General features: G+C 42.7%; 4 protein-coding genes across 5 annotated transcripts in view; 2 read left to right on the forward strand and 2 right to left on the reverse strand.

Annotated features, from left to right (window-relative positions):
* The window catches only part of LOC310686311 (uncharacterized protein), a 25,353-nt gene extending 7,467 nt beyond the window's left edge, over window positions 1–17,886 (forward strand). The window contains exons 2-10 of one of the 2 annotated variants that reach the window (XM_083459960.1): window positions 395–481; window positions 2,448–2,885; window positions 4,062–4,151; window positions 4,258–4,362; window positions 8,049–8,132; window positions 13,166–13,237; window positions 14,574–14,933; window positions 15,891–15,956; window positions 16,827–17,886. In XM_083459960.1, coding sequence (XP_083316086.1) covers window positions 395–481; window positions 2,448–2,885; window positions 4,062–4,151; window positions 4,258–4,362; window positions 8,049–8,132; window positions 13,166–13,237; window positions 14,574–14,933; window positions 15,891–15,956; window positions 16,827–17,080 — 1,556 coding nt within the window. In that variant the 3' untranslated portion in view covers window positions 17,081–17,886. Of the gene's footprint in view, window positions 1–394; window positions 482–2,405; window positions 2,886–4,061; window positions 4,152–4,257; window positions 4,363–8,048; window positions 8,133–13,165; window positions 13,238–14,573; window positions 14,934–15,890; window positions 15,957–16,826 lie in introns of both variants that reach the window. The other variant, XM_083459959.1, reaches the window with a different exon arrangement.
* Window positions 1–23,721, reverse strand: part of PPAT (phosphoribosyl pyrophosphate amidotransferase) — a 44,848-nt gene extending 21,127 nt beyond the window's left edge. Inside the window, exon 1 of the mRNA XM_083460007.1 lies at window positions 23,591–23,721. Within this exon, the coding sequence (XP_083316133.1) occupies window positions 23,591–23,718 (128 nt within the window). The 5' untranslated portion in view covers window positions 23,719–23,721. The remainder of the gene's footprint in view (window positions 1–23,590) is intronic.
* Window positions 23,722–24,561: 840 nt separating this feature from the next.
* On the forward strand, window positions 24,562–34,365 carry LOC310686345 (multifunctional protein ADE2). Its single transcript, XM_083460056.1, has 9 exons — window positions 24,562–24,719; window positions 26,479–26,676; window positions 28,932–29,110; window positions 30,295–30,474; window positions 30,574–30,687; window positions 32,121–32,204; window positions 32,294–32,474; window positions 32,694–32,852; window positions 33,748–34,365. The coding sequence occupies exons 1-9, from the start codon at window positions 24,701–24,703 to the stop codon at window positions 33,912–33,914; spliced, it is 1,281 nt and encodes a 426-aa protein (XP_083316182.1). The 5' UTR covers window positions 24,562–24,700; the 3' UTR covers window positions 33,915–34,365.
* A 2,573-nt stretch (window positions 34,366–36,938) lies between these two features.
* LONRF1 (LON peptidase N-terminal domain and ring finger 1) lies at window positions 36,939–53,571 on the reverse strand. Its single transcript, XM_083459913.1, has 12 exons — window positions 52,562–53,571; window positions 48,078–48,196; window positions 46,604–46,726; window positions 46,182–46,328; window positions 45,129–45,357; window positions 44,952–45,048; window positions 43,791–43,905; window positions 42,495–42,616; window positions 41,004–41,162; window positions 40,471–40,633; window positions 39,059–39,211; window positions 36,939–38,209 (listed from the first exon to the last, which is right to left on the reverse strand). The coding sequence occupies exons 1-12, from the start codon at window positions 53,193–53,195 to the stop codon at window positions 38,051–38,053; spliced, it is 2,220 nt and encodes a 739-aa protein (XP_083316039.1). The 5' UTR covers window positions 53,196–53,571; the 3' UTR covers window positions 36,939–38,050.
* Between the last annotated feature and the right edge of the window lie 17,920 nt (window positions 53,572–71,491).

Genomic DNA, 71,491 nt, shown 5'->3' on the forward strand with positions numbered 1-71,491 from the left:
TTGCGAGGCACCACTGTATCTATCTATCTATCTATCTATCTATCTATCTATCATCTCTCTATCATCTCTCTATCTATCTATCTATCTATCTATCTATCATCTATCTATCTATCTATCTATCTATCTATCTATCTATCTATCATTATCTAATGACCCTTTATTTCTGCCTCTTCTTCTTTCATTTTTACATTTTAAAATGCTGTGATATGTTAGGGTAAGATTTGCTGTAAATATTATTTGAAATTAATATATTCAAGGTACTATGTTGTGGCTTCAATAGGAAGTTCGCATTAGAAATATCTATAGCAACTCATAATTCATACAACAATATACGGCATTTGATGCCTTTCCTATGTCTGACAATTCTTTTATCTCTCTCCCCCCCCCATCCCAGGTGAAGTTGCAGTTACACTGGAAGAGGAGGAAGATTCTCCTGCAAACCCACTACTTTTTATGTCCCACTGCAGGCCCATTCAACTAGGTAACAAAGGATGGCAAAAGAGAGACAGCAAACTCTCTGTTTCTCATACTCGTTCAGAATGGAGTATTATTGTGTCAGAGGGACAGAACAAATATGTTGGAAAGGCTAGAACATTCAGGGATGGTTTCTTATTGCACAGTTTCTGTGGTGTTTGCTTTAACGTCTACATAAAATACAAGAAAACAAAATTATTTATTTTATGCAGCAATTCGGTTCTTGATTGGAAACAAGAACATGGTTGTGTGCATCAAAGGCAGAGGAAGTAGAAACTCAACTCAACATGCAGTTCATGGGCACTGATATAAGGCTATGAAATAAAATTGTCAAACTCTTCTGTTTCATCAGCTGAGATCCAGAGAGGACTATGTGTGAGTGTGAAAGTGCTTCTGTGTGCACAAGCATAAGGGGTGTGTGTGTGTCTATTTTTCATTGTTTCAGGGGAAAAACCTCTTAAGAGTGCTGCTGCAAAGGTTTTCTGACTTTTCCAGGGCTTTTCAAGAGCCATCTGGTAGAAGGCTTCTGTTGAAGCAGAAGAAGTCAGTCTAGCGTGTTTTTGGAACAAACTCTGAGATAGGAATCAGACTATGAATGGTGCTTTCAGGTGCATATCAAACGATAGGAGTAAATTTATTTCTTATGTACTGTGGGTGGTATTCCACTAACAAGTCCTTGTTAGAACAATAATTTCTGCTTGTGCAGTGAGACTTCTCCCCTCCCTCCCCACATATGCCACACACCCACTCCTCAAATCTGTTCCATAGGGTTGGAGGAACCCCTAGAATGGATTTCAGAGGAGAACTTTCCACAGCATACCCTTCTGCTGCCAGAATGATTGCCTTAGCATTACACTAAGTTCTACTTAAAATGTTTTGGAAAGATGTTTGCTCGCTATGCATTTGGACATCTCATAAGATATCTTAACCAAATTTTGAATTATGTTCCTGAAGTGAAGGAGCAGGTCTTCACCTATGTTTGGATACAACTGGACATCATTTTGAATTAGGGTAGTGCACTGAATCTTTCAAAATGGTACTGATTTTTACCACTGATTTCAAAGCTGCACTGATCTTTCACACTTTATATTATACACAGTTCTAAAACCATGAGCCCCACAGAAGAATGAGAGCATCACTGATAATCTGGTGCCATCATACCCTCCAACATTTCCCTGTTGAAAATAGGGACGTCCCATCCCATATTGATAATTTTACTATTTATATCCCACACATCTTATTGGGTTGCCCCAGCACTCGGGGCAGCTTCCAACATATATAAAAACATAATAAAACTTCCCTATACAGGATTACCTTCAGATGGCGCGGAGGTTGGATAACTCCATACCCGCCAACATTTCTCCAGTGAAAGTAGGGACATCCTAAGGAAATGCGGGACATTCCGGGATCAAATCAGAAACTGGGACGGCTTCTCTAAATCAGGGACATCCCTGGAAAATAGGGACGCTTGGAGGGTCTGCACCATTATCTCAGATTCTGTTTCTGCAGTCAGTACGGCTTTGCTCTGATAATGTATGTAATGTTGGCTTTTGTTAAATCAGAGAACTTATATGTGACAGTTTTCCAAACTTCGCTGTCCTTCTGTTTTTGGACTACAGTTCCCATCTTACCTAACAACTGGTCCTGCTAGCTAGGGATAATGGGAGCTGTAGTCCAACAACAGCTGGACAGCCAAGTTTGGGAAACCCTGTTATATGCTGAATCAATTTGTTTTCTACCTTGAATTTATTTTTATAACAGTGCCCAGAAATAAAACTCACTGAGCCTTACTCCCAGGTAAGTGGGTATAAAGACTGTAGCCTAAATGTGCACAGGAATTAAAAAGTTCACCAAAACCTTTTTTTTCCTCTCTCTCTTTCTCCTCCCACCCTTTATTTTACCTTATCCTGACCCCATCCCACTCAATGCAGGTAACACATATCTGAGTCTCTCCCCTATTCTGCCTGATGCAGGTAACCCAACCCCAATACTAGATGCGACCAGAAGCCTGCCATACATTCCATCTGTAGCAAATGAAGGAGGAAAACATTGGACTATTAATGAAGTTAGAGCTCTAATACGTGTCTGGTCAGATAAAAGCATCCAGCAACAACTCGAGGGAACGGTGAGAAACAAAAGAATATTTGAACATGTTGCTGCTAGACTCCAAAAATTTGGAATCGACAGGGACTGGAAGCAGTGCAGGACAAAATATAAAAATCTAAAGCATGAATATAAGAGTGTAAAAAATGCCCAATATTCAGGCAACACGAGCAAAAGTATGAAGTTTTTCAGAGAGCTGGATGCTATTCTGGGCCACAGCAATGCGGATAAAACAGTCAGGTCGGATAATGATGACAGCGAGAAGCCTGTAGAATGGGTAGAAACTAAAACAGAAAAGAATTTCAAAGGTAAGAGTTCTAAGCCATCAAAATTAGTTTTATCAGTTTTGCACTAGTAAATATATATACATATGAAAGTTTATATATAAAAGTCTGTTTACAAATGTCTGTTTAATTCAAAGTACAAATAAATTAAAAACAATAATTAAAAGGTCAAAGAAGACAACCAAACAAAACCATAAGTGCAAAATCTAAGAAGGAATGTGAACTGTGATGAGATTTGCCTTGTGCCATAAAGAGGATATTCCATTACAAAATCTGAATAGAAATACAAAACTACTGTTTATGATAACTCCAAATGTCAGAAAGTGCAATGATATGGTGATAAGGTAGAATTTGTACTCTTAAAATGGTCTCTAGCGGATTGTATGGAAACACAAGTATCGTTGGGGTGGGGGTGGAGCCTTGGGCCACTGCTACCAAACTATATTGTGCCCCCATTTCCTTGCCACCCACTCCTGAGTAACTTGTGGCTCACTGACATGAATGCAGCCAGCCAATTGGTTTTTCTGACAAAAACTCTATGCGTTGAGGATGTTTGAGTGTGTGAAGCACCTGGGAATATTTAAATACCTTTAATTCCCTTTTTAAAAATGGAGATGCCAGAGGTCATTTGCTGGAAACACATTTACAATGTACTGATAAGGCAATGAAAAACACAAGTATTTATAGTATAGTTAGCTACAGTTCTGTGCTTCCTGACCTCCACGTAATACATTTGCAAGAACGTATGATTCAACTGAGAGACAAAACCTTATTTATCAGAATGGCTTGGAGGCCAAAGTAGAGATAAATAGTTATACTTTATGTAGTATTAAGCTGGCAGGGACTAGAAGGGGAACAATAGAAGTTTGTCTAATAGAAAGTCCCATCCCTTGTTATCTTTGCTTCTTTCATTCTTTTCCTCACTCCGGTGTATCTAATTCATTTAAATGTACGTTGCAAGGACCTTGCGGACAAGAGTCCTGGTTTTGCTTAAGTTACTTTGCAGAATTAAGCCACATGGTTGGTGCTACATAAAATTGGATAACTCACTTTTGATTTTCTGGGGGGCCATCTAGAAAATGCCTAAGCATCTTACTGTTTTTTATTTATTAAAAAAAACTGTTTCCTTAGAATAACTGCAGTAAGACTCCTTATAATAATTTCACAACCTAATGTCATAACCTGTAACGTTTCACTCAGAATTACATGGAGACACAGGTGCGGAAGATTCTGTTAGTAGTATGTCAGGAGATCTGCAGCTCACAGACACAAGGAAAGTGAAAGACCCAGGTAAACACAGAGATACTGTTTGTGAATCCCTCGATTAAAATACAAGTAAAATATAACTGCAGTAGGATGTCAGCATTTGCATAACTATCTCTTTTTGTGCGTCTAGTGCTCCACAGCGCAGTAGAAAGAACTAATTATCTAAATGGAGATTTGGAAGAGCCCATTACCACACATGTGAAGGAAGACATAAAAGAAGAAGTTACTGACTTAGGTGAGCAGCATTCAGTTACAATCTACTAAACAACAACAGAAGGTTAAATGTGAGGATGTATGTTAGGTGACAATTTAAAACTGTGAGCCAAGCCCAAGCTTATTCAATGGCCAACAATAAAGGTGGGCAAGGAGGAGACTTGTACAAATCCCATCCAATAGAATCATAGAATTGTAGAGCTGGAAAGGACCACTAGAGGCATCTAGACCAACCCCTCTGCAATGCAAGAATCTTTTTGCCCAACATGGGTCTCGAACCCACAACCTTGAGAATAAATTCAGTCTCATTCTTAGCTATCCTGATAGGGATACTTTGTCCATAGCAGAAACAAAGACTTCATGGAGGTCAAGTGAGGAATAACCTAAAGGGCAATCTTTTGCATGTAAAGGTTGCCTGTAACAATAAGCCAGGTTTGTTGGCTTATCTTGGTTTATTGTTAATGAGCATCATGCTCATGCATGCAGCCTGATCGCTTCACACTTTGCTTATCCCCTGTGTGAACAAACCATGAAGCTGAAATTACACATGGCTTGTTAGGCTCTCTGAACCTGGGTCCCTGGTTTGGCTCACTAGGCTTAAATCAAGGTTTCCGGATGGCTTACGATCCTGGCTTGTTTGCAACACCAGGATCACCGGCTCAGATGCCAAAACAAGACATGCTTTAAATGTGGCTTCCTTGTATCTCCCACTCATGTCAGGGCAAGGGCAAAGTGAGAGCAACTAGGCTGACTGCATCTCACACTGCTCCGTCACAGTAAATCATGGTAAGACAGGCTTTTCATTACCTTTGAATGTGGCCGAAATCATTAGATGTTCTCCTATGGTTCTAAACAGTACCTTTTAGACAGTCAAAGGTTGCCTTATGTATCATGTCCAATTTGAGTTTGCATCCCCACTCTCACTCCCCCTTCCCCACACTGTTTATAATTCTGCCCAGGGTAGAGATGTAAAACTTTGAAGCCACCTGGGGAGGGGTGAGGAGAGAGAAACCAGACGATGTGTGTGTGCACACAATCAGAATGCATGCAATCGGCATATCAACCCTAATTTTTATTTACTACTCTTAAGATCATGAATCCTAGCTGGCAATGAGTACTCAATAGAATGCTGCTGTTTATTATGGTTATGAAGTCTATCTCTTTAGTTCGTATTTGACCAATAATTGCCAGTCAGTGCCTGACCAACACCAAAGATGAGTTAAGAGGCTACAGAAGGCCCTTGAGTGTTTATATTGGAGCATACAATATATTTCCTGTCCCTCAAAACCTGGTTGTATTTCAAATTTTCCTACAAACGCAGCAGGTTTCTGAGATACTTCTCCAAAAGAAAAAAAAAAGCATAGTTACTACACATAGTTTACTTAAACAGCCTCATGCTGGCACCAGCAGAGGGTGCCAAATTACTTTACCATAACAACCTATAAATCTGTATAATTGTCCCACTCTTCTAATGCAAGAGAAAAAAAACTATGGGCTTGCCTGTTTGCTCTGTGTGAAGGAACTTTAACTGATGACAGCAAAACTTGGCTACAATTTCAGAAATCCCATGCTGTCAGTGTGTAGGTAAGAAACCAATTTAAGCAATGCCTTTTAAACAGATACCAAATTCAGCAATTATTTATCAAAGGTCTTATTTAGAGAAGGATTTGAGTCATTTCCTTTAGTGAATGCTATGGCTGCCACTGATCTTTTCTTGCTCAATGTTTGACAGCATTATCTAACAGCCCGAGACCATGGCTTGGAGTTAGATAACGCAGTCACTGACCCCTCTGCACAGCCTTGGACATTTACCTCTTTGCTGGGTCAGCCTCTGCTGACGTAACTGACAAAATGATCCGTCGCATCCTATCTATCACAAGGGGAGCATCATCAAACAGCCAGAAACCAATTACATTAAAGGTCAGCATTCCACCCACTTCGCTGTGATGAAACGCCCCCAGCATAGAGAAAGAGGCAAACAATTTGGAATAACTGCGATTGCGCTGCCAAAATGTCTTCCTTCAATTAATTATCTTATTAGAGAATTCTCAGTGTCATCAGTGCTATCAAAAGATGCAGGAGTATAGCTCTACAATATTGGAAGAATACTGTGTTTTTTCTGATGGTGACTCCAACCTGTTGCAGTCAACATAGGAGCCAACTCCAAGGGGCCAAGGGGTCTTCGGTTCCCCTCAATAAAATAATTGAGAGGACTACACCCTGAAGTTTATGGGCACTGCCATTCAAATGATGTGTATGTCCTATGTCAGGTGATCAATTTTTTTGTGGGACGGGGCTTACCTGCCCCCTGCCCAATATTTTATTCAAGTTGACACCCCTGGCAGTCAATAAAATGGTTTTCACAATTCATTTGGTGGACAGTTTCCCCCCAGAAATGAAAGAGAAGGTATAATAACACACTGGTCCATTTACTAAATTAATGTAATTCTGGGGACACAACCATTTTGACGATCAGTTTTGCTTAGCACAAAGCTGTGAGCATGAGGCTACTGCATTCCTCACCCGGTACTCCTGCTGCTACATGGCCATGAGTGAAATCATGGTTTGGCTCAGCATGACATGCAAACCAGGCCTTTTTACGCACAACACCTTTGTGTGACAGTGTTAGAAATTAGCCAGGTGCATTTCACCACTGGCCTGGGTTCAATAGCTAACAAGTGGAGATCTCTGGATACCAGGTTGGTGACAGACATCTCCACCGGGCTGGCTCCTCCAACTTCCTTAAGCAGGGAAGCAGAAGAGCTTATTTATGGCATTTATATCCCACCTTTTTCTCCAAGGAGTATATGGTTCACCCCCCTCCTCAGTTAATCCCTACAACGACCCTATGATGTTAAGATGTTGCGACTGGCCCAAGGTCACTCAGTGAGTTTCATGACTGAGTGGGGATTTGAACCCTGTTCTCCCAGGTCCTAGTCCAACACTCTATCCACTACACCACCCTGGCTTCCTAGAGTACTACTGCTATGGGGCAGCTATATAAATTAAGCAGGTACATAAATATAGGGAAAGCAATTTGTCACTTAGAGAAGGATCTGAAGTATTCTCCTTGAAGCTTGAATTTTTTTTTTATTCTGGATTATTTATTTGATGTTTTAATGTGTTGTAAACGGCTTTGAGGTTGTTGTTTTTTAAAGTAGCACAGAAAATAAACAAATAACGACAGCAACAATAACAATAAACATAATGGGGGGGTGGCACCTAGACATTTTGTTGTGACAACCGTAACCTGGGTTTAAGGTGCTATTTGGCAATTAGCTTATGTATCTTAGTTTCCAACACTTCTTTGCTAGATCCCGATATGTCATCATCACAAAGCCAAGTTCCCCCCTCCCCTCCCACCTTGACACCAAACTATTAAGAAAACTGGAAACTCTGTGTACATATCCCATACCTGTGTGCAGCCCACTACCTGCAGGTGAGCCATGAGTGAGAACTGGACAGGCTACATGGGAGATGACCCTAGGTCTTCCAGTCTCTGGTCTGGCACACTGACTGGATGCTGATGTTGAGAGGGTAAATGCGCACTTAGGCCATATTGGGACCCCATCACATGCAGGCATTAGTCCCACGTGGAAAGGTTATGTCTAATGTGCTATACAAAAGTACCTAGAAATCTCATATGCTATCTTGGACCCAATAATAATCAGTAAATACATTTCTAAAGTCTACTTTGAATTTGCACAGAAATCCCGGAAGACGACGATTCCATCCACAGTACTCCCGAAGGCACAGAGCTCACACACATAAAGCAAGAGCCGATTGACGTAGGTAAGTCAACCATTTGCCACGTGAATTTGTAAACTCTTCCATCCTCATTCCAGTACAGAGGTTTTACTTTTAAAAGATAAGTTAGCTTTAACCATTTAGCTTTTTTATATGTATAAATCAGTGTGCTTCTCATGCAACACTAAACTGTGGTTCAGCGGTATGTGGATGAACCTCAGCAAATCTCGTTCCAAATCGTCAGGAAGAGGATTTCTGCTGAGTTTTCTTTCAGTTTCAAAAAATCTTGGCTTAGCATGATGTGCGAACCAGTAATCCTGGTTTACAGTGGGCCACACCCACTTCAGCCATGTGACTCTGAGAGCACTGATTAAGAGCAAATGCAGCCCTTGGGACAAAAATGGTGAGCCACTCCTGGGCTAAAGGAACAAAGAATGGGCGTTCACAGACCTCACACCTATGATAAAGTCTTAGCTCTCTGTGACAATTTTGTTCATGACCTCAGGGAATTCCTGAAGTGAACTTCCATGGGAAATCAAGACTGAGAGACCTTAAATATGGTCACGCAAGACACCTTAATCTTCAACCCCAAGCACACTTACTAAAGGAGTCAGAGGTACCTCAGGTTACAAACTCTTTGGGTTACAAACTTTGGTAACCCAGAAGTGGTACCTCAGGTTGCGAACTTTTCCCCAGGATGAGAATGGAAATCACGGCGCGGCGGACAGCGGGAGGCCCCATTAGTGAAAGCGCGCCTCAGGTTAAGAACGGATTTGGGTTAAGAATAGACCTCCGGAACAAATTAAGTTTGTAACCTGAGGTACCACTGTACAGTTACGTGCTGGGCCTCCACGCACATAGGCGAAAACCACTTAAGTGGAGAACCAGAGTTGAAGCTCTGGGACCAGCTGGAGGTCACATGAGCAGTGGTGGTTGTGCTACCCCGAGCTTCAACTGCTAGGTAGAAAGGCTGAGTAGCTCTCAGGGCTCTTTGGGGATTCCTTTGCCTTCGCTGAAATCCTCTTTGGGCTCTGGGGAGGGTCTCTTAGTGAGCCACAAGGACTCTCCAGCTCTCTCCCATTTCCTGGTACTTATTTATTTATTGGCACCGCAGGTATATGCAGTCACAAACGAGTCAATTGCACATGAATGGGAGGACGCCTGTACATGCCATCAACTTTACTTCCACACAAACATGCACAGAAATGCATGCTGGATTAGGGATCTACAATACGGCATTCTGCTATCTATACTTATTGTCTCTCGACCCCTTAAATCCAGGAACTGATGTAGGGTGAAAGGACCGTAAAGACAAATTTGGTGTTTTTAGGGACAACCAATAAGCAATGTGTACAGATCACATAAATGCTATGGTGAAATACCACATTAAAATAGCTCAGCGAAGGAAACATTGGACTCAATGCAGCCTTGCTTCCATAGAGGGAACACAACATCTGTGCAAGTTGAAAGACAGAATCACATCACATGAGTGCAATGAAATATTCCACACAGTAGTAATGCAAATGATAAAGTATCATGTGAACTGATTCCCTTTCTGCAAAATGCCTGCTCTGTTTTGGACATGTACACTCCATTTGAGGAAATTAGCTGCATGAAATCAGCAGCACACAAATTCCTTTGCCCAAAGAAAGCATAAGTAGTAGTTCAAAAAAAGGGTAACTACTGAGTACTTCAGAACAAGCCAAGCATCCCCCCCCCACCCGGTTCTAGGCTCTAAAACTGAAGGCTAAACAAAATCTTACAAAGCAAACATGGGGCCCAGACCTGTACTTCATTCATAGTGCAAACATGTAGGCTGGGCCGAAGGATTTGCAAAGGAGAGTCAGCAGGCTTCACCAATTCTTTTCTGCAAATGCCTTCCCCTGGTGCAGTCTGTCATACCTCCCACCAGCTTGGTCCTGAAACCAAAAGCATTTCATGGAGAAAGCCTTCCCTAAGGTGGGAAATATTTTAAGCTCTTCCTCTTTGCAGTCCTCCCCTATAAGTGGCCCACAATTGCATCTACAATTATTTTCAGAAAAGGGGTGGTCAGGACCATATATTTGCCAACATGATCTCTAATGGTCTTGACTTGGAGAGCGTGGTATTATGCGCATTATGCAGCAAGGCCTGGGAAGTGCAAGTGCGGGAAAATAAGTGCCACTTCTACTGTGCCATATGAAGAGAGCGTGGAGCAAAATCTGTGAGAGGACCGAGATATTTGGAACTCACATATCTCTCCACACAGGCAAGAGCCCCAAGCCCCTTCCCACATTACAACAGAGGCCCATGCACCAAAATGAAGTGGGAAATGAGGTAGCAGAGATCTGAGGCTCCCAAATAGATGGATCCCTGGTTCTTGAATGCTTCTGTGCTGAGTGGCCACGAAACTTAATTTATACAGGCCCAGATTACACCCAATGCGTAGCGAACAAGCTGTCCGTCACAAGTACAAACTGCCGTTTTAAACACTTCCCAAGCCACTTTAGGAAGGATTATGGAGGACTGTAAAGTTGCATTCATGTCCACCTTACATACACATGGTGCAACAAAATTGAAAGTACTGTCCATGCCTGGGTGATTATATGAACAAATCCATAATAAATATTGTTGTTGTTGTTGTTGTTGTTGTTGTTGTTGTTGTTGTTGTTGTTGTTATTATTTCCACCCCACCCATCTGGCTGGGTTTCCCCAGCCACTCTGGGCCACTTCCAACAGGTGATTAAAAATACATTAAAACATCAGTCATTAAAAACTTTCCTAAACAGGGCTGCCTTCAGATGTCATCTAAATGTCATATACTGTGGTACCTCAGATTACATATGCTTCAGGTTACATACGCTTCAGGTTACAGACTCCGCTAACCCTGAAATAGTACCTTGGGTTAAGAACTTTGCTTCAGGATGAGAACAGAAATCGTGCTCTGGTGGCGTGGCGGTAGAAGGAGGCCCCATTAGCTAAGGTGGTGCTTCAGGTTAAGAACAGTTTCAGGTTAAGAACGGACCTCCGGAACGAATTAAGTACTTAACCCGAGGTACCACTGTAGTTGTTTATTTCTTTGACATCTGATGGGAGGGCATTCCACAGAGCGGGCGCCACTACCGAGAAGGCCTTCTGCCTGGTTCCCTGTAACTTGGCTTCTCCCTGTAACGTCTAACTTGTGACTATTTCTGTGCATGCCTTCCTCTGTCCTGAGTTGTGAAGCAGTATAACTGAAGCTGCATATATCATATGCCAAAAGCATCTGAATTTGGTTATGCAATCTAAAAGGCTTATGTAAATGTTACACAATTTACATGTTTTGTCCCAAATTGCAACGTTTGCATTTGAAATTCTGGCAAGTAGCGGAAGGGGAAACATATTAATATTAAAAACAGCAACACACACTCACACTCTAAACAACCCCCCCAACCCCAACCCAAGTCCATTGAGCAGCCTCAGCTTTTGTGACTGGTGTCAGTCAGGGCCCTGCCCTGCCCTCCCAGGCCAGGTGGGGATAAGGCCTGCAAGGCACGGAGCAGGTCTTTCAGGACTCACAGCCAATATCGTTTTGTTTGGGATAGTTTTAACAGGGAAACAATATTTTCATTTACTTTATACATTAACAGTGTCATTCTGCTCATGAAAGGAACCCCCCAGTTGTTTCCACAGTTCCTGTGTACTTGGGAGTAGACGAAAATAAGATGTTTCTATTCAGACAGATTAATGTGAACTCAGATGTGAGTTGAATGAAAAGTGGGCTTTCTCGCCTTCCCCCAAATACTGGTGTGTTGTTGTTTTTTTATATTCAGCTACTCTGAGCAGTAGAAGCTTCAAACAAAAAGTCATCAAGACACCATTCAGAGGCTTTCTGAATGTTTTAGCCAAGGCAACTAATTGGACTCTGGTGCTTTGAAGTATCCTACACTTGAGTAGCTCAACTTGAAAGACAGATTTCTCCTCCTAAGGGACAAACCATACACCATGTGCCAGAAACCCTTTTGGACATCTATACTGAAATCAAGCATACACTGTATCATACCAAGAGCATAATAACAGAGCTTGGTATAATCAGATCAGAAATGTAGGCGAATTTGGAAAATAATGACCCTCTAAAAGGGTAAGACAAGGTATCTGTTTAAGGCTGCACTGAACGGAGAGGAGATCCAGTTGAATCCAGTAGGAGTTGTTTCCCAGTAAGCATGCATAGATTGGATTGGGCTGCACAAAACTCTTAGGTTAGATTCAGACCAGATTAGTAATGGTAATACTTTGTGATTTTTAAGAAAGCAGCTGTTTAGAAATGAAATATGAAATTTTGTTACAAGACAACAAAGCAGTGGCGTAGCGTGGGGGGTGCAGGGGGGGCGGGCCGCACCGGGCGCAACATCTGGGGGTTAGGGGGCGCAAATCCATGGGTTAGGGGGCGCAAATTACTTGCCTTGCCCCGGGTGCTGACAACCCACGCTACGCCACTGCAACAAAGCCACATGGGCAGGGTATTATTATTATTATAATTTTTTAATATTACAAGTGAAAGGGATGCAAAGGAAGAGTGAAGGCTGCCATGGAGCTACAAATTAAGCCTGACCATGACAGTCCAGGCTATAGCTCCACTCACACACAACTGTTGTGGACATTATTTGTGGCTCTGCCCAGTTATAGGAACCTCACTGGCTTTTTGCAATGCAGCCTTTTGTAGGATGCCAGGCCTACAGTTGGGCCACTTGGCAGCCCTCTGTCTAGCTTATGATGCTATTTGTCAAAGGCTGCAAGGTGGATAAATTATTTTTGAAATAACAGATTGTGCCTACATACGATAGTACCTACAAACTTTGCATGTTCAGGTCAACATTTTGAAAAGAAGGTGGGGAAAGTTATGGAGAGAATTGAAAGGAGGCAGGCTTACCATTCCTGTCTTTTTCTTAAACCGCTCATCCTGCTCAAGAATATTAATGTAGAAGTGTGGGAAACACAGCTTCAAATTTTATTTTGATTATTGCTGTTTTAACTGCAATTCTAGATGCAGATTGATGAGAAAGGCCCAATAACAGAAACTATGCTTCATTTTTTTTAAAAAATTGTCTTTTTAAAAATAGATGATGATTCTATCAGTACAACCTCAGAGGATGCACCTGGGATTGCAATGTGTAAACAGATAACAGGGGCAGGTAAGTGACTGGTCTTTTGCTTTGGGTTGAGGGGCAGCGGGAGGAGGAGGCTGTCAAGACCCTCCTTCATGGATTCTGGTCCCTAGTCTTATGCCTCTGCACATTCCTAGTTCTCAGGATTGTACATTCGTAACAAACAAAATTGTTGCAACATTCAGTGTTAACATGCATGTTTCCCAATGCAGAACCTGATTTTTTTTCAAATAGGATTCTAGATTCCTGGGCTGTTTATAATTCTGTTGCTGCCCTGAAGCACACTCAACTCTAGTCATTATCATGATTAGGGAATATTTATAAAGTCACATTTGATTCCGTCCCCCCGTTACATTATATTACATGTCTGAAGGAGGTTTCTGAGACACGAAGACCACAGTTCTAGACACACTTCCCTGAGACTTAAGTCTCGCTCAACTTTTTTGCTGCTGAATAACTTTGCTGCTGAATAACTGGAAAGTTACAATGCTTAACACACATGTGGAGAGTAAACCCCACTGAACAAAGTGAGATTTACTTTTGAGTAAACATGGCTAGGGTTGTAGTGGCAGCCTTGGATACAAGCTTTGATTCTTTTGGGGTTCCCCACCCCTACAAAGTAGAGTACGCCCATGAGCAAGAGAAGTGGTACTTATAGCTGTGTCTGCACATCCTCTTAATTCTTCCCAGTTTCTCCTGTGTGAACCAGCTCTAAGGAACCATGTTAAGGCGGATGCTCAGATTCTGAAAACCTGGCCGTATGCTATGGTTAGACAATTGGTTCACCACCAAAATGCACTCCAGCCTTCTATGCCCCTCTCGCATATGGATAGCCAAAGTCAGAAGACCCTGTTCAACACAGAAAGATTTCTGTGCCAAAGTAATACAGTATGCCAAACAAGATGCAATATTCTACAGCACACTCAGAAAGCAAGTTTACTCTTCCCGTTTGGATCTTTCCCGTGTTGATACACGGTGGATCTAATTCAGAACATTTTCTGTTACCTTTAAAGTGTTTCCCAAATGTGGATCTCCAGCTGTTTTTGGACTCCAACTCCCATCATCCCAAGCTAGCAAGACAAGTGGTCAGGGATGATGGGAATTGTAGTTCAAAAACAGCTGGAGTCCCAAGTTTGGGAAACACTGCTTTAAAACAAGGGTAGAGAACCTGTGGCTCTCTAAATGTAGTTGGACTCCAACTCCCATCAGCCCCAATGGTTAGGGATAATGGGAGCTGTAGTCCAATATCTGAAGGACCACAGGTACTTTACCTCTGCTTTAAAAAGGAAAAATAAAGTCGTGGTTGTTTTAGTTTCTGAATATTAATCTATTATCGGTTATTTGTTTTATTTTGAACTTTCAGACCATCAAATGTCCTTAAACGAAGCACAGAATCACTTTAGAGTTATTACGATTAATGACACAGGAGCAGGAAAGCACTGGTGTGACAATGAAGTCAAAGCTCTGATAAATATTTGGTCCGATGAGGAGATACAGCAGATGCTTGAAGGAGCAACAAGGAATAAAGAAATATTTGAGGAGATTGCCAGAAGGCTAATGAAGGTTGGAATAGACAGAGACTGGAAGCAGTGCCGCACAAAGTACAAAAACTTAAAATATGAGTATCGTGCGTTGCAGAAAGAAAACGACCAGGTTGGCAATGCAAGAAAGAGGATGAGGTTTTACGATGAAATCGACTGCATTTTGAGAAGCCAGCCCTCAGGTAAGCATATCTGCAGAACTGTTAAAACTAATTTTAGGGGAAGACACCGAGGACATAACTAACTAAAGCAGCAATGTGTAAAAGTCCGTTTGAATATTATATGCCTCATACAAGTTAATATTACAGGAAGGTGACAGTAAGTTGTAGTTCAATGACCAATACAGAAGAATGAGAGCATGGTTATACAGCCTACAAACAGACCATTAATCATTTTACTAAGCAGCTGGCAGAGGAAGAGTAGATCAGAGGGACAGGCTTCCCTTTCTCCACACCCAGCATGGAAACCAAATGGAATTGGGAAAGAGAAATGCAGATATCTGTTCTTTCTCAATCAACCCACTCATGGAATGGAATTACTTATTGCCTGTAGCTACCAGATAAGCTGGTAAATACAAGGCTGAATTAATCTTGCTCACCACTTTACTCAGATCTTGGGTTAAGCTGGAAGTCTGATTAGCACTAACTCCAGTGCCTGGGTTCGCTGTGATTACATTATCCAGGGGTATTGTGTCTGTCTGAACCAGCCCATTCTTTGTAAGAATAAAGTTACAAAGAAGTGAAGCTGGAGTTTAGGCACATGGTTGTGGTTCAGCATTAGCAGACTGGAGCACAAAGTGAGAGATCCACCTTCCCTACTCCAGGTTTTCTGCATAGATGGAAAAGATTCAGACCCTCAAGTTCACTGGCATATTAAGAAAAAACTTGTGGGAAGAGAGACCCACCTCACTTTACACTGAGAATCTGTCTGGTTACTTTTTGAACTTGGACCAACAGTATTACATATAAATAAGAACGGTATTCATTTTGCCATTATACTAATAAAAACTGATGTCCCAGTCTGCTTCTTCCTTAGGGCTTCAAGTTGTCTTCTTCGAGCTAACACTTTAGTTATGTATTTATTATTAGGCTCCATCTTTCTTAACATTTTGTCACAGAACACTTCTTGTCTTTTTAAAGAGACAGCTGCAGAAGTTACCACAGACACAGCCCCACTGAGCGTCAAAAGAAAAGCCTCTCAAGATGGTAAGAATTTATTTGCATTGTTATCACAGTTACACTATTTTGAAGGGTAGATTGATGACACAAATTCACAAGAGAATACACCTCTAATGCATTCATTTTCATCTGTGTCAAGTGCTTTGTGCACACTAAACCTGAAGAGAACAAACATCTGGATAGGAAAAAAGGATGGATAAAGAAATCTGCCTTTTGTGTGTACAGGTTGCAAGGGATACTATTGTTCGTGCAGGTAAGCTACCTGACAAACATAGCTATGGATTCAAGAGGCTGAATTGTAATCACATGCAACCCTATCCAAATCAGCCCACATCATTCCTGCATGGGCACTCATGCACATAGCACGAAAAGCCATGATTTAGCGTTACATGCAAACACAGCCGTGAAGCTATATAAGCAGCAGTGATTTACATCAATGATGCAACTAACTCATTAACAAGCAAACTCAAAAAGACAACGGCATACCAACATAAAATCCCAAAGTTTGCAGAAGTACAAAATATATTTTTATTAAAAAACAAACAAACATAACCCCAACAGAACTGAGCATGTTCATGGCCACAGATTTCTGGCCAGTGGGGGGAAGAAACATAACTAAGGAGAAGGGAATTGAAGGGCTATGGCTGGCTGGCAGGCACTTTGAAGATCTCACTCACAAAAGTATCCCATGTACCTACCTCTATGAGCTCCTTTGAGGAATGGCAGGATACAATTGTGATAAATAAATGTTACTGTTCACACTCTAGCAAGTTTAACAAATACATCATTCCATTGGTCCTCATGACTTGACTATTGAGGCATGCTAGATTCAAATGAGTTAATCTCTTCAATTCAAATTGTCACTAATCTCTTAAATTGCTTTTTTCCCTTTTCCAGACCCCTCACCCATTCAGTTTAAGAAAAGTGCTTCTGATAACTTAACAATCCAGTCGCAAGGTGTGTCTGACAGCATGCATACTGTAATCAAGAGCCGAAGGATGCTTCTAGAGAGATTTTACAAGCAGGAAGAAATGCAAGATACCAGCAGAACACAGATGAACAGCAGCGTCCCTGCAGTGAAACAGGTTGGTTTAACCCCCCCCCCAAAGATAAACATGTTTGTTAAAAAAAAGAGTTGCAAACCTCTCTAAGCAGTTTACTAGAAACATTAGCGTTGTAAATAGCAAACAGTTGAAAACAAGAAAAACATTTAAAGAACATGCCAAAAAGAATGCAGTGAAGCTATCTCCCTGGTGTCAATAGCCAGGGAGCAGCGAATATAGGTGCTACTACACTAAAAGAATGATTTCTAATAATAATAATAATTTATTATTAAGTGCGGTACAAGTATTATGTGGCATTTGTAACAGTGCTGGGTCCACACATCAAAACCATTAAGTGGGCACGTATGATGTAAGGCGATCCTGCCAGTCAATTGGTCCCAAGCTGTTAGGGGAATTATATACCAATAGCTGAACTTGGCCCAGGAACAGATTTGCAATGAGTGCAGATCTCTGAAGCAAGGGGAGCCCCACATAGGCTGCATTGCATTCATCAAATCTTTAGGTCACCAACGCTTGAACTGCTGTGGTCAAGTTCTCTTGATCCAGGAACAGTCCCAGCTTTTGCACAGCTGGTAAAAGATGCTCAGTAGTAAAGTGACTCTTGGTTGACAGCAATGAAAAGCTAGTAGCCAATGATCCAAAATCAAACACACACACACCTGCTGCCAGATAAACAGTGAAATTATTGGCCAGATTAACAAACTTAATTGCATAGAAAATTCATAAAAATGAAGAAATCCCTGCTTTCTCCTGTAGTTTTTCCCCAGAGTAGTAAATTGTGCTAGTCTGTTGTTTAAATAAGGAATTAACACAGAATCCTGGCAGAACCTTTCATGGATCAGAAAACACACACAAAAAAGCACATTTGACAAAGCCCGTTCAACTTCACACAGTCACTCGTGCCACAATAGTTTTGTAGTCTTTAAGCTGCCAGTGAACTGTTGGTTTTGCTGTTAATTACACAGGCTATCACAACAAAACTGCTCTGTGCTTTGCATTCCTAAAATTTCAAATACTTTAGTTTGTCAGAAGCCCATGCACGTCTAAATTTGTTTCCAGCATCCCACTTTCCATTATATGGTATGAGACTTCATCCTTTAGTAAAATTTCCCATTCTACAGTAATTCAAAGGTCTCAGACTACAGTCTTCTGTAGGTGGTAAAACCGAAAACGCAATTCAAGGGAAGCAAGTTTAAAGTGATGCACATTGGGGCAATCTTTTATTTCACATATATGCTCATGGGGGTCTGAACTGACCAGGAATGAGACCTTGGAGTCATAGGGGACAGCTCTATGAAGATGTCAACCCAATGTGCTGCAGCTTTGAAAAAGGCAAATTCCATGTTAGGGATAATTAGGAAAGTAATTGAAAACTGCTGATATCATGCCATTATACAAATCTATGGTGTGACTGCTTTTGGAATACTCTGTACAGTTCTGGTTTCCTCACTTCAAAACAGATATTGTAGAGTTGGAAAAGGATCAAAGGGGTGGAGCAACTCCCCCACTAGGAAATGTTGCAGTCAGTGCTTGGGACTTAAATCCTGGACACCACCCTTAATGTCAAAAACGACCCTCTAAAAATCAGGCCAGAGGAAAAAATTGTAGCCGTTTTCCCAAGGACCTGAAAAGTTATGTAGGCGAGGTTAGGGGAGGATTTTTATTCTCCAGAAATGAACTGATAAAGCACATTTTCTGAAAGCATGAGAAATCTTATCTTTTGAAATGAAGTAACTCTTTATATACTCTACAGTGACAGAGAGCAAACAAGGCCAAAACATAAAGAACAAAAAAAAACCCCAACCCCTGAGAATTATTTATATTTTGCAACAGTGGTTAATGCAAACTGTGAGGGCACCACTTCCCTCTTTTTCCCTTGTAACGAGTCTCATGGCTGTTCCATTAAAATGTTACCATGCATGCTGGCTGCCAGATGTTCAGATTGGGAGGCAGCCTCGCAAATGTTCTGATTGGGAGTAAGTGGAATGTGTTCAGAAACTCCCATAGTCTGTGGACATCCCATTCTTGCCAAAGTATTTCTCAAAATGGAGCGTCTGTTGGAAAAAAATTAACAAACCCAAAGCTTGTTCCAAAAGGCATGTTGCAGAACAGCCTGGGTCAAGGACTCACATGACGTCTCCCTCCCGCCCCAAACTTTTATTAATTAACATGGATTAAGTGACTGGATCAAGATATTCATAATATTGCTCAGCCTTCTTTCTTTGTTGGACAGCGTAGTTTTGTAACAGGTTTTGTAACTAACCAACACTATCTCGTGTTTGCAAGTAACAAAAAGGCTAGATTTGATAGATCAACAGCTTGCGGTGGTTTTGCATAGCAGATGAAGTATGTATGTTTCAGGAATTGCAACAGACAGCTTTTGTATATGAACACATGAAGCATGAATCCTATAAAGGATGTTATTAGTATTTAGGCTTTAGGGTACCCCCAAGAACTCCTCAAGCATGTTGAGTTGCATCCTAATGTACAGGCAACTCCCTGTTTGCATGGGAGTTGCATTCTGGGTCACCATGCACAATGGTGGACTGTGCATAAGCCCATCCCACCTCTTTTTCTGGCCACTTCCAGGTCAACCATGATGAGCGCATACACAGTCATGCATAAACTGGATGCACATAAATCGGTTATTACCTGTACATGGTTGAGACCTGTGACATTTTTTGTGTAAATTGGCCTCAACACAAAACTTTAGAAGGACTTACCCCAAAGAAAACACTGTTAAGATGTGCCCCCACTGAAAAGCTTCTGTTCCCGTTATAAGGTACATGGTGAAGCCAAACACTAATTGTTGTGGGAGTGTCCTAAGGTTCCTAACATACCAAACCTCAAGTATTGTATTGTTTTTAGGAAGGGTTTCCTAATCAGACACTGTTGTTGGCTGAAAGGCCTATTCACTCACTTCATGAGACTGAAACCTATGCCATCTCGTATGGAAAAGTTTCTGGACACTTAAGAAAGCATTATTTTTAATGTGCCTTTCTCAAATCAGATGTCTTCAAAGTCCCCTTCCCCATTTCACTATCTTCAGTTTAATCATATGATTCATGGCAGAACCAATGCCATTTTGTGTGAAACAGCAACATACACAACAGGTAATTTGCAGCATGATTTTAAGAGGTCTTTCTCCAAATTGCAATTGACTTAATTCAAAAGGGCCAAATTAGATGCAACGGGGCCATCACCTTTCATTTCTCTGCTCAAGTCACATATGAAGCAAGCAGGTAGTGATGGGTCTTGGACAGTAAAAGTACCATGCAAGAGCCGTCCCGTCCTGTTTCACCGTAACTCAACCCACCACTCTAGGCTCTTTTCTCTGTTCTTGTCTCACTGTCAAAGTGAGAACCAACCAACAGCAGGGAGGTGAAAATCAGGAGTGGGGGGTGCCCACCTCCTGTACACTCTTTTTACAGCTCAGATTGTTAATGCCGATTCATGTGAATACATCACTGTTGCCAAAAACGAAATGTCTTCATGTCTAAAACTATGTAAACGTATTGGCCTGGTTATTCAAACGTAATTCTAAGTCACAGTTTAGTGTTGCAAGCACAAGCCTTGGGCTCATGCACTCCCCAGATGCCTCTTCTTGCTTGTGAAGCCTGGAATGAGCATCGGGGGGCCAAGGGCAAGCCCCACTAAAACGATAAGGCCCTTCTGCACCTCTTTGGTGCTTTGCTTTGGACTTGCATCACCATCCTGGTTTGTATTCCTGGTCTGTTTCCTGATACTAAGTCAGAATTCCCCAGGTTGGGCTAACAGGGAATTCTGGCTTAATGCAAACCATAGATGAAGTGCTAAAGTAAGGGGATGGGGCTGTCTGCTTCAACACTTGTTCTTGGCTTTAAAAATCATGGAACGATCATTTAAACCAGACCATAATGTTCAAGCCAAGAACTACAGCCAAGGTAATTTATGGTTTAGGAAACTGAAACAAGCCAGGATCATTAACCACTGTTTGAAACTATTTTGTTTTCCTGAACCATGGCTAACGCTAACCAGTTTGTGGTTGGGGAACAGAGCATAATCATGAGTCCCCGTTTGGATGGTGTGCATGCTAAACTAAACCTTGGCCTAGTGCAAGACAGCAGCAAAGAGGACTGTTGAGCAAAGTGTCTGTGAGCTCCTCTCTAGGAGTCCACATGCTCTTGCTAAATTAAAGCTTGGCTTACTATGTCACACAAACCAAGCTAGTGTTGTTTCTTGTGCAAGTGGTACTAATCTATGATTTGGCGTAATGTGTGAATGCATCCAAGGATACATTACTCTGTCGACATATACTCTACTACAGAGGTTTTCGACCTTTTTGAGTCCAGGGCTCCCTTAACCAATTACATTCTTTCTGCAGCACTCCTGTTATGTCACCCCTTGCCTGTAGAGCTGGCAGCCTCTCACCCATTTTCAAACACCCTTCCTTATAGTGTGTTCCCTCAGCCTCCTCTCCTCTCCCCTCTCATTGGGAGTCTTCTGGGCAGCTACTGCTGCTACCCCTGGTCTCTGAACTGCCCTCCCTCGCCCCAAAGAGAGGTGTCTCCCAGAGGCACTATTTGCCTGCAGAGCTTATAGCCAGGTCAGCTGCAATAAACAGCTGTGCAAGTCTTGGGGAGGCAGAGATGCAAGAGGGCATTAGAGGAGGAAGGGAAGGGAAGGAAAGAGGGACAGAGGCCAATGTTGCCCATGGCAACATTCAAGGCACCCCAGGGTGCCACAGCACATTAAATGGTCCACGCACAAGTATGAAGAGATATTAAGGACTGACAAGTCAGTAGAGAGGGGAAAAGGTCAGGCAGCTATGGAAGTGTGAGCTATATGTAGGCGTAAAGGTACCACTGACTGTTCAGTCACAGACTCTAGGGTTGCGTGCTCATCTCGCTCTATAGGCCAAGGGAGCCGGCGTTTGTCCGCAGACAGCTTTCGGGTCATGTGGCCAGCATGACTAAACCGCTTCTGGCGAACCAGAGCAGCACACAGAAACACTGTTTACCTTCCTGCCGGAGCGGTACCTATTTATCTACTTGCACTTGATGTGCTTTCGAACTCCTAGGTGGGTAGGAGCTGGGATCGAGCAATGGGAGCTCACCCCGTCACAGGGATTCGAACTGCCGACCTTCTGATCAGCAGGCCCTAGGCTCTGTGGTTTAGACCACAGCGCCACCCACGTCCCTCATATGTAGGGGTAGGGCGTATCAATAGAGGGATGCAGCTCACCTCCAGTTTTAGGGTAAAATTAGCGCATACACAAAATGAACTATTATATTGTTCTATTTTTACCACTGTGGTGTGTGCCATTATTATTTTCAGGGTGTTTGGTCATATTTGGCTAGATGAGACAAGCCAATGTTTAGCGAGTATTTTGATGACAAAGCAAGCCCCAAGCAGAGATGTGCAGCACAGTCCTATGCACATTTACTCAAAAGTCAAGTCCCGCTGACTTTCCTAGGATCTGCTTCCCAGCAAATGTGCATAAGATTGCAGTGTTCAGGTGCTCAGAACCTTACGAGCCATTGTCAGATATGGTCAGCGCATTGGAAGTGCAGTGCCTAATTAAATGGGTACTTCTTGATGGAAGAGTTGGAGCTGCTGTTGCTACAGTTTTATGTATCTCTCTTCGCAGCCCTCTAATTTCCCATGAGCAGCAATTGGGCTACAGTCACAACCTGCATTTAAAATTCTATACCACTTTATAAACAGTCATGGTTCTCCCTTCCCCAGGAATTCTAGGACCTGTAGTTTGTTAAGGAAGCTAAGAGTTGTTGAGATCCCCCCCCCAATCCCCTCACAGAGCTACAATTTCCAGAGTTCCCTCAAAAGAGGGGTTGATTGTTAAATTACTCCAGGATTTGTAGCTCTGAGAATCTTAGGGACTGTGGCTTGTTAAGGGTGTGAGGGGGTAAATCTGAGTTTCCAGGCATGTTTGGGGGAGGCAATGGGTTTTAAATGCATGGTGTGTTCACAGCCACAATGATGCATTCTGCATAGTTCCTGCCCTGCATCTATATATGTAAAAACATCATGAGATAAACAAGACTGCTTGTGCTCTAGCATGCATTAGCCAAGAAGGAAATTAAGCTGTTCCAAGTGCTTAGGCGAAACAAGAGAGTTTGTGGCAGGATATAATGGGAGTTCACACGGTTCTGAGTATGACAATAATTAGGATCTGGATGATGCCAGCCCTGGTTTTGCATACCGCTGCAGTTCAAAACTTACCTGCAACTACCGGACTTAAATGTAGGGAACTGCAGCAAAAAGCGAGGGCCGTAGGATGCAATCCTGCATACATTTACAAAGGCAAAACCCAGGAAATCAATTCCACTCAGCACACGCGTGCATGGAGGTGGGACACGGCTGTGCGCTTCTTTACTGCCTCTCGGCGCAGCCCGATCCTAGCGATCCAAAAAACCCCAATCCCACCGGTTTAAATGCACTTTCTCCCGTGCAGTTGCATGCAACAGTTGCCTTTGTAGGGAGCTTGCCCTAACCGGGTGCATCGAGCCCCCACAACCTGCGCCCAGGCCTTCCAAGCAACCCACCCTCCCCCCGCTTCCCCAGACCGCCTGCCCCCCCCACCGCCGTGTCCCCTACCTGTGCTGCAGCCCCACTAGCCCCAGCGTGATCACATGGGGCACGTCCAGCTCCGTGGGCCACAGGCCGGAGGCGATGCACCCGAACACGCCGCACTCCTCCCGAATCCCCAGCTCCTCGAATTCCATGGTGCCCGAGCAAACACGTGTTGTTGTCAGCGCAGCTGCTTCTGTTATTGCCGCTGCTGCCTCCTGCCGCCGCCGCCTGGGTTTGAGGGGGGGGCGGAGGAGGAGGAGGAGAAGGAGGCGGCGGCCTCAGAGGCGCGAGTTCCTCTCCGCGCCCACCCCTTGCGCCCGCCTCATTTACATGCATACATTACGAAGGGAAAGGGCGAAATTCCCCGCCTCGGGGCTGCTCCGGCTCCGCGCGCCCGCGTGGTGGAGTTGGTTTCCCCACCCCAGAGGAGCAGAGCAAGAGAGGTCGCCTTCGGGGCGCGGGGGGGGGGGGCTACTTTGTATCTGCCTTTGGACACAAGTTAGCTCCCGCTCGCTCTTTCTCTCTCCCCACAAGTTAACTTTGTTTCCCTCTCTCTGCGCGCGCTTCTGAGAGCGAGTTTTGCCCAGTGGCTCCGAGAGTGTAAACGGCTGGCTGAAGGGCTGAGGAGACCGCGGAGGGCGGAGGGAGCAGGGCTATGCGCGCGACGGAAGGGTTCTCCCCCCCCCTTATGGAAACGGGGTTTGAGGGAATAAAGGGGTGGGGAGGAGACTTCGGTTTTCGCGCGGGGGAAGGGGGCGTCGGCGGGCGCTCGCCTCAGATTGGAGAAACGCTACCAAAGGGTTGTGTGTGTGTGTTAAAACATCCCTCCCTCCGTGGGTGGAGGAAAGGGGGCTGGAAGGCAGGATGTGGCCCCGGCGGAGAGTTTTAGGTGGCCCAACCCCTTCCCTTTCCCAATGAGGTGGAAGCATTGGCGGGTTTCTGCAACCGCGCCCCGCCCCCCTTGGCCGCCCCCTTCCGCCGTCCGTGCCCCCCCCCTTCGTACGCAGCCCCAAAAGTGCCTCCGGACTCCGAACGCGCTTCTTTTTCGGGTCGCTTCCCTCTCGCGCTGCGCTTGTCCTCGCGCGTTGCTAACTTGGTTTTGTTCTCTCCTAGGCGTCCCAGGCGGTCTCTGCGATGCCTCCCATACGCTCAGGTGAGTCGCTTCGCCCGCGCCGCCGGAGGGAAAGAGCTGGCGGCAGCAGCGTCCAGCAGTTGCCACTCGCCAGCGACCTGCCCGCGTATCCCACCTCCCCATGTAGATTGTAGGGAAATCGTGTCTTCGGTACTCCCCGGGCTTTGTTTCAAAAGTTTCTTGCGGGAGGAAACTGGTACACAGCCGTAATGTGTGTTATATACCTATAGGCAGATTCCTGTTGCATGGAGGACATTTTCTCCTGAGATTCTTCTGCGGGCACTGTACAGATCTGCTACTTGAGAAAGAGGAGTTTCAAAAGTTTTATGTTGCTTAGTCAGATTTCACTTCAGCTGTGCTTATCTTTTTGTCAAAAGCTCTACTGACGACTAAGGTGAATAATCCAGTGCTCCCCCCACCTCCCAGTTCCTTTGTATAAGAAGCAACACTTGCAATTGTGTTGATTTCACATGCCTCTGATTGTTTTCACAGTCTGTGTGTGCTGGGCAAGCAGTTGAAATTTGCTATAAAACAAGGAGTGCATGCAGTTATTTTGATGCATGCGATCCTCTGCATGCTTTCAGTGCAGGAGGTGCAGGTTAAAATGCCCTTGGGCGTTTTCATAGATATTACTGGAATTTGAGTGTCTTGTCCCTTGGGACCTGCAACAAAAGGTTGCAGTGTGGAGCGCTCATGCCCTGAGTTCCAGCCAGCCAAGTTTTAATGGACTGCATAAGGATCCACACGTGAAGAATGTAGTTTCTATTGTACAATATAATTTGGTTTAAGGCAGACTTCCTCAACCTTGGCCCTCCAGATGTTTTGAGACTACAATTCCCATCATCCCTGACCACTGGTCCTGCTAGCTAGGGATCATGGGAGTTGTAGGCCAAAAACATCTGGAGGGCTGAGGTTGAGGAAGCCTGGTTTAAGGGATTTATACCGCATCCTTCTGAAGGTTCCCAGTGTGGGCTAAAAGTTAAAATCGGAATAAAGCTAATGTTAAAGTAGTAGTAAAAAAGAAGGCATCAGGAATAGAAACAAACAGTAAGAATAAAAGGAATGTACAAATGATTTTTAAAAGTATTAAAAACCTGGTAATATAAAAGGCCCCTGGTGCTGAAATTACATCAAAGTAGGCCCCAGGGAGAGCAGTTTATAATGAGGGTTTTATCACCAAGTAGGCCCTTTCCTCTGCAGCCATCCTCTGTATGTCAAACGGCAGGAAAATCTAAAGGGCCTACTCAATATCTAACTTTATTTCCAGAAGCGAGTCTGGAAATAAACTGGGAACCAGTGTAGTTTGCAAACCACACGTACAATTTGGCTGTAACACCCAGTAGCAGCTAAGACCCTTGCAGCCATATCTTGAACTAATTGCAGTTTCTGGACCATCTTCAGAATTACATCTCATGTTCGGTTGTATGGTTATAAGCAAGTTCTGTCAAGATCTTGTTCCAGGGAAGTTTTCATAGTCTCTAATATTTGTCTCATCATTTTGAATCCGAAAATGTGAATGCAGCTAGCCTTACAGTGAAAGTTGCATGCATATTAGTTGAACTGGGATCCTTGCCATCCGATTTGCATCTGCTTTTGTGGAGGGACTGAGGTCTACCTCACAGTAAGTTCCACTGAATAAAGTGCAAATTACTTCTGGGGAGAAAAAACATGCAATAGGGTTCCAAGATGAAGGGTTGTAAGTTGCTAAGTTTCCTAATTGCATTGCAAAGCTGCTTTAAGAACATAACAATTTAAACTGTATTTTTCCATCCCCCTCCAGAACTTAAACTTGGCAAAAAAATAAATGAGGGGAAAACAAAAGAAGTCTATGAATTGCCAAATCTCCCAGGATGTGTTCTGCTTCAATCGAAAGACCAGATAACGGCCGGAAATGCAGCTAGAAGGGATCTCATGGAAGGGAAGGCCGCAATCTCAAATACAACAACAAGCTGTGTGTTTCAGTTGCTCCAGGAGGCTGGTAGGTGGTGGGAATTATGGAGCTGCATTGGGGGAAAAACACTTACTCGCAAAACAATTTAAAGCAATAAAACCATAATCAGTCACTATGAGGTTACATTGCTTTGCAACTTATGAATACACTGTCCACCTGGTAATATGGAATCTAGTATGTGTTAAGTACTATTTTGACCACATGGGATGCATTCTCAAGATTGCAACACCAACATTTCTGGGGGAAATCGCCCATGTAAAAATGATAAAGCTACTCATTCCTTACACGTAGGTTACATGGAATGCCTGTAGCCTCCAGTACCACTGCTTGTTCAGGCAGTAGGCTTTAGCATGTATTTGCTCTTTGTTTGTGACCAAATGAACTTTAAGCAGTTTAAAGCATTCCACATTCTCTGTTCAAAACGGATACACCCCTAAATGTATTCATACTACATTTTGACTACTTCACATACATTAAGTCTTACAAACGCCATAGAAGGTATCCTGGTATTATCCAAATATTTCTAATGGGGAGATAGCACAGGCTGAGGGGGAAGTATTTTAAAGCTACCTAGTAAGTTTGTGGCTTGAGGTGAGAGTTGAAGCAGGGACTCCCCAGATACTACACTTCAGGTGAGACCAAATGCCAGTGCAGTTGAATATCCACTAGCACAGTGAGGCTTCTCCTACCACCTGGTGTATCCCCCCCCCCCCCCAATATCTGAAGGGTTGATGGAGGCTCTGGGGCAGATTTTAGGAGCGAGAAAAGAAACTGAAGATCCCATTGCACAGGCAAATTTCTGTAGCATATGTCAGTGTTATGAGTCTCCTCATGCCTTATCTCTGTGTGTGTGTTATTCTGAAGAATTTGGCCCATGATTACAGTTGTGGCCAGTAGCCTTGTATTACAACCTTTGTACATTAAAGTCTGTAGGACAAAGAATAGCCCTTGCAAACTATAGGTTATTCAAAAGTTCTAATAAAACTTGCATCATTATATTAGAATGAGCTTTCTGAACTTGCTTCAGGCCAGTGTGCTGTGAGGAAATGGCGGTATTGAGCAAGCACTTTGGTTTAAAAATTAACTCGATTAGAGCCCTTTCTCCTGCTTCAAAGTGAACCCCCCTGAACCACCGAAACTTTGCTGGTTTAAACATTGCCTACCTTTTTGGAGGCAAGAATGTCTGTATCTCTTCCAGATTAGTGCTGCTGATTCCCAAGCTGAACTTAAAGCTGTGCTCCCAGAATATGTGATGGTGTCCCTTTTGGGAAGAGAGTGCTGTGTAAACTACGTCATTTAACCTTTCCCCCCACTCTTCCTCAAAGAATATAAAAACCTAATAAGAGTTGGGTGAACCAGGCCAATGCTCCATCTAGACTTGCATTCTGTTCTCACAATGGCCAACAAGATGCCTGTGGGAAACTCACAAGGAGGACATGAGTTTCCTCCCCTCCTGCAGTTTCCACCAACTGATATCTATACTGGCTCTAAAGCTTTATTTACTTTACTATCTGCTCCTTCTCCAAGATTCATAATATTCTCCTGCTACCTGGTCCTTGACAGCAACTAACAGGTTTGAGTTCAGAGAGCCATAGTGGTTGCCAAACATCTTGTATTAACTTGCATGGAATGCTGAGGCTGAAATCCTATGCGTGTGGAAGTGAAGCTCATGGACACAATAGGATGGGCTTCTAAGCTAATATGCTTGGGCTTGTTGCTCTATAAAACCTCCTTGGCTTCGAACCATCCATAACTGTACTCCAGACATTACAGCTGTACCTCAGGTTACATACACTTCAGGTTGCAGACTCCGCTAACCCAGAAATAGTGCTTCAGGTTAAGAACTTTGCTTCAGGATGAGAACAGAAATCGTGCTCTGGCGGTGCGGCGGCCGCAGGAGGCCCCCATTAGCTAAAGTGGTGCTTCAGGTTAAGAACAGTTTCAGGTTAAGTACAGACCTCTGGAACAAATTAAGTACTTAACCCTAGGTACCACTGTACAAAGATTAAAGGGGGAAAGTAAGTTTTATTTTCCTGCTCCAAGTTGTGTCTCCCCCAGCTGCTATTTGCTTCTTATATCTATTTGTCTCCTAACATTGCTTAGTACTGTATGCTTCGCCCGTCAATTTTGTGCAGGTCGAGATTGCTGTGCCAAACTCTTGAAATGTCTTTTCTGCGTTATAGTCGTATAGATTATGTGTCGCCCCCCCCCCCGCCACCACTCTTGGATTTAGAAGCGTGTTTCAGTCATAGGACTAATGTGTTGTTTAATTCCTTTTCCAGGAATTAAAACTGCTTTTGTGAGGAAACATAGTGACACAGCATTCATCGCTGCTCACTGTGAAATGATTCCAATTGAATGGGTTTGCAGAAGAATTGCTACAGGTTCTTTCCTGAAAAGAAACCCTGGTGTCGAGGAAGGCTACCGCTTTAACCCACCTAAGATTGAGATGTTTTATAAGGTGGGTAATGTAGCTATGGCTTGGCTGTAATGGTGGTCATGGGATATCAGACATCAGCTGATTCTGATAGACTTTTGGGAATGACTGAAGTCATTCCACTTCAGTAATATGTTAAAACCGTTTTATGGTAAATTTGGTGGTCCGTGCAGGGCCGGATTTAGGTTTGATGAGGCCCTAAGCTACTGAAGGTAATGGGGCCCTTTGTATGTCCAGCTGCCCTTTGTCAACAACAAATTGTCACTTTTTTGTGTTGAATATATGCTATGTGGTAATTTATGGACCTAATAGGTATTTAAAGCCATTTGTGCATGTTGCCTTGCAACCAGTCCATGCAGAATGTAGGCACCCTATGTATAGAAATGAGCAAACCAGTGATATTTTAGGGGGCCATCTAGCAGGCAGGGCCCATTACTCACATCACAGGACCCTACACAACTCAAAACACTGTTGCTGTATGTAGGTTTTATTTTATTTGTTTTTTATCTTATATTTTGTAAATGTACATCCAGGTTTTTTTTTCCTTTGATTTTTTGGGGGGCCCCCAAGAGAGTGGGGCCCTAAGCTATAGCTTGTTTAGCTTATATATAAATCTGGCACTGTGTGGACCTCAGGGATCCGCGTAGCCCACCCAGGGGGTCCGTGGCACATACCTGGATTTTTGGGGGGAGGAGGGGTGCTCATGTGACTCTCATGGAATATGCATGGTCCGGTTTTGCATGGTGGCACCATTCACATAACAAAAACTAACACAGAGATATCAACTTTTTCAAAAGTAGTGGGCCCATGGCTTGGCTTTTGAAAAACAGGGTGGCTACAGTACTTAGCTAATTGGGAACCACTGTGGTAAAGCTAAGCTTCCCATTATAAGTCTGCCACAGAAACATACTACTTTTGAGAGGAAGAGCAGGATAATGAATAAATATGAATGATGGATGTGTCTGTACTGCTGTCAGAGTCAGAATGATTATTTAGATGGTGGCTTTTCATTGTTAGGTATTGACAGATTAAGGATTTGTTCAAAATAAATTTGTTGATGCATCAAGTAAAAACGATGTACTTGAGTCAATAACACGTTACAGAAATTTCCAGTTCTTCCCCCCACAAAATGATGGTGTGCTTTTTGAACTGGGTGCCTGGTGGAAATGTGAAGCTGTTCTAAATAAAATGCACTGTTTGTTTACCAGGATGATGCAGCCAATGATCCACAGTGGTCTGAAGAGCAACTCATTGAAGTTAAGTTCAAGTTTGCAGGCCTTGAAATTGGACAGACTGAAGTTGACATTATGGCCCAGTCTACTCGAGCCATTTTTGAAATACTTGAAAAAGCATGGCAGCCCCTGAACTGTACTTTAGTGGACATGAAGGTATAATGACGTGATCTTTTAAAAGCATGTGTCAATTTGAAAGCAACAATAAATTAGCTAACTTCAACTTTTCCCCACCTTCCTTTGGGATATTATTAGGTTGAGTTTGGTGTGAATGTAGCTACAAAAGAGATTGTTCTTGCTGATGTCATTGATAATGATTCTTGGCGATTGTGGCCATCTGGAGACAGAAAACAGCAGAAAGACAAGCAGGTAATTCTATGCTTATGGCTTGTTTGTTTTTTGTTACTTTTACTATTAAGCCAGTATTCTGAGCTATCTTTTGCTCTTTCCCTACTGCTGCAGAAACTCTGTGCTTGCAGCTTCATAGCCTGGATTGCCCTAAGTACAGTGGTACCATGGTTCTCAAACTTAATCCGTTCCTGAAGTCTGTTCTAAAACCAAAGTGTTCCAAAACCAAGGCACACTTTCCCATAGAAAGTAATGCAAAATGGATTTATCCGTTCCAGACTTTTAAAAACAATGCTTAAAACAGCAATTTAACATTAATTTTACTATCTAACGAGACCATTGATCTATAAAATGAAAGCAGTAAACAATATACTGCAGTCACACAATCAATCAATCAGTAGCTGAACTGGGTTCCACACAGTCACAAAAACAAAAAAGCTGCAAAAACTCAAATAGCAAAAACAGACAGACCTCAGCATAACACTCAAAACGGAAGCGTGGCACTCAAATTGGAAGCATAACACTGTTACGGAGCACGTTCAGCTTCCAAAAAGGGTTCTCAAAGGAACACTTACTTCTGGGTTTGCATTGTTTGGATTCCACATTGTTTGAGTACCAAGGCGTTTGAGAACCAAGGTACCACTGTATAGTGAAGGGACTTTCTTATGCTTTGACCTGTATGGCACATTATAAAGAGAGTGCTATGTTCTCAGCATGGGGCCAGAATGTACATAGCCTCCTCCATGGGGGCAGAGCTGTGCCACTGAAACTGTGCACTAGACACCTGTCTTCCAAAAGTATTTAAAGGGAGAAAGGAGAGTGAAGGCACCATGAAGCTCTATTCTCACAATGGCTGAAAAACTTCTGCTTGGTGTCGTAACAGCAAGCTGGCTTTTTGTGTTTTGGCACCGTCTTTTAAAACTGTTATTCTTGCTCTGTCGAGAAACGTCCTTATTATCTCGGGCACCTGTTGCAAGCTGAATAGGATGCCAACCCCAGCCCCAGCTTTTAAATCCACTGAGGTTTTGAATTTCAACTCTCCTTACCTTCGCACAAAGTGACCCAACTTGTGGGGGCGTGCAGGATTGGCTGCTGATTGTGGGAGTAATGTCATAATGTCATGAATTCCGCACATTCAAATGTAAATTTCATAATGTGTTATTTAAAAAATCCAAATAACCCTCATGTAACTAATAAAATAATGGTATTATGAATCCCATGCGAGTAACTGATTTTTTTAATAGTGAAATAAATGTGAAAATAATTTTTAAATGTATGGAATTCATTTGAATGGTTTTCTTAAATTCAAATTTACCAATGATAAATAAAACACATTAGTGCGATTATGTGAAACTGGTTTGTCTATTAGCAGCTCAGTTGAATTAAGACTTGGCTTGCCTTCATAGTCAGATGCTGTAACCAGTGGAATGTATTTTGTTTCCTGTTTCTTTTAGTCTTACCGCGATCTCAAAGAAGTGACTCCTGAAGCACTGCAAATGGTGAAGAGAAACTTTGAATGGGTAGCTGAAAGAGTGGAGGTATTGGCGCTAGCCTTCATGAGACAGATAATTCTCTTTGCCTCTCATGCAAGTACTTACAATTGTCCTTTGACTTTCCTTTCTGCTAGCTTTTGTTGAAACCACAGAGCCAAGGCAGAGTGGTTGTGCTAATGGGATCCACTTCAGATCTTGCCCACTGTGAAAAAATAAAAAAGGCTTGTGGAAACTTTGGCATTCCTTGTGAATTACGAGTGACCTCTGCTCACAAAGGACCAGATGAGACACTTAGGATCAAAGCTGAATATGAAGGTAAAACTGATTTTATTTAAACCTAGTGATAGTCATTGTTACTTAGCTTAGACCCATTGAAATCAATGGACTTAAATGCACTGATTTAAGTCAAATCTCTTGACTATAACTAACATGGGGGATTATTTCTATTCCTGTAACAAAACAGTTTTCCTGGAAAAAGGAAAAAGGAAGGCATGCATAGTATTTGATGCTAGGTATTTTTGTGTCAATTATTAGGTGATGGAATTCCTACAGTGTTTGTAGCAGTAGCTGGAAGAAGCAATGGTCTGGGACCCGTGATGTCTGGAAACACAGCATATCCTGTTGTAAACTGTCCTCCACTCTCGGCGGACTGGGGTGCTCAGGATATATGGTCATCTCTGAGGTTGCCCAGTGGTAAGTTACCTGCCTTTGAAACAAATTGCTGTTTGCAAAGAGGCAGTACATACTTCAAAGTCAATGCATAGCTATGCCGTTGCTTTGATCAAAACTGCTCACTCCAGACACATTTGTCACTTAATCGGGGCTTAGTTCTAAGTTAATGTGCATTTTCTGTGGTGGCTCCCTATTTTTGTAATGCTCTCTCTAGGGAGGCTCGCCTGACGCCTTCATTACATATCTTTAGGCACCAGGCAAAAACTACCTCCTTCTCCAAGGCCTGTGGCTAATTAAGCAATCTATGGCCTTTTAATGGGCCTAATAAAAGGTATTGCCCAACTGTCGATTTTAGAGTTTTAGCCATTGTTGTGTATATTCTGCTCAGTCTTTTCCAATCATGTTAATAAGGCATATCTGCTTAATTCTGTGTAGTTTACGACTTGTGTTGAATAGTGGAAACGGGGGGTGGGGGGAGCAGGACAGCAAGAGAGAGTCCCAGTGCATTTCCTGAAAACCATACCTAGTCTGAGCAGTTAAGCATATTTCTGGCACATAGAGCTGTCAGGGCTCCAAATATCCTTGACAAACAGAAAAGCGGGACTTTCAGAGTCTTCAGATCTGCATTAGACTAGATGCACTGTACAACTCAAAACTTGACTTAAGTTAAAATTATACATAATGGCTCTTCAGAGCAGTTTTAGAATTGGACCAGGACAAGTTTGAGTAGTGTTGTACTGCCCTCTAGTGGTTGGAAATCTCTTCCTCCCAAACCCAATTTTCTGAGGTTTGGTTATAACTGAAAAATTCAGGGTTTAGCTAAATTATGGTAACTGCATTTGCCTGCAGTCATATACAGATGGACAGCTGTAAAATCAAAACAAAGGCTATAACTTTCCTTTTTATTTTTAAACAGGTCTTGGCTGTTCCACAATTCTTTCACCCGAAGGTGCTGCCCAGTTTGCTGCTCAGATATTTGGGTTGAATAACCACTTTGTGTGGGCCAAGTTGCGCTCAAGTATGTTGAATACATGGATCTCGCTGAAGCAGGCTGACAAAAAGATGAGAGAATGCAATTTATAAACCGCTTCTTCATTCTGTGTTCTGCCAGCTGTCAGAATATGGCATACCATTTCTAACTCAAGAACACAGTCACCAGTTCTATCATAAACAGATGAGCCTGCAGGTTCCTAGCACATACGGTTAATCTTTGGCTTTCTGAAAGCTGTAGAACTTCACAAACGCTACCAGTATTATGGAGTAGTTTTTACTGATCCATCTCAATAGCTTGTTAAACAGAGCTAGTTACCTGTATTGATTTGTAATCCTGAACAGAATGTTAATTCTCAAAGTTTCTATTGAACAGCTAGCAATAACAGCAACTGTCTTAACCCAGATTCTAATTAAGAACCTGTTCAACATGCAACAGTGTTGCAGAGGAAAGAAAGGCTAGCCATTATTTCAAGATAGTATTGTGAAATCTGTATTCGGAGGGAAAGTGTTTACCAAATAGGAATAAAAGAAGCTTTCACTAGTGTGGTATTTTTTTTTCTTACAGTACAGTCATAGCTCGGGTTAAAGACACTTCAGGTTAAATCTTTTCAGGTTGTGTTCCGCAGTGATCTGGAAGTAACAGAATGGGTTACTCCCGGGTTTCGCCACTTGCGCCTGCACAGACACTCAAAATGACATCACGCGCATGCACAGCAGCAGCAAATTGTGACCCGCGCATGCGCAGACGCGGATTGCGTTCTGCTCAGGTTTCGAATGGGGCTCCGGAACGGATCCCGTTCGCATCCAGAGGTACCACTGTAGTGTAAATCAAGTAGGAAAGCAGTTGTCAGCTGTTTAGTATCACACCTCTCTCAAATCTCTCTTGAATCTGCCTGCTACTAGAGGGTTATGAATACACTGTCCACCTAGCAATGGCTTCCTTGGAAAAGAGTGCTTAGAAGAACAAGGGTAGCCAATGTTGAACCCTGCAGATGTTTTCAATAAGGGCTCCCATGAGCTTCTGCCACGCTGGCTACTTATCAGGGATGGCAGCTGCAGTTCACAACATCTGGAATGCACCAGTTTGGCTATGCTTAGCTTAGAAAATATACGCTTATGTATGTTGGGCTTCTGAGGGAAAGAGATGGGCCTTTGGTCAAACAAGGAGATGTTCAGATGTGCCTTTGCTGTCCTATTGACTGTAGGGACCAAGACTTGGCAAACAAGCTAACAAAACCCAGAAGCCAACTGAAAGCCTGAAGGGTGAGGAAGATTGCGTGCAGCTTATACTGTGAACCCCCTTATGTTCCACACCCCTGAACCATCCTTGTCCCTGTGCACAAGCTGAGAAGTACTCTGGAGATGGGGAGGCCATAGGTAGGGAAGACTGAGCCGACAACACCCGAGGTGGCTGTGATGCAGCCTGCAACAGCTCAGGGGAAATAGAACCCAGTAGGGCCTCCCTTGATTTGAAACTGAACAATGGGAGCAAGCTGCAGAGACTATTGGTGCAGGAGGAGGAATTTGCTTGGGCAAAGGAGCAGGAACAGCAGAGAAGCTACTAAATTCACTGGAAGTCTGAAGAGAGTCAAAATGATGCATTATCTCAGGTCTCATGGTAGCATCCTCTTCCTGTAACAAAACCTAAGACATTTCCTGTCCCCAGTAGGGTGATGGAGGGACTTTGAAGTCACTGGAGTCTGTGGGAACAGTGCAGACATAATAGGCCCACCTGGAGGCAGGGTTCACTGTTGACTCTGGTTTGGTCCGCTCAAACGTCAGGGCTGCCTTGTTTTTAATCTGCTCAGCCTCAACAGAAGAATCATATATCCAGGGCCCTTAAAGTTTAAAACATGCTTTTAAAGGCTTGGGTGGCTGCACCTGGGGGATATGGGCAGGAAGTCAAGACTACAGAACAATAGACCCAACAAGGTAAGGCCACATGTCTGATTGGGCCTTGTTGGCTACTAAGAGGCAGCTACCATGATCTCTCCGCTCACATGCACGGGGCAGGAGCAAGAGCAACAGAAGAGTAAGCCACGGTGCATGCATCGTAGCAGCTGGCAAGGTGGCATGAGAAGGGCAGTGTTACTTACCTAGTTCCATTTAAACTTCTTTCCCATCGTTCGCTTTGAATTAAAGTATAAGCCACCATGTTGCTCTCTGAACACAGGGAGCAAAAAACAGCACGGATGACAGCATGTTCCATGTCACCTACTACTAAATAGCATGTTGGCACCTAGAAATATTTGATGGTAACTCATTCAGTAGCAAAGGACTCAATAAAGAGCAACATTATAGGATGAGAAGTTCAATGCACTCTAAAATAGAGCATACTCCATCATAAAGGACTTTACCCATTAGGATTGGTGAAAGGATGAAATAATCTCATTCCAGGATACAAAATACAAAAGGATAAAACAATCTCATTCTAGGATACAATATAACTGCACGAGATATGAGCAAGAAAAAATCTGATCCAGGTACCTGTCTCAGAGTTCTTCCAACAATAAGCAGAGGCATAACATTATCATGACTCAGCTTGCTGGAATAAGCCCATATTTATCTTTTGATCTCTGCCTGCAACAGTAGGTATGATGCCAAATGGGGTTGTATCAAGAACTGCAATTGTTCTTGGAACCTGCTCACTGCATATTATCCAGAAAAGTTGACGCCAATCTATTCCATTCCCCTTCAAAGACATGCATTTCCTGAGATTACTGTACTCCCAAGAGATCATTCCATCAACATCAAGTGTGTCTTCTGAATGGCACTCAAATAGTTCCAAGACTGCCAGATTGCAGGAAAGCTATGTATGGATGTGGCCTTAATATTTCAGGATAGTGTATTTATCAAAAATATGCCTCAAAACAGTGATATGGGCTCATACAGGAAGAGGTCCTTAATGAAGTACTAACAACAGAATCCAAAGACTGCTTCATTCCCACCCCAAATATTTTTTTGTATGTTGAACCAATAAGAGAACATAGCCAAGCTGTAGGGATCAGACACTACTGTGATCCATATATAACAATTCAGGTTTCTGATAACTATCCTTTAGGGCAGAGGTGCTATATAAAAAGCCCAACAGAGACAGAAAAAAATAGTTGTAAGTTAAAAAAAATATAAGTTTTAGGTTTATTGAAAATTAAATATTAGCAAAAGCAAGAGTTTTACAAAATGATTTCACATACAAGTCAGACAGTCACAAACTGAAAACTACAAAAGTACCTATTGGCAAGCAGAATGCTAACCTTTGCATTGCTGTGTAATAGCGATATGAATAAGGCATGGAAGTCCTATTTGCACCAAATGTTTTTGAACTTTCAAAAACTAGTTAGACCCTTAACTTTTGTAGCAATGCTTCAGTAGTTCCCAAACTTTCATGAGTTGCCTAGAAGGGTATGGTGAGTGAGCTGCAGCTGACTCATGGAGCAAAGAGAAGCAGTCACTGATAGTATTTTCAAATCTGCTCATTTGTCAGAGAAGTTTAGGAATCACTGTTGTATGCTTAGTGCATTGAATCATATTTTTGTTATGTATTGGAAAGACTAGTGCTCAAAGCAACCACTCCAAAGAGTCATCTAGTAGTCATCTGTATCTAATCCAGTCTTTCACAATGCACAGTTATAGGTAATGTCTTCACAGTTTCAATAACTTCTTGACCAACCTATTTTTCAATTGCTCTTTAACATGGCTCCAAATTCATACAATCATTTTTATTTTGAAAGTATGCAAGAAAGTTAACTTGTGCCATATTTATAGTTAAGACACTCGCAAAACAAGTTTTTTATAGCAACATTCAATACTACGTTTTAAATACTTTGTGCAAATAGCAACAGGGCGCTGTATCAGAGGCAAGTTCTGATTTGCAAGATTTTGAATGCATCCTTAATATTGTAAACTTGGACATTTTTAAATCTTGCACTTTCCAATGCTTCATAACTAATCAGTGGAAATACACCACAGGATGATACATTCTCACTTGTTTATAGTGCAAATAAAGTAGAATTTTCCCATAGTTTTTTCCGGATTTAATTTTTCTGTGTGCAATTTTAGTGGTGCCCTTCAAGTTGAGGGGACCCATGTGAAGAACTGATTAATAAAGGAAGGAAGAAAGCAGTTCTGATACAGTTCTCAGACCAGTACTAAAAGTGCAAATGCTGCAAGAACTCCAGCTGTAGTTACAGCTAGAATAGGGTATTGTTTCAGTTAGATCTGGATAGTCATTTGGACTGGTTTCTAGAGAAATACATCAATATATCTTGAATTTTTATTAGTCGTTCTCTCAAAGATCTCATAGACAGCACAGAAAGCTGGTATCTAGGGTCCACAGGCAGGACAGCTAGAAGCCACCAACACCATGCGGGTCCATTAGCCATTTCCTAAAAATAAGGAACAAAAAATTAGAATGTACTAATGGTAACAAATGGCTTACAACACAGATGTGAAATGAGCAGGTTCTAGAGATCAATCAAAATACATTGTTTCATTTTCCATTATCAACCCCCAGGTCCTAGGAATTCAAGATTTCCTGATAACGTAAAATGAGGTGGTTTTATTAGCTAGCTTACACAAAACCAACTTTCAGCAGTAATCTCGATCTGAAGTTTTAAATATTGTCTTCTCTGTCTGTGATTGAAAGTGTTTGCCCTAAGGCAGCTGTGTCTTACAGCACAAGATCAAGATGGCAAGTGTATCCCTGCTGTAAATTTCACTACCATTACAGTATAAACAGGTTGACACTATCCATCAGATGTTTTAGTAGAAATGTCTTGGACATCTCAAAGCCGCTCGGCAATGCAAAGCTTCAGTCTGCCTGTGCTGACAGCCACTGCGACAACAGCACTTGTCCATCCCACTAGGGATATGCAGCTTTGTCAGCTGTGTTGCCTATTGCCACAGAGAGTGAACAGCCTCAAAATAGTGTTGAGAAAGATTTATTCCTTAAGTGTAAATAGAATAATATTCTAGAGGAAGGAGTTCAAGAACTGGCTTTTTAAAAGCCTGGTTTCATTGTCCGACACAACCACATATTTAAAATACACACTCGGCTTTTATTAATTGGCACCATCTTGGCTTCTCTCTCTTTTAGCTGCTGTCCATTTTTTTGCCTAATGATTACCACCACCACATCAGTTACTCTACCAATCTTTCTACTGCTTCCTTTACTAACAAAGCAACCCATATCATGCCAATAATTGCTAGAGAGATAGTGTATGGTGTCTGAATACCTGTATGTTTCCTTCCCTCTCTGGCATTGGACCAAAGTGCTGAAGTATTTGGCTACGAAATTTGTTTCTTAAGCTTTGGAACCAACTGCAAGCTTGGCTATATACAAAATTATGGAGCACTCCAAGTTTCTTCATCTCACCTTCATCTTCAACCTATGAATGAAGAAAGTGCAGTATAGTCACAAAACAATGAAGCAGTATATGTGAAGACTTTCTTAGCTAATTTGCATAAAAAAGCAAAAAATCGTAAGTCTGAGTTCAGTCTATATTTAAAGAGAATGGGAAAAATTCAGTGCTGAAGTAGGTCATCAAAATATTGCCATCAACAGCAAAGCACCTCACACAAAAAACTAGATTGGGTCAAGAATTCAAACCATGTTTTGGAGTATCAGCTCCTAGGCCCAAGCCTCCCCCCCCCCCGCCTTCATGCATGGGCTTAAGAAATTACTGCCTTAAATAATCAATCAATCAATCAATCAATCAATCAATCAATCCAAATGAGAGCCATTACATCTAAACAAGTTATGGTTCCTGGATGCCTCTCAAACTAGGATCAAACAGTGGTCTGCAACCCTATTTGGGAGAGTAAGATGAAAGCATAGCATGTTTGTTTGGGTATAATGGCAAACAGGAAAACAGACCAGAAAACAACATATTAAGCTGTGCATAGAAAATAATGGAGAACATTTGAACCTGTGATTTTTTCAAAACCAAAGCCTGGAGGATTGTCCAAATAAGCCAGGGTCTTTCACATTCAGAGTTCCATGTGTAAGGTAAAACACAGAGTTCTCATGAAAGTTAATGAGCTCCAATGTCAAAAGCAACTCTCCATGCTTACAAGGGATGCTTGCACCTAAATAGCACTTTCAAGATGAAAGCTCTTATATTTGAATGAGATCAATAGTGTTTTAAGACACATTTAATCTAACCTAAAACTATAACCTTCAACACATATGCTTAAAGTGGTAGCTTGACAATAACCCTTTCTTCACGTATCCAAAAGTACTCAAATGGCAAGACCACCTGTCTCATTTGATGTGTGTTCCTTTCAACATTAAAGCTACAAATTGGTTGGGCTGCGAGGAGAAAAATTCCTCCATAGCCAGAATAAACCACACGGAAGTAGAGCAGAAAAGCAAGTTTTTTGAGCAGAAGTGGACATCTGCTCCCTAATTTTTATTTTTGCAAAGCTAATCTAAAACACGTCTTCACCTAAAATGTGGAATTAAAACCTCTTACCATGCGTTGTAAATTGCAAGTTTCCATTCTAATTAACAAGGGGATGCTAAATGCACATGCTTTATATACAAAGTAGCTTTACATTTGAACAAGTAGGCTACAATCTGTATATGTTTAGAAAATGCATTATTAAAATCCTGTTTTAAGCAGTAAGTGAATGTGAAATCCAATACCTTTATATCTTCTAGATACTCAATGTCTGCAGTGTAGTAGCCATCCTTCATCCCTCTTTGCAGAACTCTGAATCTTCTTAATCCAACTGTATCAACAACAGACCGTCCATCTGGGAGATAGTCAAGGTTTCTAATGTACAGCATACAGCCATAATCTGCAAAGCTAGAAAAAGAGACATTGTGTCAGTATCCAATTCGGAAACACTATATATATATATATATATATATATATATGCAGGTTTTGGTGTCTTCGGGTGTCTTCCCGTGTAAGAGTTGGGGTGTCTAGGCGACGTTTCGACGAGGTCTCACTCGTCATCTTCACTCGAGACCTCGTCGAAACGTCGCCTAGACACCCCAACTCTTACACGGGAAGACACCCGAAGACACCAAAACCTGCATTCCTGTACCCGTGAAAATCTACGAAAGCAAATATATATATATATATATATATATATATATATATATATATATATATATTTCTATATACACACACACACACACACACACACACACACTGTGGAACACATACATACCCATTTTTAGGGTCACTGATACACATCCCAAATTGTTTTGTCCCTGTTTCCACACTCCTTCGAATCATCAGTCGATACCTTGGCTCAAACACGTGGAGGGGGCAAGGCACAGTTGGATAGGCCATAGTGCAAACGAAGATTGGGACATTCTTAGTCAAGCTGAAGACAAAATACGAAAAATATATAATAGTATTTTTAAAACCTACATTGCCCAAACAGTTCTCTTTTGATACAGGTAAATACATATACTCCCTTAACCTCTTACAAAAGCTAAGCTATAGCAAAAGGCCTGAAATCAGTAGGAATGAAGATGTATACAATATGAAGAGAAATAAAGCTTAAGACTCAGTGCTTTTTTCTAAAAAAATGTTTAAAGGTACTATCATTTTGACTCAAGAAAATCATCATTTCATAGTTCAAGTCAGGGAAAATAAATACAGTAAATGGACAAAAGTACAAAGATTCACAAAATGCTTGGGGATATGTGTCCCCCCCCCCCAGAAAAAAGCACTGTTAAGACTTATGTAAATAATTTAATTCAAGTTCTTTTAAGTCATCCAAATGGAATGTGGATATTCAATTAGCACAAAAAATTTCTCTCATCTGTTTCTGCTGCGATTCTAAACTGAAGTACTATATTATTATTAGTAGTAGTAGTATTTCATAAAATTTAGACACCACTGATTGTGAAAAACCTTAAGGTGGCTTACAAAAGATAATTCAGTAATAAAGAAAAAAACCACAACCCTACTTTAGAATGACCTCAAGTTTCTAAACAACAGCAAAAACAGGAAAGAAAGATTTTTAACAACATCTATGTGATGATATGCCAACCATGTATAAAAAGGAGGTAGAATATGATTTAGAAAGGGAAGTGTATGGGCAGATTGTGCTGGACCCTTCCCACCAGGTGTTCTCTCTCCATCCCTCAAGCCAGAATCCAATGCTAGAAGCAAATCTGTCTGTGACACCAGAGGACAGACAACAAAGAGGTAAGCCGTGGACAGGGGAGACTCCACATCCCCTGCTCTATGCATACCTTTTGCTCTTAAAATCAAGCCCCCAGTCCTTGCTCTATACATAATTAGAACAGATCTGTATTTAAAAATAAAAAATATGCCATTATTATGTAGTGCTTGGGCCTGAGATATTGCGACCTGGCTATAAAGTTCACTGCTGTGAGGTTAACACATGATGTTGAGCTCCTTTAGAGGAACTGTTGCAAGAAAAAGCAGGACGAACCACCTGCACTTGAAAGCGTCAAACAGGTCAGTGTACCTGCTTGTACCAAATTCATGTTATTCTCTTTGCTCTCTTCAGTGAGGTGATTCAGTAACAAATCCATCTAGTAGAAGTAGACTGAGACTACACTTCAAAAAATGAGGTAAATAAAAACATAGTTGAGGGAAGAAAGCTTTTCAAAAGCAGGCACAACTGAAAAGGTTTACTACTTGTTCCTAAACTTGTTAATAACTCAGTTTATAAACTTACCTGGAGTATTCAGCTGTTTCTTCATCATTAATTCTTCTTCTCTCTGATAGCTCAGCAGGTAAATACTTTACTATTAGTTCTTCCAGCAGCTGTGTAATTCTATATTGTCTATTTGCCAAATACTAGAAGTAAAAATAAAATCTTAAGTCATTATAGCTTAATTACTGCAAAGATGCTAATCCAAATTATTTTATACTAGCCTTCAATTTCTATATATCAAGCAGAAAACAGGGTGATACAACAATCCTGCATTGACCACTTTGTTTCCCTTGAACACAGTTTTTACTTTAGAACTCCTCAAATTTTCTTTCAACAGAGCTTTTACTAGGGTTAATTAACATGATAATTAGTCAATTCAATCAATTAAAAAGTTATGCCTCAATCAAAATTTTGGCCCAATATACGGCCATCCTGTGCAACAACCTGTTTGTAGCGTAAACCTCACAATGCACACTTAAGGTTTCACTTTCTGGCTCTGCCCTTCAGCTAGCTCAACCAAAAGTGACAGTTAAAAGAGAACATTTTTTCTTTTGCAAGGTAGGCAATGCCATTTCTCCAGGAAGGCTAAGAAGAGAGACAGCATCAGTTCATTCTGTATGTAATTGTTGGCTGTTGCTGGGAACATCTGCTGCCACTCATTTGGGTTAGGCAACCATGCTGTGATCAAGCAAGACTGTTCTTGTGTTCATTATTGTGGACAGGCGAACTTTATAAAGAAAAGTGAAGTATACATTTTTAAATCACACTCAAATCAGCTACCTGGCTTCTGATGGACATAGGAAAAGGGAAGTTTAGAGAAGTTATAATGTTTAATGCTTTATTGTGCTTTTACTATTCTGCTGGGTGCTTTTACTATTCAGAGTGACTAGGGAAATCCAGCCAGATGGGCGGGGTATAAATAATAAAATTGTTGTTGTTTGCCTTTCTCTCTCTGGCAGCTGACATCAGTGTACAGGGTTTTTTGTGTTGCCATTTAGATGTTGCCTTTCTATGATAAAAACATAGTTAAGGCAGTTTACAAATAAAAATATAAATCACATATACTACCACGTGCACTCACTTTCTATGGCTAATAAAATGTATTATTCTTGAGCAAAACTTAGCAGCCCTAATTCCTACTGATGATACTTTGAACAAAATAAGCTTCTGAAACTGGAATACTGAAAACCATTTCCATTGCAGAAAAACATCCGAACAAAGACTTAGCTTCCACCAAGTTTTTATTTAATGGTATATATTCTGTATTACAAATATTTGTTTTAGGTCAGCAATGTTGTGTATGGTAAATATTGTTACCTCTTTTAAGCTTTCTTTACAGAGAGGACACTGAGGAGAATGGTCCAAACATCGTTCTAAACAATTCTTACAGAAAGTATGGCCACAGGGTGTTGTCACAGGATGAAAGAAAAGCCTGAAAAAAATTTCAAGAAGTTAATCATGCTACAGTCACTTTAGTGACAAACATTAAAACAAGTAAATTAAGCCAAGTCAGAACAAAACAACCATTTGGATGCTTTTATCTTGTAACCACCTTGGCTATTGTAGGCTTAGCATAATTAAGAAATAAGATAGATCTGTTATTCCTGCTAGCAGACATTTGGCATTAGTGACAATGCATGTTCATTAGCCTTCCAAGAAGACAGTCCTCTATGAAATGTCTGTGTGGTAGAAGTGTTGAAGAGCAGCTTTCAATATGTTCCATACATGCATCCCCCAAGATGCAAAAAAGTGCCAAATAAATATATGTCATGGAGTCATGTCTTGGGCAGTCAGATGCAAACCAATTGCACAGAACCTGTAGGCTTGACAAGAAGTTGCCAAAACTGTACTTCTGTCAATATTAGGGGCCATTTGGTTAAACCCTAACTCTCTTGCAGACATTCCCTTATGTCTATGAAACAACACATTACTGCCAAAGAGAAATATTTGTGAGCCTTCCCCATGTGTACCAACCTGAATGAGTGAAGAGTTCACTCATTGGCACTAGCCAAAAATGCACAACTGACATTAATACTATCATTGGTAATACGTTTACCAATTGTTCCCAAACATTTTAACTGATGGGACTGATGGAACATTGCTATCTTGTCAGACCACTTACTAATTTTAATGCTTGTTGTAGGAATTGTAATGTACTGTGTTACATGCAGTATTATTTTAATTGCTTTTGTTATTGGTTTTCCAAAGACATGCCACAGACCACTTGAATTAAGTTCATGGATCACTGGTTGTCTAAGGACCACAGTTTGGGAGCTAAAAGGCTGGCACATGTAGCAAAACACGAACATTGTGCTTCTCTCTTTGCACAGCATGGAGCAATTTGCACACAGAAGCAATTTTCAGCAGCTTTAGAGCAAGCATCTTAACATAAAAGCTGCCCTAAGATGGAGAAGAGATCAAAGACAAAGATGATCAAATGGGTAATAAAAAGGTTGATTAAAGAAACCACTGTATTACCTCATACACAATGAACACTCAAAGTCTGAAACATCAATCAAATCCTCTGGAACTGGTCCATGATTGAATGGAAAGGTGGCATCCCTTTTTGTAGTTTCTAAATAAACAATACAGGATATTATCAAAGCATGAAATACTGAATTTATGAGACATCAATATGCATGACTAAATAGTTACCTCCTTGTTTTTTATGTTTATTCCTTCCATCTTCAATAACTTTAACATCTTGTTCTGAAAGGGACCACTTTCTTTTTAATAAAGCACCTTTATCTTGGCTGGAAAGCAGAGGTTCAGAAGAAACCCTTTTTAATCCATCATCTTTGGCATTAGTTTCTGTTGAGTGGAGAGAATGGGCAGACTGTGCACGATGCAGGCTTCCTCCAACAGGATCTTGCATTTCTAAATCCTACCAAAGACAATGGGTGGGGGGGAATGGAATCTTTATCAAATTTCAGATAAATTGGCAACAATATCCGCCAGCAGAATCACAATTTTTTAGATAAACCCTCCTTTGTTATCCAGAACAGGCATATTTCCCAGTGCAAAGGGCCACCTTGAAATTTCTGTGGACTACTTCAGAATGTTTCACATTATTAGTATGATTTGCAGGGAACTAATAATATCTGGTCCTAGCTGAATATTAGCTGCCATTCTGTATTTCTAAAATTCTACTTCCACTCTCACTTATGAAACTAGGCACATCATTAGATGGAACCTTACCATGTCACAACTTCCGTGTGTGAATGCAGACCTGAGAGTATAAAAAGCAATATCCTAAAAATACAGACTTGCACAACATTCTACTGTGCTGAAATAGAACCTCAGGAGTCCCTAGACACAAAGAACTGTTTGGAATCCAGAACTCAAGCAAACTTAAAATTCTGGCTCTAAACTGCTTCATTGTTTGCTTAACTTGCACCGCTAAACAACTCTGACTGTGGGAGCAGAAGCACATACAGGAAAAGCTTTATTTTAAAAAAGTATTGCTTCACAATTGTTATTTTAAAAACCATTCCCATAATTTTCATTAGCACATAAATAACATTCTCTCTACAATGTTGAACATTTTTCTAGCTTCTTTCCACATTCCCTATCAACCCTGAAATTTCAAAATTATATGGCATCAAACTAGAATAAGATGAAACAAAAAGCAAGTCAACAGCACAACCTACATATTGTGCATAGCAACGTTTGAAATATCATGTGTGGAAAAAAATAATCATTACTTACTGGCTCTGAACTGTGCTGTAAATTTTCACAAGACTCTTCCATTTCAGAACCATGTATAAATGGTTTACTTCGAACATGCGAAGAATTCATAGCAGATTCCTTCAGACTCTTTCTCACACTTTCTGGTGATAACAAATCACACAGCATCTGTGTAATGGACAATATTAAGGAATAAGCCAGCTATTACTAAAATTTTGTAAATCCAATTATCCCAGTCTTCTAACTTTTTAACATACTACAGTGAACCAGCTGAGCTTTTTAAGTAGTTCACCAGGCTTCAGATCTCTGGAAAAATTAACTGTAATGCAAGTTTTGTTTTCTACGTGAACATTGGTAACTTCCTCTTCACAGGAAGTAACTACATTTGAAAAGTATTAGAACTGAAAGCAAAAATTAAGCATTGCTTTAAAATATATAAATACCTTCTCAACTTCTAGTTTTGCTGGAATAAATTCTTCATCAAGGGCTAGGCAGTGAAGAAGGAGCTGTAAGGCATCATCTTTAGACCCAGCATTATTAAGTATTCTTGCTTTCCGAAAGTAGACCTAAAAAAACAGTGATTCAAAGGTATTTAAATGTTAATCATTTGGTTTGCATCACAGAAAGATTTAGAAGCCTGAGTCTAAGCATATTTCGTTTGAAGTTAGCCCCACTGGGTACAATAGAGCTTTTGCTTCCTGTAGCTATATATGCCACTGAATTATTTGATTGGGATCTTACAAGTTGCTATAGAAGAAAGCCTCAGTGAAACCGATAGAACCTACAATGGCACTAATGGTTTTAAGAGTTAGTGTAATACCTGATGTTATGCAATGAAACACAATAACAGCAGAGAACTCAAACAAAAGGATGGCACATCCTATGCATTCTACCATCACTACTTCCTCCAGTCCATAGAACCAATTGGAATAAACAGTATACAGGCATAACACACTCCATTCACTTCTTTCAGACCTTGTTTCACCCTTTCATAGTTAGCACTCATCCACACTTCTGTTTATCCTGTGCCTAGAAAGCAAATGCTTATCCCACGCTTTCTAGGGACAGGTCCGAGCTGTTTTGCATTTGCCCTGCTGCTTTCCCCTGGAAAACCCCCTCTTTAGTGATAAATCAGAACAAATGGCAATCCACGGAAAACCAGATTGCCATTTGCTCCGATTCAGCATTAAACTGCAGGTTTCCCCAAGGGAAAGCAACGGGTCAAACGTAAGAGTGAACAAGCCCTTAGTCTGCACCATATACGTACAGCTACTATTGAAAAGCACCTGTTTGCACCATGCAAAATTGATTTATTCGTCCACGGTGTGAATGCAGTTTATATTCTTGTTTCATGCAAAATTATATGTACGTGCATGTGCACATAGAGAAAGCCAACCAACTGCAGAACCAGTTGCAGAACTGGGGGTGGAGGGATCATTTAACTCTTGACTTGAAGTGCTTATAATGAAGCTTAAACACTCCCGCTTTTTTATCTTGACAAAGCTTTTCAACTTCTGCACAATTGTGCTTGAAAACATAATTACAAACAGAACAGGGCTTCTGCTAGACGTGTGCAGTACTATGCCTGCTGAAAGACTCAATCCACATAGTGAACCTGATCCAAGGTGGGTCAAAACAGTAGTACTAGCACCATGCAAATGCATGGGAAAAAATAAGAAATGGTTCCCAAATGCATGCCTGGGATAAAGGTGGGTTTGAAAATGCTACTGCAATTTCTAGCATCATGTTTTTGTATTTTTCATAATACAAGTACACTGTATGTGATATTCAATATCAGTCATACTTAAAAGTAAGACCACTGAAATCAATGGACTTTAGTTCATCAACTTTAATAAGTCAACTCCGTGGATTACTTAATAGGATATTATCTTAAGCATTTACACTTTATAGACTTACCTCAGACCAATTTGGCATTTTAGCAGTAACAGCATTCAGGTCATCCAGGGCATATTTAAATTCTTGGAGGCCAGCATAGGATTCAGCTCTATAAACCCGTAGTATCAAATCACTAGGATCTAAAATAAAAACCAATGACTTTGTCATGTAGCTGAATAGAAACTGCTTATGTTTTTATAATCCAAAATACACATGCAGTGCCGACTTATAAATAGATATGCACCTATGGAAAATAACATTTTCCAAGAAGCCAGACACACACACACACACAAAAAAGCTTTCTAAGTTTGAAGAGAAGTAGTTCATTATTTCATGCTGTTGATGTGGACAAGCTTGTTAGTAAAGATTTGTGATTTACTAAATGTTAAAATACCCTTGCAAATACAGTAAGGTGATAGTAAAGACCCTAATGCAATTAACCTAACTACAAGAACTATTTATATGCTTAGAGACCAATAAAAATATCTGAATGCTAGTCCAAAGCCCAAACTGAAGTTTAGGTTGGTTTTGTGGACCCAATGTGGTCTTAAAATCTGTATAGACATAGTTTGTAAGACAAGACCAGTCTTCCTTCACTCTTCTCCCAAGTTGGGTAGTCTGCAAATCCTTGAACCACCCTAGTCTATAGGATAAGCAAGGAAATATAGGACAAATAAATTAAAGAAAGCCCTCAAAAAAGGACAGAATTCAGTGTTTTCTGTCTACTAGTGTTTTGGCACTGTATTCCAAGCCTCTATGCTTGCAGCAGTAAAGTTTACTTAGGCGTGAAAGCAAAGATATTGACTGATTACAAGCTTAAAATGATAATATTGGCACGGCCAGAGTAGATGCAACATCGGTGAATTTGTAATCACATCTTCCACTGTGAAAACAAAATGAACTACTTGAAACAACACAGATTGTGGATATCACCTTGTCACATCTAGTTGCCTGTTTAACTCCCTTAGAGCTTGACAGTTCAAGACGACAACACTACTTTTGTGCAAGATGTCAACTTTTTGGTTTCTAACCCTTAAATTCCAACAGTCTGAAATACCTCAAGAGTTTTAGACGCTGACTGGATATGGTCTCAGTTTTCCAAACATCTTATGACACATTTTAATCATGCCCCAAAGTGCATCTAGGCACATCATGTAATTATGAAAGTAGATCAACTGCTTCCAAGTTTCTCTTTTCTTTGATTATGTGGGCAAGGTGCTGAGTAAACACACTTTATGATTATTATTTTATATTAATGTATGCTTTTTCTAATTACTGTGGAATGAGTTATAATAACATATTTAAATCTAGGAGGCAAACGTACCACCAAGGTGGCATATTCAAAAATATTTAATTGCTATACCCCTGCTCCCTGTATGTGTGTAAATAACTCCTAACTTAACTCTCCAAAAAGAATTATCCAATTTTCATAAAGGATTAAGCCCCAATTTTGGGATGCCTTCCTTTCTATGACTTACAAATTCAATTCCAAAAAATTATTATTACTAAAATTAATATGCCACACCAGTGTTTAATAGCTAGTTTGCACATACTGAAAGGGGCCAACACAGATCATATAACAAGGAAACTAACCTCACTTTGAGGTTGCACAACTGAGTGGCACACACAGTCTAAAAGATCAGCTCATTGCTAAGACCCACAGCATACTGTAGATACTGCCCTATATGTATATTCAAAGTTGTGCAAGTGTCCTCTCATGTGATTAGATTTCAGCTTCCTCTCTGCCCCTTAACAGCTCCGCAAATCTGCTCCAAAGGGTCCCATAACCCTCTAGAAAATATTGGGTGGGGTGGTTTTTAGGGTGGGAAAGAGACTACAAGGAAAAAGAAAAGAAGCTCCTGAGTCATACAGTAGCATTTTCATGAGGTACTGGCTGGAAGCAGACAAGTTTACAACATTAGCACGATGAACTTCAGGCACTAGACAGGCCAAGAACCTAAACATCAGAAATTCAACTCCATGCTGAACTAGAGCATAAAAGTTGCTAGTTTTGCCTATAGCAATACAGTAATTAATGCTGGTATCTAACATTACCCATCCTGTGTATTCATATGCATCTGAATGGACAGTGAGACACTCTTGTAGTACACAACAAGACCAAAAACAACTCAAGTCCAGCTGAAGTCCTTTCTAATTCTTTATGGCTGTTTATAGCTCCATTATATCAGATGCCCCACATACTACTCAGACACTTCTGCTGATCAAGTCACATGCTGGAGATTAGGAACTGAATCTAAGGTCATATAAATACGGCACAATAGGCCACTTCCCAAATTTAGCCTAGCCTACTGGATGAAAGCATCAAGAGTAAGACTTCTGTACTAGGCCTTGAGGTTCACTCCCATATTCTGACTCGAAATTAAGGACATGTGGTGCACTATGCAAACCTCTAACTCTGCAAAGTTTCTGTCTCAAAGCAAAATAATAAACATTTCATTCCCTGTAACTATCCTTCCAACACACCCATTTTTATTTCAGGCAAATGTCCTTGGTCTGATGTGTAGTAAAAGAAGAATATTACAGCCCCTTTAAACAATGATAAAGCTTCCATCAGAAAGTAGTACTAACATATTTGGATTAGGCTTTCAAGTTAGGAACTAGGAAGCCCAATGATTTTAGCTGGTCATTGCTCTGAATCTCAAAAGTAAGATACCAGGACCACAGAAGCACAAGTGTAAGATGGAATATAGTGTTCTCAAAGAATGAGAATTTAGACGCCTATTATGATTTGAACAGGCAGAAAACCAGAATAGTTACAAAAGGTCACAATCACCAAGCCCAGACTCAACATCTTTCAGAGATATAAAAGCATACACACAATTAAATTTTCCTTAGTTTATTTCATACAGTGTTACAAGTAGTACTCAATATTGAACATCCTGTGATGTGCTCCCAGAATATTAACCTAGTCATATCTCTAGACCTCCCCATACAAGTATTTTCTAAACAGTGTTGTGAAAGACTCAACACTCCCATCTGTGATGTCACCAGCATTATACAACCTTTTCCCCTTCCACGCCCCCATCTGCTTATGCAACTAGCCTGCCTCCTGCGAATTGTCTCAGTAACACTTTAGGAGACTGAAAATAGGCCTCTGGTAAAAGTGAATTCATCATGAGTAATTACTGGTCCTCAGTGTTACAGGTTTCACAGCCAAGCCTCTTCTGACCACCACCTCCCAAGCACAGTTGCTAAGCCCAAGTGAATGAGTGCTTCTTCACCCATATCTGCATCCCTTCTTTTAGAAATACAGGTTTTTATTCAAGGTTCCTATTTTTATGTAATATACTCTGAAAATGGGTTCCAAAATTTAGAAGCTGAAACTTTTTCACTACCTTTCAGAAAATGACAGTCCCATAGCACTTCATCAACTAACAAAGCTAATCCCATAGAATGCATCTTCAAAGATTCCTCTTTGCTTATACAGTGGTACCTCGGGTTAAGTACTTAATTCGTTCCGGAGGTCCCTTCTTAACCCGAAACTGTTCTTAACCTGAAGCACCACTTTAGCTAATGGGGCCTCCTGCTGCCGTCACGCCGCCAGAGCACGATTTCTGTTCTTATCCTGAAACAAAGTTCTTAACCTGAAGCACTATTTCTAGTTTAGCAGAGTCTGTAACCTGAAGCATATGTAACCTGAAGCGTATGTAACCCGAGGTACCACTGTACCTCTAAATGCCAGCTTTTGGAAACTCTGGAAAAGTTTACAGAAAGAGCATCAGAAAAACAATACAAGCATTTTTACCTCCCTACAAAACAAAGGGTAACAGGAAACTCACAGCTCTGCTCTCTTCAGGTCACTCACAACAAAGCCTTTATCCACATTATGCAAAATAACCAACATGATACCTCAAACCCATAATGCCCCCTAGAAACCATCAGGGTTCACCTTAAGTACTCACTGAAAATGTGGAAGACAATCTGCAGTATGAGTTTCACTTGTGAAATTCTTGCAAAAAGCCAACTTTCTAGGAACTTCCAAAAGTCCTGCATACAGGTTGCCACCTCTGAGGGCCATGTTAAATTCGCAATCTGATGTGCACAATTTTACTGGAAAACTAGCTACAGTTTCCAGCTGAAGTGCGCCGGGGCCTGTTTCACATACAGGAATCTGGATCACTTAGGTTATGCAACACTCACTTCCCGGCTGAATGCGTGACTTCAGCTCGCCCAGAAGTATTACGTTAGGGCGATATGGAGCATCTGGCCTCTTTACGAAAAATGTCCTCTATGCTTGCAAGCCATCAAGTAACCGGCAAGCTTCTGGGTTGAAGCAAGCGTGCACACCTGTGCATGCCTACATGCATGATCCCCACAGATTCCTTCACGGGACCGATTCCGATCGTCGGGAGCCCAGCGCTAGGCACATTCGAGTTCGATCAGGCTCCCCAAAGCGCACGATTGTAGTCAAAGGGCCCTTTTTACCCCACAGGAACCCCCCCCCACTTTCCCACCCCCCCCGCTTCAGCGGCCGTGGCTCTTACCCTCTTCGAGGGCCTGGCTGGCGGCTTCGCTGGCTTCCCGCAGCTGCCCTTGCACGAGCATCTCTCCGAGGCGCCGCCAGGTGCGAGCCCTCTTGCACTCCTCCGGGAACCACTTCTCCGCCAGGTGTCCCAGGGCGACGGCGACGGGCGACGAAGCCAGCGGGTCCCCGCAGCGGCGGCAGCGGGCGCGGAGGTGCTCGTGGACGCAGCGGCGGCAGTAGGCGTGCCCGCACGGCGCCACCACCGGCTCGCCGAGGAAGCCCTCGCAGCCGGGGCAGCGGAAGAGCCCCGCCGCCGCCGCCGCGTAGGAGCCGTCTTCCCGGCCGGCGGTCCCCTGCGGCGGCTGTTCCGCCGCCGCCGCTCTGCCTCCGCCGCCTTCCCTCGGCGCGTCGCCCGCTCTCTCGCCGCTCTGCCGGAGGCGGTAGTGCAGCACCAGGCAGTCCACCAGCGCGCCCAGGCGGCGGCGGGAGCTGGGCGAGCCCAAGCGCAGCGCCGCAGAGTAAGTCTCCAGAGCCTCTTTCAGGTGGTTGCCCAGCGCCAGGAGCTCCCCGCGACAGAGCAGGAGCTCCCGCTCCGAATGGGTGCCGCTGCCCCCCGGCTCTGGGGCCGACTCAGGAACCGGCGAAGACGCCATTTCCACTCCACGTCCGGCTCACCGGAGGGGGTGTGGCGCGCGACCCTCCGAGCGCCGCCGCTTCTCTGAGGTAAAGCACCGACGACGGAGCCGGCTGGCGGTTGACGAGGCCGGGCGCGCGCGCGCAGCCCTCAACTCCCTCCTTCCTCTGACAGGCTTTTTCGGACGTTGTTGGCGGTTGAGCGCGCTCGCGGGAGGCTCCGCCTTCTTTTCAATTCCCCTCAACCGCACCTCGCACAATTCCCCTCAACCCCCCCCCAACCTTAAGGTCCGGATTCCATCTCTCCAACGTGCCCCGCCTCCGCGCCCCCCACCCCACCAACCTTCTCTCTCTTTCTCTGTAAGCGCGAGAGCGTCGCGGGCGACGCCAGGGCCTTACATAAAACGGAGCGTCATCCGGCTTTCCGCGCAAGGCTGACTTGCGATTGGCCGGCGGGCCGCCGCGAGGAGCGCGACAAAGGAAAGGGGCGGGGCGAGGAAATTATAAAACAAGGCCACGTGCTCGCGCTTGTTCCATAACTTTCCTTTGCCGGATGGCAGCGGTGAGGGGCGTGGCTGGCTGGAGGGATGGTCGGCCCTAATAGAGAAGGGGTGGGTCGTAGGAATTTAGCGCTCCTCCTCCTCCTTTTCTGCTGACTTCCTGAAGACTAGTTTGCATTCCCACGCGCAATGATCCGCTGACGCAGGGGTTGGGAACTGGGCTGTACACTATGCAAAGGCAGGGGGGAAATACCCGGTGCCCCTTTTTTATTATTACTGTATTTTCCTTTACAGAGGTTTTGCAGCAGGAAAAGCTCAACCTGTAAGATTCCTCTTGCCACACACAAGAGCTCTGCCAGAAAATAGATGGCAGCTCGAGTTGTCCTCGGGAAGGGATGACATCCACATTTCTTTCTGTCTCTCAATATTAGGGGGACAAATAAATAGGGGACAACCAGTGAAGCTGAATTTGGACAGATTCGAAATTGGCAGAAGAAAGTACCTTTCGCACAACGTTTAGCTAAGCCACAGAATTTGCATTAGATTCGTAGAGGAAGAGGCTGGCAATGAAAATGTTCCATTGCCACTGCCTGGAGAGCCAGTGTGGGGAGAGCCAGTGTGGTGTAGTGGTTAAGAGCGGTAGACTCGTAATCTGGTGAACTAGGTTCGCGTCTCCGCTCCTCCACATGCAGCTGCTGGGTGACCTTGGGCTAGTCACACTTCTCTGAAGTCTCTCAGCCCCACTCACCTCACAGAGTGTTGTGGGGGAGGAAGGGAAAGGAGAAGGTTAGCTGCTTTGAGACTCCTTAAAGGGAGTGAAAGGCGGGATATCAAATCCAAACTCCTCCTCTTCTTCTTGAAGCAATACTAGCCACTGATGATTTTTGTACTAAGATCTGTCTAGTTGGCTTCCTGTGAGCATCTGATTGGCCACTGTGGGAACATGGTGCCCTCACTAGATGGGCCCTTGACCTCGTCCAGCATGGCTTTTCTTATGTTCTAAAACTTTTGAAAAAACAAAAGGCTAAACAACCAGAAAGTTTGTTTTTAGCAAGTATCAAAAACATTTTTGTCTGTTACTGTATTTGTGTTTGCCAGTAACTCCAGCTATACATTCAAACCCTTAAAAACAAAAAACAAACTTTTTTTTTTACACTTAACTGTTTAGGCTTGCCATAGAACAAAAATAGTGTGAACCAAGGATTGACACACCCAGCCAAGCCCAGTGTCCTCTCCTGCACCATAATGGTCATGTATGACCAACTTCTCTCCATGAGAAAGTGAGGAAAAGGCAGGCAAAATTCATCCTGGATTCATAGGTTGCTCTCCATTGTATATTTTTTTCTGTCTTAACTGATAGGCCCTCATTTTGCAGTTAGTATTAAACAACCAGTAGAAAGTTGAAAAACACCCTTTCCTGCTCTATCATAGTTTTATTTTACAATTATCTGTAAATTGCTGTTCAAGCAGTCCTCTTGGGGGGGGGGAGCCAAAATCAGCCCCCACTGTGTGTCAAATACTTCTGCAACAGGTACTTGCATGACTATCATGAACACCTATTGGATAGTGTCTGTGACGTTACTAATGATAATGCACACAGAGAACAATCCTTAGAGGCAGCTTTAATGTTTAACAAAATCTAGCACATGGAAATATCATGAGGAAGATTTGCAGAATTATGTCAGTTGCCACACTTGTCCTAAATTAATTCATGTTCATAACTAAATCTGGACTAGTGGGGAGTGTGTGCATATATATGTGTTTACTGGTTGGTTGGTCATTCCAACTACGTTAGGACTGTACCTGTGCCCAGTCCTATTAAGTATTATTCATGCTTTTTTTTAACTTCAGTCTGTTAGTGCTGCCAGAATTCCATTTACAGAGCTCAGAATGCCATTTACAGAGCAATTCCATGGAGGCCGGGTGTGTGTGTGTGTCAGTGGTAAATGAATCACCACTTCCTAACCCCTGCCAGGCTCATGCTGACTAGAGTGGGAGGTGGATGGCGATTTCTCTCCCCCCCCCCTTTTGGATGGTGTAGTTTTTCTCCCTTTGCCCGGGTCAGCTCAAGTGAATGGGGAAGCTTTGGATCCCGTGGAGAACTCCCCCAACATCCCCTCTTCCAAGCCCTACATGAAGAATTAAGATTGTATGTATATGTCATAAAGACGACAGACAGCAGTTTCCAACTTCTAACCATTTTGCTTTACAATCAGAATACAATTCGTTTATGGAGATCTGTCAACTGAGACTGCAGCTTTTCGCTCTGTTATATAAAGCATACAAATGGTTTATTTCCTTTGAAGCAAGGTTGCATAATGTACAGGGCACTCAAGCATAACCTAAATGCACTCAAGGCTTTTTATCAGGTAAAACAGGCAAGGAGTGCATATTTAAGCATTCTAATTTCCTTTTACATAAGCTTTTTTAAAAAAATGTGTGATATAATATTAACTCTTACAAAACTGTAAAAGAGTTCCTATTCTCTGCATAAAAACCAGCTGTTGGACCATATTTGAGAAAATGATTCCATTAGAGAACAAGTTGGCACAGTGTAGACTGCATAATTGTTTTACGTCACAGTCACACTGTACAGTGGTACCTTGGGTTAAGTACTTAATTCGTTCCGGAGGTCTGTTCTTAACCTAAAACTGTTCTTAACCTGAAGCACCACTTTAGCTAATGAGGCCTCCTGCTGCCGCTGCGTCGCCAGAGCACAATTTCTGTTCTCATCCTGAAGCAAAGTTCTTAACCCGAGGAACTATTTCTTGGTTAATGGAGTCAGTAACCTAAGCATATGTAATCTGAAGTGTATGTAACCCAAGGTACCACTGTACATTTAAATCATTATAACACCACTTTAAACAGTCATGGCTTCCCATAAAGAATTCTGGGAGCTGTAGTTTTGTCAAGGGTGCTGAGAGTTGTTAGGAGACCTCTATTCACCTCACAGAGCTGAAATTCTCAGAGTAGTTTAACGGTCAATCTCTCTTCGCAGGGAATTCTGGGAACTGTAATTCTGGAAAAGAAATAGGGGCTTCATAACAACTCCCCAAACCCTTAAACTACAACTTCCAGATTTCTTCAGGGGAAGCCATGACTGTTAGGTTGGGAAACACTGTCATAGTGCTTAGATTTATGGTGTGACCTTAGAGCACCTTCAGCCACTCAATTCCCTGTTGCAACTGGAGTCTCAACTACAGAGGAGGAGTTGCACAGGGGAAAATTGCAACTTTCAGATGTATATACCCCACTTTTATTTATTTACTTTTGGGGGGGGGGACACCCACCCAAAAACAACCCTCAAAGCGGTGATTCTTATCTGAACAAATTCCCTTTCAAATGTTACCTCCGTAAATGTAACCTCTGGAAACACAAAGCAATTGTCCGGGTGGCTAGGAACATCTTAATGTCCAAAGAAACTCTTGCAAATTGATCTTGTGAGCTGCGGGACCTCCTGGGACCAGATATGAGAATCCCAGCACTGATATTGTGATGCTGGGACCTAATGCCCTCCCAGGCATTGGCCCAGGCAAAGTGGTACAGAAACAGTTGCTCAACACGGCTGGAATTGGCATATGCGAGGGGCTCGTCTGTCCGCCCAACCCTTGTGAACGTGTGACATTAATAATCAGGTAATCAGTACTAACTACTGACTGGGAAACTTTAAGGCCCCTCTTCTCCCTTCTTACGGTTCTTTATCTTTAAGACACAGGATTGCCAAACATGCACCCCATGAGATCTCCTTTGGTTGTGTCCCCTTCCCTCATAGGCCTGCTGCCCATCCTGATCATTTTTATTTATTTTAGTGTTTGTTTTTAAAGCTTTGTTATTGGTTTGCTTGTTTTTACTTTTGTGCAGGTGGGGAGGGGGAGCTCTGGGTTTCAACCACTCAATGAGCTTTCCCCTCTTTCTCCCCAGAATACAGAGGCTCAGAGGCACTCTTGACAATAGGAAAGCAAGGAAGGTGGTATAGCATAAGGTTACCAGATTTTTTTCAAGGAATCCGGGGACACTTTTTTTTTTTAAAGAGGGGAAATTTTTTTTTTTTAAAATTATTTAAATAAATAAAGAAGTAATATCTTATCTTCTGTGGCCTCCTCTGTCGCGCTACCTTCCTCTGGGCCCCGGCCTGCTCTCTTGGAGTGCTAGCTGCCATGGAGTATGCTCGGGTCGGGCTTGGGCTCGGCCACCTCTCCTTGCCCTCCAGGCGCTCTCCTACCTCTCCTTCTCAGCGGCAGTGGCGGCTGGGGCACGGCAAGGTCAGGGCTCCCCGCTTTTTTCTCCTTCCTCTTTCTTTCTCTCCCTTCTCCTTCTCTCCTTCTCACTGCATCAGCTCCAGTTTTTACTGGCCCCAGAGCACCGTTGGGCAGTTGGCTGCGTGGCCAGGCGCTCTCGCTCCTGGCTCGATTTGGGTCACGCGGGGCGGTCAGCGCTTCTCCCAGTTGACACGCCAGGCGTCTCTGGTTCCCCTTCAGCAGCGGCAGTCTCAGCAGCCCGGAGCCAGTCTGGTAGCGCAGTTGGCTCTGGTTGGCTTCAAGAGCTGCTCGCTGCCATGGCGCCCGCCATTTTGCCTCGCCGAAACTCCCCATATGATGTGTCTTGTGCTGTTGAACCAATCACACAATATTCATTCCCTACTAATATATCTACAACACTTAAAATATAAATCCCGGGACACTAAATGAAATCCGGGAACATTCTGGGTACGAATTTTGTCTGGGGACAGATTTGTAAATCTGGGGACTGTCCCCGGGAAACGGGGATGTCTGGTAACCGTAGTACAGTGGTACCTCTAGTTAAGAACTTAATTTGTTCTGGAGGTCCGTTCTTAACCTGAAACTGTTCTTAACCTGAGGTACCACTTTAGCTAATGGGGCCTCCTGCTGCTGCCGAGCCGCCGCCACACGATTTCTGTTCTCATCCTGAAGCAAAGTTCTTAACCCAAGGTACTATTTCTGGGTTAGCGGACTCTGTAACCTGAAGTGTCTGTAACCCGAGGTACCACTGTATAGCAGCCCAGATCAATTCCTGGGGATGCTTTTAAGAGCATGAAGGGGAAGGGGAAATAAAAAAGGATCCCTCTGGTGCCTGGGCTGGTGGAAACCTGGGAAGCACTGAAGAGTGTTGCCTGTTTAGTAGTGTGGCTTTTGGATCTATAGAATTATCCGAGTGTATTTGTGTGGGTATTGTCCTTTGGGATGCATATTGCTTGGTCATGTTTGGGTGGGGGGAAATTGCCTGGTTATGTTTGTGGGAGTGCATACCCTCCAACATTTCTCTGGTGAAAATAGGGCCGTCCCATTCCATAATGATAATTTTACTATTTATACCCCACATATCTTACTGGGTTGCGCCAGCCACTCTGGGCAGCCTCCAACATATATAAAAACATAATAAAATATTAAACATTAAAAACCTTCCCTATACAGGATTACCTTAAGATGGTAACTCCATACCCTCCAATGTTTCTCCAAGGGAAATAGGGATCCTAAGGAAAAGTGGGGCATTCCGGGATCAAATCAGAAACCGGGATGGCTTCTCCAAATCAGGGACGTCTCTGGAAAATAGGGACACTTTTTAGGATCTGGGAGTGGGTTTGGGTGTTTTTGGGGCAGGAAATAGTGTGTACCCATGATAGTTTCTCAAATTTGGAAACCTTTTCAGTATAGGGATGTGGTCAAGAGATTTGCTGAGTGTTTCTAAATGAAGCTGTTGCATATGTGCTCCATATTTTGTTCTAGACAATTCTATTTATTTTTGGAGATAAACCGTGTCCTCTCTGCCACACTGTATGGTGCACAATCTGATGTTGTCAGTGTCTCAGTAATAGAATTACTTAGATGAGATGCATGCCTAAGCTGTTTCTACTCTACAATAATAAAACCAGTATGTTTTTATCTTGTTGATGCAGAACTCTCGCAAGTTTGTTATTCCAGAGACTGAATTCACTGCCAAAGATTTTCCCCGCTAGCAGTTCTTGCTTCTTCTTTTCTATCCTTTTTATCCAAATTCTTCCCATCATTCTCAGATTCCATCTCTTCCCCCACCCCAATATATATATATTTACTGCCATTTGGCATTAAAATAAGTATCTGAATGGATCATCCTGTTTTGAAAGTGTGTGTGTGTGTGTGTGAGAGAGAGAGAGAGAGAGAAAACGTATAAATTGGCCTGCTATGGAAAATGTCCCGTTCCCTCCTCCTTGTACCCCCCACTATAAGAAGCAAAGTATCTCCCTCCCATAATTTTTTTTTGAAGATGACTGCACATTTCTTTTCTTATAATTTCTCCAAAGCATCTGATGCACTGTTGACTCAGGAATGTATTAGAAAGAAAGAGCTGGATCTCTGCCATTCACTTACATAAGGAAGTAATAATAATAAAAAATGAGACTTTTGTTTTTGCTGTGATCTTCTGGCTGCCCGGATTAAACTCAAAACAACCTTTGATAACCTTTGTATCAATGATTAAAGGCTACACAGAAGCATTTCCCCCTGCCCCCATGTAGAAAACATGCTTGTTTTTGCTTCCTGCCTCGACGTTTTAAGAAATGTTCTTGAATAGCCACCCTGATTCCCAAAGTATTTAAAAATGTAATCCTATGTTGTAAATCCATTCATTTATCACCGACTGGCAGATTGGCTAGCCTCTTAAGCAACCTCTGAAAAACGGCAAGTATATTCCAGGAAATCTGAATATTTTGGATTCATTGGTTTAGGAACAAGGCTGTTAAGCATACCATTAAGAGCCATGGTTTTAAAAGCATTGTTACTACAGCTGATCCGACAATTTGGAAAAAAACAAAACAACCACATGGTACAGCCCTCTGGGGATTATGGCTGCTTCATAATGCATGTGAGGGATCACATGATTCAATGTTTTCCAACATCAGTGTGGAAAACTAGAATGTCAGGTGGAAGCTTCTTCCTTAGTTTAACCCATAGCATGCAAAGTGGTTTGTTGTTGTTGTTTTTAAACGTGGGAATTTTCAGCTGTATGATTCCCCCAAGCTCAGACTAGGAGCAGGGAACCCCAGGTTCGGATTTCTACTCAGCCATTATGTTTAATGGTGTCTGCCACTATCTCTTTTGGGATATCTCATAGGGCAGTTGTGAGGATAAAATGGGGACAGAGAACTATGTGCCCTGGGCTCCTTTGATTAACGGTGAGTATTAAACACCATCACCATCAGTACCACATACTTTTTATGAGCCTATATAAGGTTGTATGGGTAGATGGTAGACTAGGTGTGACCTCATCCCTATCTTATGACTTGTATGTCCAGGATGCAGAGAGGACAGTGTGTTCCACATGATCTAGTACAGTGGTACCTCGGGTTACATACACTTCAGGTTACAGACCCCGCTAACCCAGAAATAGTGCTTCAGGTTAAGAACTTTGCTTCAGGATGAGAACAGAAATCGTGCGACGGCGGCACGGCAGCAGCAGGAGGCCCCATTAGCTAAAGTGGTGCTTCAGGTTAAGAACAGTTTCAGGTTAAGAATGGACCTCTGGAACGAATTAAGTACTTAACCCGAGGTACCACTGTACTGTTTTTGCGTAACACTCAACCGCTATGCAATATGTACACTTGCGTGTGTGTGTTTAAGACTTGCTATCTTGCTACTTTGATTTGATCTGTTCCAGCTCTGCATTGGGTCCCCTCTCCAACAGTTGAATCAAAAGCCCCTGTTTATTTCTTTATTGAGGTTCACTATTATTTCTAGGTGGGGCAGCCCCTCCCCTCCCCAGCCCCTCCCCTCCCAGTGGCAAATCAAGAACTATCTTGCCCTAAGTAGTAGATAGGTAGCCGTGTTGGTCTGCCATAGTCAAAATAAAAAATTCCTTCCAGTAGCACCTTAAAGACCAACTAAGTTAGTTCTTGGTATGAGCTTTCGTGTGCATGCACACTTCTTCAGAAGTGTGCATGCACACGAAAGCTCATACCAAGAACTAACTTAGTTGGTCTTTAAGGTGCTACTGGAAGGAATTTTTTATTTTATCTTGCCCTAAGGAGGAGAAGAGAGTAAAGGCTGCCAGACAGATCTGAATGTAGAGAGAAGGCAAGATCATATTTCTAAGCCATCCATAAGTCTATGGCAAGACATAGTTTTTGAACCTCCCTGGTTTGTGTATTCCTAGGGTTTTTTTTTTTTTGCTTTATATCACATCTTGGTTAGGCGCTCCATCAATACAATCAATAAAATCAATAAACATAGGGCAGTGCAAATAAACACTGCAAATTGCAGGCTTGCTAAGTTCCAAACAAAGCCCATTTACAGACTTCTGCAAGTTAAGCTATGCAAAAAAAAAAAAAGGTTTCGCCAAAAAGCAAACAAACCCAATTAAACGTGGAACTTGCTCTGCAGACCCCAGCTTCTCTGCAGAAAGGTTTGCTTCTGGATGAAAGCAGAGCTCCTTATACACTTTCGGCTTCTGTGCAGTTTTGACAAGCAGGGCAAGTTCTGCTAAAGGTTAGACAGGTGTCAGGTGACTACTCCGCAGCCTTTCACAACACCACAGAAAATGTAGGTGAGCATTTCTCCTACTGGCTGCTTTCACTTCTAAAATGGGGAAAAAATGGAGGGCCAAATTAAACATTATGTGGGAAGCCACATTTTCCCAACCTGATTAACATAGGAAACCTATCAAAAGGTGCACATGGCTGAGTGGGAATGATATTTCCTCACGTGACCCAATGCTTCCCTCAGCTTCATTGCTCCAAGTATTTTTCTTTCCATCTGCATGATGGATCTTTCTTCCTTTTCTGTTCCCAGACAGGAAATATAAAACAAACAACATCAACGGATATTTCTGCCTACCTTCACTCCTCATTTTGACCTTTTCCTGTTTTGATCTAGGGAGGCTCACTTGCACAAAGTCTGAATCCTGAGGATGTCAATGATAAAAATAATCATTTTCTTCACTAAACCACCAAGTTAATACTTTAATCCTGTGATATGATACCTGTTATTTGGCCACACCCATAACATCATCTGCTTTGGTGGCCAAAAAGGATTGTCTTCACAGTACAGTCATACCTCGGGTTACAGACGCTTCGGGTTGCATGATTTGGGGTTGTGCACCACGCCGAACCTGGAAGTACTGGAATGCGTTACTTCCGGGTTTCAGCACTTGCACATGTTAGTGGATGGGTAGTAACTTTGGTGAGGAACATGTTGTGCTCCTTCTAGGAGCACTCAGTTCTCACCAGTGACTGCTAGAAGCATACGGCAGTGGCCACACCCTGGGAATGGCTTCTACTAGCCAGCTAAACCAGGTAAGGGTAGCTGATTAGGGACTTCCCCTGCAAGTGAAGAAAGGCTCCAGAGGATTGAGCTGACGAGACCAATAGTGGGTCCAATGGTCAAGAAGGCAGTTTCTGCACATGCTTTAGAGGGAAGTGAGGACAGAAGAGGAAGTGAGGACAGATATCAACCTGCAAAGGTTGCCCATCTAGGAGAAGGAAAACTCCAATCTGGGCATCCACTGCCTTGCAAGATATCTTCAGGAGAAGAAGAGGCTAAGGAGTAAACCCAACACAAGCCTGGAGTGGAATCCCTAAGATGGTTAGACGGTACCTTGTATGTCTCCTTCTGACAACCCCTGAACTGATGCCAAACATATTGCTCTGCTTTCCTTTGGACCCCATCAGTGAGTGGATGTCTTGTCATCTGGGCAGCCCAGGACTTTCATACACATTGCTGAGGCTTGTGCCCTGAGGAGGTCACCTCACCCACGGAGGCATACTCTATTGTCTCTTGAGGCAGACAGATGTCAAAAAAACTCTAAGGACATGGTTGCTTATAATCAATGCCATCTTCCTGGTTATATATGGCATGATTTTAGCTGTCTCTTTGAGCGGTGACTCCATTGTTACTTGGATTATTTTGCTGTTGCAGTTCCTTCCTTCCTTCCTTCCTTCCTTCCTTCCTTCCTTCCCTGGCCTTTAATTTATTTTAGAGGCAGCCAATGTGTTTCCCTCTGGATGTTGCTGGACTCCAACTCCCATCAGCCCTAGCCAACATGGCCAATAATTGGGGAATATGGGAGTTGGAGTCTAGCAACGATGGGAGGGAACCCTGGGTGACAGAGATGTGGTACCCAGGCAGTTGCTTACCCAGGCACAGCCTAGGCACAGGCCTGCTTTGCTTCGGAAAAGTGGTGGCTTCATATTGCTCCAGACCTTTCCATTTCAGGTGAGGAGGAGGAGGGTTGGTGAATCACTGGGCCATCAGTATTGTTCTGTGGTTACACTTTTGTTTAAAATAATAATAAAAAGAGGAAAAAAGAATCGTACATATGAACAGGTTACATAACCAAGAAGACAGATTTTATCATAAGGGCCAAGTAAAAAATGAACGATAGCATGTACTATTTGACCAAGTTAAAAATAAACGATTGCGTGTACTGTCTTGAATAGCTGAACAACACTTGACTTTCCCTTAAGTTCTAGGCACTATGTTTTCTTTCTACCTCTGGTCCTTGTGACAAATCTGTTTGATAAACTCTACTTACGCTCTACTGGAAGGCATCATTTCTCTCAGATCCCTACTAAAAAGTAAACAATAAATTTCATTGTTACGACGTTTGCAACATTGCTCAGGAGGTGTAGCCTTGAAGCACATTACTGGACGTAATGTTCTTGTTGTTCACTTGTAAAGGATTTGTTTTGCAGATTTCTCTGCTAACTGAGTGAGTCCTGCCCTCTCAACAATTGACTAAACTTTTCTGCTTTTTTAAAAAACATTCTTGGGATCATTACCTTCTTTAGGTGATTTCCCAGACCTCCTTTACTTACTGTCACTGTCATCAATAAAAAAAAATCCTGTTTTAACAACATTTTAGGCCATAAGTGTGGTTTAATTTTCTGTACTCTGATTGTTCCAGTTCATTGAATAACACACACAGTTGCAAAACTCTTTATGCAATATGTTTTATAAGACACGGGAAGGAAAATATATTAGAAGCTAGTAAGGGCAATCTTGCCATAGACTACTATTATTATATTCTGTCCAATCCTATACATATCTACTTGGAAGTAAGTCCGACTGTCCAAAGCAGAAATGCATAGGATTGCAGCCTTACAGTGTAATCAAATGTATTTTTACTTGGAAGTAAATTCCACTCTGTTTTACTAGCCTGGCTCCCTAATAAGCATGTTTACAATTTCAGCCTTACAGAACAATCCTTTGGGCGTCTACCCAGAAGTAAATCCCACTAAGTTTAATTGTACTTACTCTCAAGTAAGTGTGTATATCAGCCTTTCCTTGCCTCATGCCTCTTGTTTCAGATTATAACTCTTGTTATTCCCTGCCAGCATAGCCAATGCTTAGGGGCGATGGGTGCTGTAGTCCTAGCCGTCAGTACTATTCTACTGAAATCACTCCTTCCCAGAGCTTTTTTACAGCTGGAAGTCCCTGGAACTCACTTCTGGTCCCCCTCAGGTGGGTGCCATTGCCATTCTAAGAGACCAAGGGAGGCGTTCATGGTGAGGTCAGGTACCTGTTTTTCCAGACACACTCACCAGATCAGTCTTTTAAGAAGGAGTGTTACCTGTTTAGGATGTGTTTTGAGTTTACACATAGCCTGGCCTTCTGGGGTTAACTATTGCTCCACATGAAGTTCACCCTAAAGCCCACCTAACACTTCCCCGTAACTCCTTCCATTTTAGGAGACCCTTGGTGGTGGTAGGCATGTATTCAGTACAGTGGTACCTCGGGATGCAAACGGGATCCGTTCTGGAGCCCCGTTCGTATCCCAAACGGAACGCAAGACGCGATGGCGCGCCTGCATGTGTGCGGGTCGTGTTTTGCCGTTTCTGCCCATGCGCATGACGTCATTTTGAGCGTCTGCACGAGTGGCGAAACCCGCAAATAACGCACTCTGTTACTTCCGGGTTGCCTTGGAGCGCAACTCGAACGCGCTCAACCCAAAGCACATTCAACTCGAGGTATGTCTGTAGTCTGTGTTTGCCAGAGCTTGAGTCTGGACTAAGGATTCTGAGCCCCTGTGTTCTGATTTGATACATGATATCCAGTCCAGGATTTGGGCCTCTGCCATTGGCCCTTTAACTCTGAGTTATGATTCGCAGCTTGGAAGTTTAGATAGCCAATCACGTTGGGAGTGGGCATGGCCCAGGCCTTCAGAAATGTATATAAGCAGTTGCTTTGCCCCTGTTGTCTAGTTCTGTTTGTTCAATAAAAGTTCTTGCTGTGTCTTGCCTCGTGGGAACCCACCTACACTTCAGTAGGCAACCTTGTCTTTCAGGGAAGCTTATCTGCCACTTCTGATTTTGTCGCTAAGCTTCCAGTGGTCCCCCTTCCCCGCCCAGATTTCTCTGAAGTGCACCAATCAAATTTACGTATTTCAACACCTCAGTAGAAGTGCTTTTATAACTGTCCCGGATGAAGATTACAATAGACAATGCACAGTGTAGGGAGGAGTGGAATTGCTTTGGCAAGATCACCATCCTAAGGTATTAATTTGCACACCTGCAGCCTGCTCGTGTGCTTTCACACTGCACTGTACAGGCTCGTACACGTGATGGGGGGGGGGAGTCCTGCTTTTATTGCACAGCAGAGGTACCACTTGCAGTCATGATCACATCCCTCTCCATGGCTATTCAGTGTGTGTGCATTAGAACATCTGAATGGCACTAATGTTGTGAACGTTTGAGAACTTTAAATGTAAAATAACAACAAAGGATTAAAACGTGCCGATCAATGTTGATTTCTTCTTTGGGTGGTAAAGTCATCTGAGGACTCCTGAGACACCTGAAACCAGGGCCCCACCCTGCCTTTAGGACAGAAAGTTGCCCATCCTTTAATTCACCTTATTATCATATTTTCATTGCCATATTTTCATGGATTTTCTCCAAGCACCGAAATGCCCCGAGCAATCTCCGACAGATGCGGACAGATTCCATTCTCAGAATGCGTTTCAGTTCCTTGGCCATGCTTCTAAACTGATTTTGTATACTCTTTCAGTGGTTCGAAGCACCGCCTTCCTTTGGGCTCCATAACACTGCTCAAAATTTCTCCACACATCAACACAATCATGCTCTTGGTTTGCTCTCATTTACTGAGGAACGCGGGTGGCGCTGTGAGTTACACCACAGAGCCTAGGACTTGCCGATCAGAAGGTCGGTGGTTCAAATCCCCACAACGGGGTGAGCTCCCATTGCTCGGTCCCTGCTCCTGCCAACCTAGCAGTTCAAAAGCACATCAAAGTGCAAGTAGATAAATGGGCAGGAAGGTAAACGGCATTTCCATGCGCTGCTCTGGTTCGCCAGAAGCGGCTTAGTCATGCTGGCCACATGACCCGGAAGCTGTACGCCAGCTCCCTCGACCAATAAAGCGAGATGAGTGCCACAACCCCAGAGTCGGCCACGACTGGACTTAATGGTCAGGGGTCCCTTTACCTTTACTGAGGTTTGCACAGGAGAACATCTCAGTGGATTGTGGCTGCATTCATATATGCACTTTCTTTCCCACGGAATTCAGTGGGGTTTACGTCCATGTAGACCAGGCATCCCCAGCCTTTGGTCCTCCAGATGTTTTGGACTACAATTCCCATCATCACTGACCACTGGTCCTGTTAGCTAGGGATCATGGGAGTTATAGGCCAAAACATCTGGAGGGCCGCAGGTTAGGGATGCCTGATGTAGACACACAGAGGAGTGCACCACCGATCCCTCTCTGAAACATGTAAGTCTATCCAATTGGACAACAGGAGCCTAGTCCTTTTGCTCAGGCTCAGTCTTATAAAATCGGCTCGTTTAATCAGGTGGCAATGGTCAGTAAATGTTGGCTATTTCTAATCTTTGCTAACCAACTCTGTGATTATTTTTAATGACGAGCAAGCAAGAAAATAAACAAATACATTTTTTAAAAGTTATATGACCTCCCATTTGAAACTACATTAAGACAATAACCAGAGTCCTTTCTCTGCGAGTCTGCACTGTCTTAAAAAAATTTTTTTATTAAGTATTCCAATTTAACAATCCAATAAAGGCCACATTAAAGACATTCCGAATTATGAAATAATTTATAGTCTGCACTGTCAAAGATTCAATGGATAGCAACCAGAGAAAAGGGGTTTTAAAGTAATGGCATCATGACTACCGAATGCTCTCGTCAGGGTTGCTCATTTGTAACTTAGGCTGGTTCTACACCGACTGTTTAACATTATTTCCCCCCACAGTGGTACCTCAGGTTAAATACTTAATTCATTCCAGAGGTCCGTGCTTAACCTGAAACTGTTCTTAATCTGAAGCACCACTTTAGCTAATGGGGCCTCCTGCTCCCGCTGCGCTGCCGGAGTCCGATTTCTGTTCTTATCCTGAAGCAAAGTTCTTACCCTGAAGCACTATTTCTGGCTTAGTGGAGTGTGTAACCTGAAGCGTATGTAACCCAAGGTACCACTGTATTAGAATGATATTAGATATATCGTTCTAAAACATCACAGGGCATACTTGTTAATTAAAATGTTTTTTTACTTTGGTTTTCCCTTCCCATCAAATGTAAAGTAATACCTGGCCACACCATTTTTCAAAATGCTATTTCTTTCCTTGCAGCTGATCGCGGGTTGCTCCGTTCCACCCTCTTGGTGTCACATTTTAATTCTTCCTTCCTGAAGAAGGAACATCACCCTTCAAATAGCATTGGAGGGGAGTTGGCGTTTGAATGCAGTAAAAAAACTAAACAAAGGTAAAACACTACATAGGGACATATGAGCAGTGTTTCACCGATATAGCAGCATAAATCGATTAAAAATCAAGCGATAAAACAGACAAGGTAATAACGCATTATGAACATAAAAAGCAGAACGTCGTGTGTCCATCTGTGTTATCAAAACCATTCCTTAACGTTAAAAACCATGAGTGTAGATTCGCCCTTAGTCTGATAAGTTTCCAGACAGCAGACCAAAGGCTTTCAGACTGATTAGAAAAATATCAATGCTGCTGTTTTACGGCATCATTCTGTACACTAATAGTGTTTTCAGTTCTCTGCATGCTGTTCATGATTAAGCCAAAACAGCATTACCAGCAGCAGGCATGGGGGGGGGACCCAAGTTGTGTGTGTGTGTGTGTGTGTGTGTGTGAGAGAGAGAGAGAGAGAGAGAGAGAGAGAGAGAGAGAGAGCCTCAGCTGCGAGGCTTGCAAAGCAGTTCAGTGAGTTCAGAGCATGCTGTTGATTGTTGCGAGGGAGGAATGGAACAGAGTGTCTGGAATTCTGAACACTGTAACATTTAGGAGGATGCTTTAGTAAATTATTTTATTTTGGCATGCCTGCTACAACAAGGTCACATCTTGCAGATGGTCTCACTCTGTGTGAATGGAGAACCTGAAAGCTGCAGTGCATCTGAGTTTGATTTGCCACTACCAAAGGGAGAAAACTAGTTCACATCTCTTGCATAATGCCGATGTACTAGATTAGAGAATCTTATTCCTAGATGTTTCCTGCAGTGTATAAAAAGCCTGCTACTCCGTTAACTACCAATTTAGCTCATTCTGCATTGCTCCTTCACTTCCAATCCTTTAATTGGTTTATTGGTATAATCCTTTCCACACGCTAAGCATGCAAAAAGTGGACTGGCTGATAAAGTCAGAGGCTACAGAAACGGAAACAGAGCCATGGAGGGAGCTGTTATTTTGCTAAGCGGAGAAGCTAGCCTTTAACCACTTGAGCAATTTTACATGCAACAGAATCATGTTGCAGTTGTTACTCGTTGGCTGTGTCGCATCCAGATTCTTTCCTACAAGCAATTGCTTTGCACTGATGAGCATCACATTTCCCAGTCCCTAGAACTGAAATAGTTTTGGGCAGAGAAACTATAATTCTTTCTTCGAATGCAAAACCTGCAGCAGTGGTGAAGATGGAGCCAAAGACAGGCATAACCTAACGAGAGATGGAGCCAGTTAATTCTAATTTTGTCCCCATTTTCCTCCTCGTTGAATGCTACAAGGCCGACACTGAGATGAAGAAAGAAAAGCTGAAAGGTAGTGCCATCCACTTGGCAGGGACGGCAAAACTGCCAATTTATTATCCATTAAAGTTATGGCAGCAAGGACAAATAATATGGTCCATACCCAGCATTGGTGTATGATTTTTGCCAGTATTTCAATGGTTGCAGAGGCATTGCCTATTTCTTTAGTTATGAAATACTATAACTATGTGGTACAGTGGTTAGATGAAGGGGTGCCAACCTTTTTGGGCCCATGGGCATATGTGGAAACCTGAGAAAACTCGTGGGAGGGGGTGCCTGCCACAGCCCCACATGCCCCTTATGTCAGGAGCTCGTCCTACTCTCGGGTAGGACCCTGGCAGAGACACATGCCCGACTAGCATGTTCCCTCCCTCCTGGTCGATCGTTCAGGAGCTTCAAATGCTTTCTTCAGCCCAAACATCACAGCGACCGATGCCAACAGACACTGGCACACTTAGGGATCCGCAGAGTCTTCAAAGCTTGCGTAACAGACCTCAGCAACTCAGCATTTTGGCTAATCTACTTTATTTACATATAAACACACACTGAGTACTGCAACATGGCTCCCTCTCTCTCTAGCATCAGACAGCAAAGAGAGAGAGAACAAAGGACAATAGTCCCACTTCATGGAACACAGTAACACAAACATCCCGTCTCCGTCACTTCCCACTTTGTGGAGTCAAAATATACACCGTCATGTGATAGACAAAAATCCCATGACTGCAATCATAGAGCAGGAATTCTAACACCTTACTGTCTCTGCAGCTCCCCCCAGTGCAACCCCACACCCCCTGCTCCACCCTACAACCCCACACCCCAACATACACTCCCAGCCACCCCATCCCCTGATACAGAACCTCCTGCAACTCTACACTCTCCAGGAAACAGACCCACACATTCTGACACACCGTTCCTCTGGCCCCCCCATGCCCTGACACATGTACACCCACAACCCCAATACTCCCCTGCAACCTCACACCCCAACATACACTAACCTCACACGCTCTGACAACTCCCACACCCCTAACCCTATATACCCAGACGCACACAAACCACAACTCAGAAATAACACATTTAACTTACATAAGGAGCCTACAGACATGGGTCAACTCACGGGCAGATTTCTCGTGCAATACAGTAGGGCTCAGGTGCTTCCTAAGGCAATACAGGAGAAAGACAACAAGGCTGGTCTCAGGCACTCCCATCCTCCCCACCTGGATTTGGGCCTGAAAGACCAAGGAAAACTGTGGGTGCATGAAAGGTAAAAAAGGGGTAAAGGACTCCTGGATGGTTAAGTCCAGTCAAAGGAGACTATGGGGTTGCGGTGCTCATCTCACTTTCTGGCTGAGGGAGCCAGCGTTTGTCCACAGACAGATTTCCAGTTCACGTGACCAGGTTGACTAAACTGCTTCTGGCGCAACCAAACACCCAACAATTTCGCTTGGACTACTGCAATGCGCTCTACGTGGGGCTACCTTTGAAGGTGACCCAGAAACTACAACTAATCCAGAATGCGGCAGCTAGACTGGTGACTGGGAGCAGCCGCCGAGACCACATAACATCGGTCTTGAAAGATCTACATTGGCTCCCAGTACATTTCTGAGCACAATTCAAAATGTTGGTGCTGACCTTTAAAGCCCTAAACGGCCTTGGTCCAGTATACCCGAAGGAGTGTCTCCACCCCCATTGTTCTGCCCGGACTCTGAGGTCCAGCGCTGAGGGCCTTCTGGTGGTTCCCTCACTGCAAGAAGCCAAGTTACAGGGAACCAGGTAGAGGGTCTTCTCGGTAGTGGCACCCACCCTGTAGAATGCCCTCCCACCAG

The sequence above is a fragment of the Podarcis liolepis genome, assembly GCF_965112155.1.
Source record: "Podarcis liolepis genome assembly, chromosome: 9".
Taxonomy (NCBI): Eukaryota; Metazoa; Chordata; class Lepidosauria; order Squamata; family Lacertidae; genus Podarcis; species Podarcis liolepis.

What these genes read in the sequence shown, in the direction of transcription:
- LOC310686345 (XM_083460056.1), top strand. An exon ending in TCAGTTGCTCCAGGAGGCTG is followed by an intron (nt 26,677 to 28,931) that starts GTAGGTGGTGGG and finishes TTCCTTTTCCAG; the next exon opens with GAATTAAAACTGCTTTTGTG. An exon ending in AACAGCAGAAAGACAAGCAG is followed by an intron (nt 30,688 to 32,120) that starts GTAATTCTATGC and finishes TGTTTCTTTTAG; the next exon opens with TCTTACCGCGATCTCAAAGA.
- LONRF1 (XM_083459913.1), bottom strand. Translation starts at nt 53,195, where the DNA reads ATGGCGTCTTCGCCGGTTCCTGAGTCGGCCCCAGAGCCGGGGGGCAGC. An exon ending in GAGTGTTCATTGTGTATGAG is followed by an intron (nt 43,906 to 44,951) that starts GTAATACAGTGG and finishes AATTTTTTTCAG; the next exon opens with GCTTTTCTTTCATCCTGTGA. An exon ending in GAAACAGCTGAATACTCCAG is followed by an intron (nt 41,163 to 42,494) that starts GTAAGTTTATAA and finishes TTTTGTCTTCAG; the next exon opens with CTTGACTAAGAATGTCCCAA.